The sequence below is a fragment of the Microplitis demolitor genome, chromosome 5, assembly GCF_026212275.2.
Source record: "Microplitis demolitor isolate Queensland-Clemson2020A chromosome 5, iyMicDemo2.1a, whole genome shotgun sequence".
Taxonomy (NCBI): Eukaryota; Metazoa; Arthropoda; class Insecta; order Hymenoptera; family Braconidae; genus Microplitis; species Microplitis demolitor.
Window position 1 is genome coordinate 9,881,259 of NC_068549.1, and position 72,089 is coordinate 9,953,347.

Sequence of the window (72,089 nt, forward strand, 5' to 3'; positions counted from 1 at the left end):
TTCAACACCGAAAGCGGTGTTAAAATAACGCCACCACCGGTGTAAATATTCTAGACTGGTGTTAAAATAACGCCGCCGCCGGAGTAGATATTCTTTACCGGTGTTAAAATATTTTATTTTGTAAATATTTTTACTTACTCGATCACTACACTTGTTAATAAATGATATTTTTTACTAATTTTCATAAAGAACTGATATTTTTTGCGTTTTATAATCTTTAAAGTTCATTCTTCAAGCGGACGCAGTTTAATCCGCTTTTATACCGGTTACCCTGCTTTTATACCGATACTACTCTGCTTTTACACCGGTTACCCCGCTTTAACACCGGGGTATTACTCCTCCTACACCGGTGTAATTTCATTTTTACACCGGGCGGAGTTAAAATGAGTCCATTTTTAACACCGCTTTTTTTACAGTGTAGCTCAACACACGAACTTCAAAATCCATTTTCCATAATTGAGTTATCACTTTCGGTTCAGGAATAATTCAAAGATAAAGCGATAAAAAGGCATTTTTATGAAAATCAAAAAAAAATTTTACATACCCATAACTTCCAAAGTAACCGAGCGATATTACTTATCTTTGAACTTGATCAATATAATCGTCCAGAGAAAAAGTGTACCGAATTTCATAATGATTTTATAACAACTGTAGCTACAATCACTTGAATATGGCGCGTTATATCATATGTATAAATAAACTTTTAACGCGATGGTATTTTTCGGCGTTTCTCGATAAAATAAAACATATTACAACAAAATTTTTGAAAATTGCAACATGAGATCCTCTACAATGGCTATATTTTTAATAGAAGTAAACCTAAAAAAGTTCGTTTCAAAAATAATTAATAACGGTGATCTTACAAATTTGAGATGATTCTTAACTTAACTCTGAATTAATTATTTTTAAAATCTAAAAAAAGAAATTCATGAGTGAAAAAATTATAAACTGAGTACTTTTTTGCCAGATTTTTCAGCGTTTTTAAGTTACAATAATTTGATTTGAAAAATTTTCTTGTTACAATAACGTTAAAAAAGATGACTCTTCAACCAAGTATGAACGGTTTTTGGCTCTCATCGGGACTGACCTAGAATGAGGTTGGATGGTTGAAGATTTTACACTTCAATTTTTTCAAATTCTAATAATCATTACTTTAAAACTCAGAATCATTTAAAATTTGAAAGTTCACTGTTTATAAGCAAATTGTCAAATAATATTTATTTAATCGCTTAATTGAAAATATTTAAATAATTTAAACTTATTTTTTTTTATTTAATCCATCTTTATTGAACAATACGCGCTTCTGTCCACAAATTTTTTGATCTTTTAAATGAATATAAAATAGTCAGAAGATTCATTTTTTATTTTTATTTTTTCAATGAGAGCCGAAGTTTATTTTCAATACGGCTTTGCCTATTTTAAATTTAAGCTCCTATAAATACACATATAATATTTTTTTTATTTTTGAGTTAGTAAATTTATTTAATTAACATGATAATATTTTGGCACTAAACATAACTGTATATGACAAATTCTATTTTTTTATTAAACTATTCTAAATTACACATTGAATATATATCACAAAATTTCAAGGAGTAAATATAAAAATATTAATTATTTATTATTTTGATAAATAAATGCTAAAAATATTTTTCAAATTTCATAAAAAAATGCATTATCAGTCGTAAATAAAAAGATCAATGATTTATTTTTAAGGAATCCATTCTACTTCATTGGTTTCGGATGGTTCCATTTTCGGATGGCTAATGGGCCTTACATTTGCAGGATGTTGATTTTTTAAATCATCTTTATCCGAATTGTCTGACTCTGAACCCGCTATTTTATGGTAAACTTTGTTTCCTGCATTTACTACCCATTCAAAACCATCTTTGATTTTACCTCCAGCTTTACGGAAAATGTTACCGACATTTTCTGAACTAAAAGTATCGGGATTAATATCAATTTTAACTGGATCTTGGCCCACATCACATCTAGTTTGAGGAACAATGCTTAGATCAAAAGGATCAACATTGAAGCTACTTAATTTGTTACGCAGAGCATCAACTTTCGATTTGTCAAGTTCTTTTGTCCGTGATAAAATAGTTGCACTCCGGCGATGAGCGAATCCAAGTTTTTGACAAGTAAAAATACCTGCATAATTATCATAATCTGTTGCAAAAACAACATGAGATGCACTTCCTGCAACACCTAGAAAAATTTAAATGAAATATTTTCTTTCTATCAATTATTTTGAAATAATTATTTTAAAGAAAATAACGTACTTAATGGAAACCGAACTTGCATCAGTGCTGGTGTACTTGGTTCTGGCACAGTTAATTCACCAGTATAACGATACTCGTGTTTCAGGGGCGTAAGACCTGTAATGCAGACAGTTATAGTACAATAGATCTCACTTTATTAAGATTTATCTCGTTAATGTATCTTTATGAAGCTTGATGAAATAAAATCATACTTTATTTGGTATATACTTATTTATTTAAAAAAAAAAAATCGTTTTTTTCAATTATTCTTCATGATTCTTATTGCTCTAAATATTATAAAATATCTTTTATCACTGGAAAATATATCAACCCTTCATATTATTGTTTTATTAAAAAGGTACACGGTAAAAAATTTTCTTTTTATTGAGTTTCGAACGATTGAAATTATAGATTTTGCTAAAAATTAAATAAAGGATAAGTTTTTTAATTTTGATTTATTTTTTAAAGGTTTAAAATGTTTTTTTCAACAATAATATAAATTTTTGTCATCAAAAAATGTTAATTATTGTAAATTACATAAAAAATATTTTTTTTTTTAAATTTCATTTTTTTTTAATCTACGAGAAAAAAGAATTTTTGTAAATACTTTAATACTAAAATAGATGGATCGAAAATAATTATGAAGTTAACTGAGTATCGAATTATCGCAAGGATATGGTCCACGATTCCTTATTGATTGAAATTAAGGAGCAATTTGAATTTCTAATATTTTTTCATTTCTGTGACTAGTGTCAATTCAAGCGAAATAATTTTAAAAAATTATAAGCAGCTGATAATGAAAACTTTCATGCATATGAAGTTAAAGAAATAGACTTCTTCATTAATGTAATTTCACTGAGTCTATAGAGGGTAGAGGTACCTCTACCCTTCATAACTGAATCATAAACTGTCATATAACGTGCATCAACCACATCATAAAATAACATTTTATATTGTATCGAAGTATAAAAAGTTCCCATAAGAACTATGTCACTATAATTATTGAATAATTTAATGTCTTTACTATGTATTGTATAAAATTATAATTTAGTAAGTTTCTAAAACATTTTATAAATTAAAAACCTAATGTATTTAATTATTAATACATGAATCAATTATTTACTAAAATAATTATATTTCTCATGAAAAAGTTGTTTCTATTGAATATAAATTAATTTAAGTGTTAAAATTCCGCGTCATTTCGAAATCACTCTGCATGCAGTAATTTTTCGTTTAACTCTGGAATTCCAAGTGACCGAATGAATTCGGATTTAAATAAAATCTATATTCATCTTGGATTCACTCCCAATTTTTTAATGTAGTACGTTTTGAACGGTAAAATCGGCTGGACCAATAATCATCCATGTAATATATGTAAACTTTTTTTTTAAATTCATAGCGTATGATTCAATAAAAACAAACTATATGATAAATATAAATAAATTTTTGAAAAAATTACCTAACACAGGATGATTCGATTCTTGAATAATTGTGTACTGTCCAGGTTCATCACCACGTGTGTAATTATATCCTACGCATTTACTAGCTGTTGAAGTTTTTTGAATGACATTCCAGTATCCCAAAAACTAAATTTAATAATCAAATATTTTATTAATTATTATTTCTTTAAAACATTATTAAGATATTAAAGTAGGGCTCCATCGATTTTTGCATCGAAAAAAATTTATTATGCCTTTGGAGATTCAACTTTTTAACGACATTCTTGCATTTGGCAATAATAATAATCGAACAATCGATGTTTTCGTTTCGATTGTCAATTTTTTTTAACCGATTGTAGGCCTTTCAAATAATTGAAAAAAAATCGATTCTTTTTTTTGAAAACGATTTTTAAACATCGATGTTTTGTAAAATTAATTAAAGAAAAAATCTGTTTTTCAAAGTCATTCACTCCATACCGTTCGGACTCCTTCCCAGATAGCAAAATGACGTCTTGGTGAGTTCTAAATGAGTTCCTATTTATGATTTGGACGTCTCATCAACATCTTAAGGCTGGGCCGCACCTAACGAAATCCCGAATTTAAGAATTCTAATTACTTTTTGAATATTAATGGGACTTGGATAATAAAAATCTTCTGAGGGAGTTCGTCTTCTACTTTTAGTTGGAAGCTAAGAAAATTGCTGTTATGATAATTATTTAGTAAATAATTAGAATTCTTAAATTCGAGATTTCGTGAGGTGCGGCCCAACCTTAATTCAACCTAAATATGTATATGTGCCATAATAAGTAGTAGTTTCGCCCTGAGTACGTTAACGGACTCGTCAGTAAGACTACGCTACCGCACTATTGTCTTGGACTGACTCTGTAGCAGATTTCGCTATGCACTACACTAGTAGAGGGAAGTGTATACCGTCTAAACCACGCATCTTTTTACTAAATGAGCTATTGTACACCGCAAAATTAATGAAATAACAAAAATATATTAATTTATAAGTACTCAAGAGCTCCAAATTATTCTAGCTCTCAGATCAATCTTTAAAACTCCACTACTTATCTTACGGCTTTATATAAAAATTATTATTACATATTTAAAAATTTATTTTGGAAAATTTGTAATGTTTCATGATATTTTTATCAATTTTTATTACCCTTTTGGTGCAAATTTAATCCCCCGTGTAACTAAACATGTGGAAACGATTTAATTATAGATACTTAAATTGTAAGCACGTGCTTACATGGAACTTAGCTTCGAAAAATGTGTGGAGCCTCTCTTATCCATAATAACATTATTATTTTGGATTAATCTGCTGATGATAGACAAAATTAAAAAAATAAAAATTACAAGAAAACTAACACATTTTTGCGAGCTAAAAATAAGTGAAACTTCAGTTCTATAAACATCTATAGAGTTATTAAAAAATAAATAAATATAATTAAATGTACGTACTTTACTCATTTGGAATCCATGCATTGGTTCTACAACAGGACATTCTCCCATATGATAGGTATGAGCATTAGTTATTGCTAAAAAACTTGCCGCAAGAATTATAGTAATTATCGCTTTCATCTAAAACAAATAAAAACAATAAATAAATGAAAATAAATTGTGTATAATATAACTCCGCGATATAACAGTAAACATCTACTGTATCATTTACAACTGGTTTAATGTTTTTTACTTATTTTTCACCTTGATTATTTGTTTACGCGTTAACATTACAGACTAACTTGATTAAATTAAAATGTTTAAAACTCAGGAAATGAATTCAATATAAACGGTTTAATTATTGACCTATGCAAAATAGTTGATGCGAAAAACATTTATGCGTAACAAACAAATATTTTTCTGTAATACGCGAAACTTTTCAATCTTCTGAAGAGTTTTCTTAAAGTACTATTTTATAACTAAATTATTCATTTAATGGACAAATTAATATATTTTATAATAAACTTGGTTCTGATACTTTAATCAAATAATTATATTTTTAAGAATATTAATTAGTAAATGATAAAGTTACTAAATAATATTTAAAATTCTTACTTTAATGAGTAAACTGACGGACTCAAGAGTTTATGCTTCAAATTCAAATAGATACTGAATGGATATTACTATTTTATTTATATATAATGATACGCCCCTTCCATTTCTTCAATTAAGCCCCCCAAATATTAATTCTTGACTCACGAATGACGAATCAGCGTAATTTTATCAGGTGCGTCTTAAGATTTTTCAGTACCCCTGATGCACAATATAAATATGCAGTCGACTACCCGTCAACCCGTCATGAGCCTGGTCTCGGAGATGTAGAGGAAATTTTTCTTGGAATTTCAATTTTTCCACTATCGTATGTCTAGTTTTATTCTCAACTACCCGTTATAAGCCTGTTTTATTTAATAAGATTTTAAACGTCAAATTTACGTTTTGTTTACATACGCCACTATCCCGATTTTTCTAGTAATTATAGTGATAAATAAATACTTATCTTTTTGCACTGATAATAATTATAATGCAAAAAATTATAATGATAACAGCATTAATAACAATTTAATTGATGAACTTAATGGTGAGTCAAACTTTTCGATTATAACAGAAACTTTTAATGTATTTCATGACTACAATTATGAACAATAAATAATATTTTACTTAATGTTGATTCACTTATTTTCCTGGAAACATAGATAGTAAATTATCATCATTAATTTGTCTATTTTTTTGTATTGTTAGTTTATAATTTAAACCATTTTAGGGGACACTTATAACGGGATTTCTGGTATGAAACTCCTTAGTATTTAAGTGGGGGAAGCTGATTGGTCTCAGTAATTGCCGATTGAGAGGAAGAAGCTTATTACGGGTAGTCGATTGTATGAGCTACAAATTAAGTTCTTTAAATGTTATAATTTTTTATTAATGAAATTAAACATTTGATTAATAAATACACAAGTACTTTATTTTGTAATTAATTTAAAAATAGTAAATATAAAAAAAAAATTAGTAATCTACGGATTTAAAATAAATGAGAATTTCCGTGATGACTTATCATCATTATAAAATAAGATAACTACAGAATAATAAATAATTTCAAAGAAAAACCCATTTCGACATCAGCTTTTCCACGTATTTTATGAAATTTTATGTTTTTATATTTGTAAGAGCAGAAAGGTCGTGTTATATTAAAAAATTAAAAACTTTATACATTAATCTTTATTTTTTGATAGTTATTTTATTAGAGCCCTTTCAATTCGATATAACTGTTGACCAACAACTAAAGCTAAAAAAAAAACTCAATGCATGTGTTCGTTATGACCGTTATATTTTAAAAATATCGAAATATAAGCATGTTATGGCATATTATAATAATCTACGATGGTATGTTGGAGCTTTGTCTTCGTAGAGGCGATATCCGTCGAAATTATCTGATGCTACCAAGTTGCCACAGTACAAAATACGACAAATCTTTCTTAATTAGTGCAATTAGAATACGAAATGAGTTACATAGTGCTTGCACGCGGCAGCCTACATTTATTGAATTTCGAAAATCGTGCTATGATTATTTCTTAAATCGAATGATTGCTTGTATCTACTCATATTTTTTGTATCTATTACGTAACTACTATGTATACTATCATGTAATATTACGTATTTTGGATGACCGCAAGGAGTCTTATGGCCAAATGAATAAATAATAATAAGAATAATAGTAATATTGACCAGCAAAAATTAATTTTATTACTATATCATTATTCTTCAATTCTGTTATAAAATAATCTATTTTTCAGATGATTACATAAATATACGATGTAGATTTAAAACAATAAGTCAGTGAATAATTTATAACTAACCCAATATTAAATATAAAATAATGAATGTAATTATAAATGATTACCCGAAGAAAAAATACTATGTTGATAAGACGAATGCAGTTTTGTTATCTTAATGTAAATATTTACAACAGTAATTAAATGAATGTATCTTCACATTGAATATTAATTAAATGATAATTACTTTAAAAAAATGAATAAAATCTTTGTTAGTATGCAAAATTTTATACTTAATTAATATGAGAATATAATTTATTTATTTAATATTTATACTTATATGAACAATAAGACGGAGTTCAAACAAATAAATTACATATTTAAGATTAATTTTATACGGAACTGGTATAAACTGTGATGGACGATTGAAAAAAATAATTTACCCATAAAAATAAGTGTAATATCAACGAATTTCTTCGAATGTGAGAAAATAACTAGATATTTCAAATGATAAACAATTAAAAAATTTAAAAAAATGCGTTAATGTTAAATAGTTCGGTCGAAAAGATAAATAATTAATACATATTGTTATAAAGTGAACTGTTAAATTATTATTACTTAGGGATTAAATGAATTATTAAAGAACTTATAAATAAATGATTTTGAAATATTTAAATACCTTATATTAAATTAATGTATTAAAGAAAAAAATATATATATATAAATGCTAAATTTAAAAACTTATAACTATATTCGAAAATTATACACACGATTTGTTTGAGTCTAAATCATTAAAATAAGGATGTTTTAATATTGAACGTGCTGAAATTCTACGCTCTGGATTATAAATTAGCATTGCTTGAAGTAAGTTAAGACCCTGTTCATCAAGGGTTTTCACGTGGTTAGCCAAATTGTTTGTCGTCCAATTCGGAAAAGTTGCTTTGTAATCAGAAAGTTGAGTGACTCCAGGCCAATTTTCTTCAGTTGGTGTTTTCAAAACACTGTAAAAATTTTATATTATGTTTTTAATTAAGACTAATTTGCTTAATTATGGTAATATTAAGAAAACATTGTCATCTGACCATACTCGGAAAAGAATGGTATATATAGCTTGTTTCAATAAATTTTAAAATTTAATGACTGGTAATTTTTTAAAAATATTTTCAATTTATCAAAGGCACGACGTCAACTGAGAAAAATCTTGTGTAAAATTATATTTTTGTTTTTTTTAAATTTGTAAAAAGAACCCTATAGATTTAATTGCGATCTTACAATTATACACACGGGTTGGAATGTCCAACTTTCTTTCCTTGGTCAGTAATATACTATGTTTCTTCAGGGTGGCCACAAACCGGGAATATCGAGAATTATCAGGGTATTTAATGCAACTCTGAAATATCATGGAAATGTCAGAGAATTTCGAAAAGTATCCGGAAATCCGATTGCGACAGTTCAAAATTAAAAAATTCATTAATACACTAATCAGAAAATTAAGAGATATTAAAAAAATTCCAAATTTTTAACCGGTTGTAATTCAAAGGTAAATGGTCGTACAACAAAAATAAAAAAGGCAAATTGTAACTTCAAGTGTCTAATTTTCAAATCTGATCTTAAAATTTTTTTTATTATGAATTGTTCCAGAGTAATCCTAGGAAAACCATCGAAATAAAACTTTTCAAAATCTTTGATCGTCTTAAAAAACAGTCTATGGGCTTCAATAAATTCTTGTTGATAGTTATAATTAATTTTTGATTACTCCGGAACCATGCACAATAAAAAATTTTCACAACCAGATCAGAAAATTCAACACTTAGAGCTATAATTTGCCTTTTTTGTTTTTGTTATACGACCATTTCCCTTCGAGTTACAACCTGTTAAAGATTTGAAATTTTTTTAATATCTCTTAATTTTTCTCACTAGCGTATTTTGAATTTATTTTAATCGTAAAATTTCTTATTGGATATTCTAACATCGTATAATTAAAAGTAGGCCATATCAAATAATTTTATTGACTTTTTTTTATCTCTTGCATGATATCATCATCAAATTTAATTGTTAACAATGAAAATATTATCAAAATTTTGAATATCTTAATGATACAAATAAAATTTCTGAATCAGGGAAAAATCCGAAAAATTTTACTGAAAAAATCGGGAAATATCAGGGAATTTTAATATCATTTCTTTGTGGCCACCCTGTTCTTTGACACTGAAATTTGAAATTTCGATGCTGGTATCGTGAACAATATTTTTTATAATTAAATAAGGATTTTTTATGAACTATCAGAAAATAAAATTCATTGTCATCTTTGAATACTTTGAATGGACTACCGATTGTACAAAAATTTTGAGAAAAGATTTCTTCAATTTTAAATTATTTTGTCAAAAAAATACAATTTCTTTCCAAATTGTTTTTTTCTACGATTAAAAAAATGTTGACTCAATTTTTACACAATTATTTTGTTTTTATTTTTATCTTCAGCATGAATACTAACTAAAACATATCGCATGTTATTAAAACGATGTAATAGTGCTGATCAATAATTTGAGTAATTTGAAAAAAAAAAAATTTATTCTTACCGAAAAATTCTAAAAAGCTGATCTATCTCACTGTCACCTTGAAACAGTGGTTTTTTAGTGGCCATTTCAGCAAATATACAACCGATACTCCAAACGTCAATGGCACATGTATATCTAGTAGTTCCGAGAAGAATTTCGGGTGCTCTATACCATAAAGTGACGACTTCATGAGTATAAACGCGTACCGGTATTCCAAAAGCTCTTCCCAATCCAAAATCAGCAACTTTGATTCCTCCTTTATTATCAATCAGTAAATTTTGTGGTTTTAAATCACGATGTAAAACTCGACGAGTGTGACAAAATAATATTGCTGTTGTAATCTGTAAAAAAAAAATAATTTAATTAAATAATAATTATGATATTGATAATAATAATAATAATAATAATAATAATAATAATAATAATAATAATAATAATAATAATAATAATAATAATGTTTTATCTTTTACCTGATGGAGATAAGATTTAACCATAGTAGGCTCCATAAGTTTTCCACTTCCTAAAGTATCCATATATTTTTTTAAATCCATGGTAAGATATTCAAAAATAAGATAAAGTCTTGATTCTTCCATAAGTACATCAAGTAAACCAACGATATTAGGATGTTTTAATTCTTTTAACAACGAAATTTCTCTGATTGCTGTTGATGGAATTCCTTCATCATCACTCTCCAAGCGAATTTTTTTCATTGCTACTATCTCGCCGGTTTTCTTATGCTTACCTTTGTATACTACACCATAAGTACCTATAGAAAAATAATCATATATATTTATTTATTTGTTAAGAGGTAAATGAATCGTCAAAAATATGAAATCTTTTTAAAAATATATTTAACCTTTAAATCGCAATGTTAAAATTTCTAATACTGATTGCAATAATTTTATTGTAATATTTAAAATGCTTTAGAAAATGAATAAATATTTATAGTGCTCTAGTAAATAAACAAACATTTTTTTAAACGTTACGTCATATAGAACTATAATAATTGTTTGACAAAAAAAAATTGAAATGAATTAAATTATGAGACAGGTGCAATGTATTTTATTGAACAAAATCCAACCTCGATCAGCCAAAATGTCAATGTTATTTATTTTTAATTAATGGATTAAAAAAAAAAAAAGAACAAAGATATTGTAACCCATAAAAATAACATAAATTTGGTTGAGTAAGAAATCAGGTGTAAAACACCACAAGGTCAAAATTTATGGTATAAAAATCACATAGCGTGGAACGCCAAAGTTTATTATTATTTATATAAATAAGTCTTACCTTCACCAATTTTTTCAATTTTCATATAATTGTCCATTATTATTTTTCAAAAAGGCCTAAAAAGGCCGCAATTTTTATAAATAATTAAAAATTATTATATTTTTTATTGTTATATAGTAAAATACTACGCTCACAAGCTATCACAAAGTTGCAGCTGTCTATACCCTGCTCTTTCTCTTTTCACCGGTCACCGGATCCACCAAATACGTTAGCACGCTCAAATTTAAAAATCTTCAGCCATATTGAAAATAGTTATTTCTTCTTGACCAATCATAAGCTTTATAAAAAACACTTATTTTGCGCACTCTGCTGGTTTATTTTAAAAACGAAAATTTAGAGCGGCAAATTATAAACAAATTTAGTAATAAAATATTTAATTATTTAAACAAACATTTAATGATAATGAGAACATCGTAAAATCGAAAATATTTTTATACTTAAATAAAGAAATTTACAATAATGAGTGTAAATGTAGCAGACATCAGACAAATTTAAAATTATAAATAAATAGAGTAAATAATTAATAGAATAAAATTTATAAAAAATGCACTTTATAATTTCAAAATTTTTTTAATGTGCACTTGTTTTAAATTTTATTCTATTAATTATTTACTCTATTTATTAATTATTTAAAATTTATCTGATGTCTGCTACATTCACACTTATTTACAATATTTATAAAAAAAGATCTGATGAAATTCATACAAATGATTTTTTATAATCTTTATGTGTATCTTTAAAAAATATGTAATTTGTTTATAAATATAAAAAAATTTTCGAATATCTGCTACTATCATAATATTTTAAAACAATTATAATTCTTAACCGATGTTTAATTAATGTGTAATAATATTGTTGGAAGAAATTATCTCAATGGCTTAAATTAAATAATAACTTTTATATGAATAAATTTAAGAAAATCAAGTTATTAATTAAATTAAGATGAAAAAACAAAATAATTTCATTTTAAATAAAATGTAGTTAATATTTATAAAATAAATAATTTTAAGAAATTGAAAATGGAGTGAAATTTCTTTCTGCAAGAAATTTACAGAATGAACGCAAAGTGAGTGCAAAGTTTTCGCGAAATGGATGATTTTTCATTTATTTAATCCTCTATGAATGAATTTCATTTCGAAGGGAAGTTCTGGAAAATATTAATCATGAAAAAACTCCGCAGAATGAAATGGTAGTAAAAACTCGCGAAGTAAATTACTTATACATAATGAAATTAAGGCTTTTGAATTTAGACATTTATATTGGGTACCGAAATAATTACAAGCTCTCTTTACATATATTCACGCGAAATAATTTAAAAAAATTATAAGCAGCTGATAATGAAAACATTCACGCTTATAAAGTTAACGAAATAGACTTTTCATTTTTCATAATAAATATAATTTCACTGAGTCACAAACTGTCATATGACATATCAACTCTAACAAGAAATAACATTTTATATCGTACTGAAATATAAATTATTCCCATAAAAACTATGTCACTATGACTATTAAATAATTTAATGCCTCTTTACTATGCATTGGATTTAATTATAATTTAGTAAGCCGCTAAAATATTTTGCAAATTAAAAACATAATATATTATGTTTAACTAATACCTGAATCAATTATATTTTTTATAAAAAAGTTGTTTCTATTAAATATAACGTTATTTAAGTGTTCAAAATCCACGTCACCTTAAAATCACTCTGCTCAAGAAAGATCCCTATTCATTCCGTATGTAGTTCGATTTTTTCTTAAACTCCGGAACTCCGAGTGAATTCGGACTTAAATAAAATCCATATCCACTTCGGATCCATTTCCGATTTTTTACAATGTATTAAATTAAATTTTATGATAAAAATTAATAAACAACGAACAATTCTATAAAATATTTATTTCACTATTGATCTTATCATATACTTGTATTTTTTATTATTCATTTTTAATTGAAAAATTTATCAGTAAAATAATAAATGTTGAAAAATATTATTTTTTGTATTTATTTGAAAATTCGTGAATTTTTTTTTTCTTATATATTATATAGTATAACTTCTAAAACATTAATAGTAAATTTATTATTGTATTAAATACTAAGTTTTTCCATTCAATAGAAATAAATGCCATTGAAATTATTTCTATAAAAAGTTCAACAAACACTTGAATAGAATATCTTTCAAAAAGTTATCTAAAAATGATCTAAACCATAAAGGTTAAAAGATAAAAATAACTTCTAGAAATTTTTTCTGTAAAATACTCCACTATCAATTAAAACTTTAGCTATCTGTTTAATGCGTAATTGACAAAAACATAATTAAATAAAATAATTGTACAAAGACTCATGAGATATATTTTCATTTTATTATAATACTTTAGTAAATTTCAAAACACTCTTATACTATTATTTAGAGTATTGACAATCTTATACATTTGTCGAATAATTTATAGATGCATCATATTTTCATAATAATAAACTCGCAGATTAACTAAAATCATAATTTTTTTAAATTTATTTTTACTATTCTTCATTTATTGAAAATAAGTCTGTCTCATCACTTTATTTGTAAACTTAAGAGAGAAAAAAAAAAATTAAACAAACTATCTTGGAAATTGATAACCGCTGCTAGCATAACCGAGACCAACACCACGTTGAGTATGTGTTGTTGCGCGAGCAACTTCGTACTGTTGTTCCATATTATTAAACATTTCTTCTTGTTTCTTTAAAATTTCAGGTTTTTGTCCTGCCGTTGGTGCAGTAAGTACTTCATTTTTAATACCCATCAATCGTTTAAATTTAGCTGAAAGTTTTCCATCTTGATCATGAGTAAATGTCGTTCCTATCCATGTATTTGAATTGACTGCAGGCGTACTTTTACCTTCTTCTTGTTTCGACTATTGATTTAAATTTGTAATTAATATAATATCATCTATTTTAAAAAGTTAAAATAATTAAAAAATAATTCTTACCTTATTTGCCCACAAAAGTTTACGTTTTTGAATTTGCTCGGCATATTTCCCCTGAGTTGCAGTTGTCAGTGGATTATAAAAACTTTGTTCACCATGGACAGTTGGATTATTTACTGTACATTCGGGAGTTTTCAATTCAATACCAAGTTTTTCTAACTGAGCTAATTTACTTCTTCCTTTTTCTTCACGATAATTCAATGAACGAGAAGGTAATGATGAACGTTCTTTCGATCTCGATCGAGATCTTGCACGATCTTTGTCTTTTTGATATGAGGAACGATCATCCCGATAACGTTCTTTTGTTCTATCACTTCTAGAATGCCTTTGATCTCGATCTCTATATTTTGATCGCCTGTTTTGCTCATCTTGTCTGTCTTCTCTTCCCGAAGAATGTCGGCTAGATGAATTTCTATCTCTACGATCTCGACGATCTTCATCACGATGTCTTCTATCATCATCTCGAGATTTTTTAGAATCTTTATAATCGGAATCGCGATGTTTTCTGTCATTTGATGATCGGCGACATTTTTCTTCCGAATTTCGTATTCGATAATTTTTATCAGATCGTTTGAGATCGCCTGACCAATTTGATTTTGAGCTATCATGGTCTGCACGCCTGTAAAATGATTACGTTCTGCAGGGGTATACCACACAGATTCGTATTATTAATCGACTCATGGAATGACTACTAATTATTTACAAGCAATCATGACAATTCAAATTGAGTCGTGTTTTTAATTATTTAAAATTTTAGTCGTGTTTTTAATTATTTAAAAGTTTAATTCAATAATTATTCTAGATTGCAATTCATATATATTTCGTCTACTTGAAGAAATTAAAAATGGATACATTAATATCGATCCTAATTATTTAATTCCGTGAAAAAATAACCAAAAACTAAATAAATAAGATACAATAAGCGAAACAACAATAACCTTGTAACAGAATAAAAGCAGAAAAAATAATCCATATCACAATAACCAGAGAAATAAAAGTAGTACCAACAAATTTTCATTAAATTAATTTAATTAAAGTAATTATAATTTCAAAATTTAGTGACTTCTGGTCAAGCATTTTACGTAAATTATCAATTACTTAGTAAAAAATATTGTGAATCTGTGTTAAAAACGGTGACACGATCGTTGAACCGAAGACAATTGATCCGCGATAATTCATCCTCCGACAATTGCTCTGAGCGATAATTAATTCGTGGAGAATTTATCCAACGATAATTGATTTAAGACGCCATTGATCTAAATAATCATTAACAGAATAATATAAAATGTGGTGGCAGTTTATCCTTAGAGTACGTAATTCTGATGGGAATTAATTTCACTAGATAATTTTTCCAGTACTGGTGCAAGCGTAGGGGTGTTAACATATATTATAATTACACACACACACACACACACACACACACACACACACACACACACACACACACACACACACACACACACACACACACACACACACACACACACACACACACACACACACACACACACACACACACACACACACACACACACACACACACACACACACACACACACACACACACACACACACACACACACACACACACACACACACACACACACACACACACACACACACACACACACACACACACACACACACACACACACACACACACACACACACACACACACACACACACACACACACACACACACACACACACACACACACACACACACACACACACACACACACACACACACACACACACACACACACACACACACACACACACACACACACACACACACACACACACACACACACACACACACACACACACACACACACACACACACACACACACACACACACACACACACACACACACACACACACACACACACACACACACACACACACACACACACACACACACACACACACACACACACACACACACACACACACACACACACACACACACACACACACACACACACACACACACACACACACACACACACACACACACACACACACACACACACACACACACACACACACACACACACACACACACACACACACACACACACACACACACACACACACACACACACACACACACACACACACACACACACACACACACACACACACACACACACACACACACACACACACACACACACACACACACACACACACACACACACACACACACACACACACACACACACACACACACACACACACACACACACACACACACACACACACACACACACACACACACACACACACACACACACACACACACACACACACACACACACACACACACACACACACACACACACACACACACACACACACACACACACACACACACACACACACACACACACACACACACACACACACACACACACACACACACACACACACACACACACACACACACACACACACACACACACACACACACACACACACACACACACACACACACACACACACACACACACACACACACACACACACACACACACACACACACACACACACACACACACACACACACACACACACACACACACACACACACACACACACACACACACACACACACACACACACACACACACACACACACACACACACACACACACACACACACACACACACACACACACACACACACACACACACACACACACACACACACACACACACACACACACACACACACACACACACACACACACACACACACACACACACACACACACACACACACACACACACACACACACACACACACACACACACACACACACACACACACACACACACACACACACACACACACACACACACACACACACACACACACACACACACACACACACACACACACACACACACACACACACACACACACACACACACACACACACACACACACACACACACACACACACACACACACACACACACACACACACACACACACACACACACACACACACACACACACACACACACACACACACACACACACACACACACACACACACACACACACACACACACACACACACACACACACACACACACACACACACACACACACACACACACACACACACACACACACACACACACACACACACACACACACACACACACACACACACACACACACACACACACACACACACACACACACACACACACACACACACACACACACACACACACACACACACACACACACACACACACACACACACACACACACACACACACACACACACACACACACACACACACACACACACACACACACACACACACACACACACACACACACACACACACACACACACACACACACACACACACACACACACACACACACACACACACACACACACACACACACACACACACACACACACACACACACACACACACACACACACACACACACACACACACACACACACACACACACACACACACACACACACACACACACACACACACACACACACACACACACACACACACACACACACACACACACACACACACACACACACACACACACACACACACACACACACACACACACACACACACACACACACACACACACACACACACACACACACACACACACACACACACACACACACACACACACACACACACACACACACACACACACACACACACACACACACACACACACACACACACACACACACACACACACACACACACACACACACACACACACACACACACACACACACACACACACACACACACACACACACACACACACACACACACACACACACACACACACACACACACACACACACACACACACACACACACACACACACACACACACACACACACACACACACACACACACACACACACACACACACACACACACACACACACACACACACACACACACACACACACACACACACACACACACACACACACACACACACACACACACACACACACACACACACACACACACACACACACACACACACACACACACACACACACACACACACACACACACACACACACACACACACACACACACACACACACACACACACACACACACACACACACACACACACACACACACACACACACACACACACACACACACACACACACACACACACACACACACACACACACACACACACACACACACACACACACACACACACACACACACACACACACACACACACACACACACACACACACACACACACACACACACACACACACACACACACACACACACACACACACACACACACACACACACACACACACACACACACACACACACACACACACACACACACACACACACACACACACACACACACACACACACACACACACACACACACACACACACACACACACACACACACATACGAATCTTCGAAAAAATGGCACATTACCATTGCACACGTTTGTGTTTATATATTTATAGTCCTCCCAAAAAGTAAGTCACCGTCAGTTTCAATACCCACTCTTAGGAAACGAGTCAGATCTTTCGCTGTTACGACGCATTATCATTACTAACCGAAAATTTTCGACGGATACCGAGTGCGACACTCTCTGGAAGGGCTTTAACTGATATTTTAGTCGGAGATATTAACGCGTGCAATCAATAATATTGAATGCATTATCGTTTGGATCAATTGTCAGCGGATCAACTGCTGCTCGGATTAATTGTCGCAGATCAATTGTCCACGGACCAACTGTCAGGTAACCGTTAAAAACGGTTCGTGTTCAATTTTATATGTTGATTATTTTGTGTAAAGTCAACACATTTCACTGTGATACTTAACATTTGAAATGGGTTCACTATTTAACATTTCAAGTGTTACCTACAATATAAATTAAAATTATTGTATCAATTTGACGGATAAATTTGTTTATTAATATATTAAATTTACCATTTACTAAAAGTTGGAATGTTTATCATAATAATCAAAGAGATTTTGTTATAACTCCAAATTATTGTATGAAATGTAAAAATTATATTTTCGCCAAATAAAAATGTATTTTTAGTTTTTAAAAGACATTAATTGATAAAAAAAATTAATTAATGATAAAGGAATTATTTTAAAGAAGTTAATTGATTTACTATACACAACTGGTATGAAATATTACATGATTGTTTTCAAATCTTGACTTTACTAAAAACGTTGTTTACTATCGAAAAATAATTTAATGTAAAATAATAATTGTCATCACTTTTGATAATTTCAAAATAATATATAAATTATATTCAATGAATATTCATGATAAAAAAATAAAACGTAAAAGTTAACATTTTCTTTCGTGTCACTACTGACATTCAGAAAGTGTTGAATTTACTTGTCGTACTATTCGAATTTCGTGCTTAAATTTAAACACAAATTTAGTGTTTAAATTCAACACGAATAGTCTATATTTAAAAATAACACAAGTATTGTCTGGACCGTTTCTACCACACAAATTATGTTGATTTTAACTCATTATTTTTTACAGTATATAAATTATATTTTTTAGATTTCTCTTCATTTTTATTTTCTCTATGTTTATTTTGTTACATTATTGATGTTTCGGTTATTTTGTCCTCGAAAGATATTAATCTTTTAATATTGAATTTTTACAAATCAAACTCGTGTAATAAAAATCATACAAGGTGTGAAATTTTATTATTCTCCGTAACAGTTGAAATATATTCAATTGTAAATTATTGTCTCTACATTACTCAAATGAAGGGACCGCTACTTTTTAAGCAGTCAGACCCTATTTTTTCATCTTGAATAAATTAACATAATGAATTATTGATAAATATTAAATAGGTTATTAGTTTCTACAGGCTTGATAATTGGTTCGTTAAAATACGACAATTAGTATGTTTTATGATGATTTCAATGTCAATAATAAAGTTTATATTATTAAATGTAATTAATCGAATCGAACAATTTTTTAAGTTTCTTTAAATTGCGAGTTTAATTAAATTTCAACATTTTCATTTTAAATATTTTTTTTAGTATAATTCAGTCCCCAGATGAAATGAAACAAAAATTTTATTCGGTTTTTTAAATTATGTTTTATGATTTTTGATCAAGTTAGCATTTCTTAAACAAAAATGTTTTAATTATTGAAAATTATAATATTGATAAATAATTCTGATGACCTTGAAAAATTTTCTTATGTCACCATATATTATTTATAATATTATAGTTAAACTTGTAAGAAAATCTTTGAATATTTATTTATTTATCATTTTTTCATAATTTTAAAATGTAACTGATAAAATTTTTATAATTTCAGTACCCAAAAATAGCACGATGTACTGATGCTAATTAACGATTTAAATTATAAACAAACCAGCATACCTCTGGTCTGAGGGAGAGGGACGAGAGCGTGTTGAATCTGATTTTACAGCACTCGATGCCTGGTGATTCAATATCGGTGGATTGCAAGTTCTGTCATCGTTATCCGAATCATCAAAAGAGTTATTGTTGTTACTCTCCTAAACGAAAAATAAAATAAGTTATTTAAATACTTTTTAATAAACAAAATAAAAGTAAAATACTTATAAAATATAATAACCCAAAACCAAGTCGAAGATTATTTATAACTGACTTTATATGAAGAAACACGTTTACATTTGTTAATCATTATTTTCCAAATAATTTTTTTTAAGCTAATATTAAGTTGTATTTTTCATTATCGTTCCAGTTATACAAGAGTAACAAAGATATTTAAGCTTTCCCCAATAAATAAGTTAATTTTTTTCAATTCCTATCGATCTTTCACACTTTTTTTTTTTTACCTTTGAGCGGGTTTCCACTACTCACCTATGTCTTCGTTATGAGACTTGGGGGTAGACTTGATAGACTCTTGTACAGCATTGACCTTGCCGAGGTGCGGAGATATTGTATCATGTATTGTCAACAGAGCTACGTGTTAATATTCTTTCACGAAATGGTACCATTCCCACTTACTTAATATATATTATTCAAACTATTACTCTAACTAAATTTATCAACAATTGATGTTGATAATCACGAGGTCATGTTTTTTTTTTTTTTTTTACAATATTGTAATCCCAAAAATAGAAATGGATTTAAGATAGTGATTAAAGAATTAGAATCTGAGATTAACTTAAGAAATAAAAATCTCATTTTTTCATTGGGATGACTGAATAATTTTAATTAAAATCATCAATGAAATATGAGGAAAAAAAAATACATCGACTGATAACAAAAAAAAGCCTTCAAACATAACCTCGTATGATTTAAAACACAAAACTCTGTTTATCACCTACGCGATATCTTTAAATATTCTACAATTCTATAATCCAATAGCTTATCACTACGTATGTAATTAATTTTAAAACATGCATTTTTTTTATACCTCACTCATATCCATTTGAACTGGATCGTAGTTGACGTCACTGGCTTTTCTTTCACGGATACGACACTTCTTTTCATTTGATGGCTGAAATTATTTTTATATATAAAATAATATCATTAAATTTAAAAAGACTATCAAAAAAATTATAAATATATATATACACTCAGATTTATTTATAGAAGAACATAATCGACTAACATGCTATCAATTAATAATACTAATTTTATTTTTAAAATTATTAATTAATAACGACAAAGAAAATTCGATTTTAAAATGAAATAAAGTAACTTTTAAATTATTTAATAAACAATAATGTAAGTGTTTAATATTTAGCGTTTTTAAAAATTCGATTTACTGAGGAATGGTGTTTATTGTAAGATATAAAACAAGTTTACTTACTTGAGCGTCGCCTGAATCGTTGCTATTTTCCCCATCACTGCAATAATTTGCAAGAGAATCCATGGTCGGATTGGAAAATTTAAACCACCGTTGTATGCTTTACTACTTTATTAAACTCTTATAAATGGATATGAATCCAAACGATAATTTTTTGTCGTTTAGTGTAAAAATTTTAAGTTATATACGTACTTGTAGTTATACACGATTTTATGTTCTTACTTGCTTTGACTACTAACTATACATACATATGTGTAGGGTATACCTATATATGCATATTGATTCAATTGGGTTTACAACCAACTATAATTAAGCATGTACACAAATAATAATGTCGTCGGAAGCAAGAGTATTTGCGGGCAGGTATACGACTCAGCCATAAGCGACCCTACCAAAAATAAAACTCTACCCAATTGAAGTCAGCCGAATCATATCTACCTAGAAAATTCCTGCTCCAATAAAAAAATCTACCATCTCAAAATCTCTACCAGTGAAAATATCTACCATGATATAATTACTACCAGAAAAAAACACCACCAAGTTGCATTTATGGATAAAACTCTACCGTTGGAAATCTCTACCTTCAACTTTAGAATGTATATTTTACAGACAATAAATTTATTTTTAATTAATTGGGAATTATTTGGAAAGATTTAGGGATATGACTCTATTATTCAGAACTAATTAATTAATCAGCAATTAACATTTGGGATTTTTATAAACTAATACAATTCATAACTTTCTTTCCAAATAGTTTACTATTAGCTAACGAAAAAGTCGTGTTAATTATATTTTCTGAAATGCGCACTAAACGCTCAAACAATATTAAATAATTACCCATTAATTAATCAGTGCTGAATAATAAAATTATATTCCTAAATCTTCTCAAATGATTCCTAATTAATTAAAAATAAATTTATTGTCTGTAAAATATACATTCTAAAGTTGATGGTAGGGATTTCAAACGGGTAGAGTTTATTCATAAATGCAACTTGGTAGTGTTTTTTTTCTGGTAGTAATTATGGTATATATCATGGTAGATATTTTTGTTATGTCCTCAACAGCCTCAGGTGCCTCCACCTGTTGATTAATTAGTAAACTTGAGATATATAAGAAGCGCGCATTTGAATTCCATTTGAAATTATATATTAATTTCTTACAACACTTATTGCGTCTTAACAATATTGAGTCAATAATTTAAATGATAAATCGTCGTGGCACATACTCATTAAATTATATATTTTTATTATAAGAAAGTTTAAATAAATAGATAGATAAACCTTTATTTTGTATTCAGAGAAATATAAATACAGGTTGAGTGGTCTTGGAACGTTTCCTGTCATCCGATACTTAAAACCTAAACAAAACATACGCATAAAAATCATGAATAGGTCCTTGTTCTAAAGTTAACCGTCAATATGGTTATAAACAAATACATATTCTATCAACAAGTAAGAAAAGAAAATATATAATTAATAAATGTTACTTACTAATGAAAACCATGTCTCACCAGAATTTAACTATTACTGTTAATATTAAATAAAGAGTGACGCGTATAATAAATAAATTAAAGAAAATATAGAAATATAGCATTATATTAATTATAATAATGTTTCACAATAAATAGTAATGTCAATCGTACTAAATAATTAAATATAGAATAATTATGGAGGAATACACCTCTGATAGCCTAGAATATTTAACTGGAAGATTGTATCTAAGTACATATAAATAGAATAAATAATAAGAAGTTGTAGAATGGATAAAGTGAAGAACGTATATGTGTAAGCTTATATCCTAAATTTGAATTAGTAGAAAGTATAAATGTATAAGTATAATATTTAGTAAAGAACATAGATATATAAGAATATATACATATAAGCATGAGTGTGAACATGAGAGTAGTGGGGAGAAGTTGGAGAGTGAAGGTCCGAGATCTCTCTGCCGTCTGATGTAACTTCACTTCTCTCCGAGAACTCTTTACGAATACAACTGTTATTACTGATCAAGTTTTATCCATACTTTATAATAAAATTCAGTCTTCAGATAAAAGTTATTTTATCAATTACATCTATCCTTAATCATAGTTTAATTATTTCATTAAATAACAATCATAATCATCATCATCGTAGTAAACAATAAATTTATCCACTGTTTTCAAATTCAAAATTTGGTCCCGCGTGACAACGAACTGCCCACTGTCCAGGAGGTGGCGTCAGCTCCGATCCTAGTAACCTCCCAGGACATAACAACTGGTGACAGCGGTGGGATAGTCACACCAATTGGGTTCAACGCAAATCTGGAGATTCAACAGCGTTCTGGAAAATCCTGATTGGTCCATCAGCGTTTTGAAATTCAAAAGCATCATCGAGTGTATTATTCTGCATCTGTTCCGGCGTTCCAGTAAGTTTATCGGTGATCTTCCAATTCCAGAGGGTCAATTCAACTGCGAAGGGTCATCTAGGAGGAAACTTCATGCTGACAGAAGATATTAGTGAAGTGAAATTATGTAGTGCGATTTTAATAAGGGCAATTTCGCGAGTGAAAAGTGAAAAGTGATTATTTTCTTTTTTAAGGTATTTTATTTGTATTAATTCTGCAACCTGTAAGTCATTCTATGAAGTATTATTTTATATCAAAACTAAAGGCATTTTGTTTTAAAGGAAATTCTATAACTATTCATGTATGAAATTTGACGATTATTTGATATTTAACACTTTTAAATTGCTATCAGACATAAGTTTCAGTCGAAATAAGTACACATTATAATATTTTGTATTATTTACAATTCCATAATCTTAATAATTATAATTAAAAGTTCAACTGTAATTTGATATAGTATTTCCTTAATATATTAAATATAGTAATCAAATAGAATCAAGACTATAGAAGCATTAACATGATTTGAGGCGAAAATGTCTAATTTAGTGACTACAGACGAACACATTTCGGACGCGAGCACTGAAGTGGTGATTAGTTCTATTGACATTCAGAACACTAATAATGACAATTTTTCCACCATCTCTCCTTCTATAACCCCTAGCATTCCAGCTACTCCAGTTCATAATTCGAATCGCGTACCAATTGAACCGGTACTCGCGGGCTACGGAAATAATGAGCACAATTATGCTACCAATAATCTAGTTCATACAAGTAATTCCCAATTTTTGAGTATCAAAGACGCTATAAACCTTATAGCCGTATTCAATGGAGAAAATATGCCAGTTAATAATTTTATTGAACTTTGTAATCAAACCTTAAATCTAATACATCCATCTGGTAAATTGTATTTAACTCAGTTGATAAAATCTCGTATATTGGGTAAAGCCAGCAAATATATTTCAAATCAATCGGGATTAGCATTTGAAGGGATTTTGGGAAATCTTAAAAGAGCTTTAGTGCCGAGTAGAACTCTATCTCAATGGCAGTCGTTACTTTCGAATATTTATCAAAAGGATGGTGAAACCATCGTAGATTACGTTACTAGAATCAACGAAATCGTTCAAGGAACGTCAGAAGTAATTATGGATAAGCATTCGGGTGAAATACGAACCGGGTTATTAGCTAGTACCCAAGAAGGAGCTCGAGATAGCTTTGTACGGGGTCTTAGGGGAGAGTTAGGATTGTGGGCTGCTAGTCAAAAACCTCTTACTCTGTCGCGAGCAGTAGATCTTGCCGTAGAATTAGAAAAAGAATTGGAACAAAGAAATTCACTTTTTAAAATACATTCCCACTGTAGTAATAATCCTTACTCCAGCCAATATTCCGTTAGTAGTTCCCAAAATCATATCAAATTTGCGAACAATCATTATGGAGATAGAAGAAATCATAACAATAACAGACTGCCACAGGAATCATCAACTAATAACCAGACTACTGTACGGGTAACTCAGACACATAACAATGACAATATAAGACGACTTGACCGTAATTCGATTATTTGTTTTTCTTGTGGAGGACGAGGACATTACAAAAAGACTGTAATAACTCCATGAACGTAATTTGTTCAATATGTTCTAAGCCTGGTCATTTCGCACAAATCTGCAAAAATAGGTTAACTTGGGTTAGAGAAAATAACACAACATCAAACCAAAATTTCAATGCATACAACGACCAACAAACTGACAATACAGCCCACACAGAAGACCAAATGAAACAAAAACTTATTCAAAAATGACGCTTCCATAAAACTCACAACAACAAGCATATTACCTCACCGTGTATAACTATTAATAGTGATGAACTACTTAATTTGGAGAAATTTTAATTCACGATAGATTCTGATATTAATTATAAGTTGATATTAATTTATTCTCCAGTTCCCCCACTTTCAAAACTTTTCGTCACGACAACAAACACTTCTTTTTATGCCTCGGTGCAATTCTCAGCCAGAAGACATTAGAAAATACCTTCCTACTACTCTGCCCCTGAACTCCTGAAAGTCACAGATCATAAATCATTGGTGTGAGCTCATAGAATAAAAATTCCTATATCTTAACTCCTACATCGGTTGCTGAAGTACGGAAATATGAATATGAAGTCAATTATAGGGAAGGTCGATTGAACGCTAACGTTGATGCGCTCTCTCGAAACCCCATTGACATAAAATTACTTAATATATTATTGATTTAGAACACAAAGCTTGGGAAACCGCTTCTTGAGGATAAACTCATAGGAAATAGTAGGTTGAGTATTAGCATGGATAAAAACAGAATAAGATAAAAAAAAAGAGTGTGAAAAAAAAATTATGGCATCGACTCCTTGGGGTTGTTGGACAACCCCCTCCAAATATAGTGGCGTAAACAGCAAGTTTATGGCCACCCTTGGCACGTTGTGCACATATCTGAAGGATAGAGATGCCTTCCCGACGACTCGCCGACCTGACGTTGAGGCGGAAAGCGAGACTCGAACGAGGACAGTACTCTCTTCCCAGGGAGACGAGTTGTTGGATGAGTGGCAGCCCTCTTCAGAGGGGTTTATTAGCCCTGTCCCTTGGGTGGTTGGACCACCCAGCAGTTGTTGTACCGAGCTCGGATGTCGTGTGGGGGTTTGAGTCCCCCATGCATGAGATGCCAGAGAGGACGTCCTCGCCTGAAATGTGTGAAAATGAAAGAGACATTATAGAAATGCATGCTTAAGTACTAACATTAAAGTTATCTAAAAGAAGCAAAACTAGTTTATATTTAAATATTCCGGAATCAGCAACAAATGTTTGTAGTCATAAATATCTAGTTTTCTTATATCCGGTTCAAACCAACCTCCCTGCCAATTCTTTTAATGATAATGATACTTTTCCTGAACCGATATTAAATGACGTTTATTCCTCAGACGATGAACCTGACAAGAACCCTAAAAACCCTGAATGGCTGACAAAAAGAATCAGAAAATCAATCTTACTTGTTGTGTAATTTCTAGTCTGCCGATTATAAGTCAAGTAACACAATTAAAAAGCCGCTGAAAATCCAGACAGAGCTACATTCAAATCAAAGGAATATTGTGACTGTCGGGTGAACCCTAATAAGTTTTCTTAAGGAAATTGGGTATTTTTGGCAAATGACGCGAAAACCAACGAACTTGATCGTAACTATATAGACCCTTATAAAATTACTGAAACCTGGAATAATGAAATGTAGCTACCTAATTCACCCCACCACATACCAAGTCGTACATACAAACAAGTTGAAATTAATATATCTGGAATAATATAACATAAGTGATAAGAATTTCCGAGTATAACTTTAATCAAATTTTCTTTAAATTCGTCAAAAGACTCTATAAAATTAAATTACCTTGTTGATCCGTATAATACTTCATAGTCTGGATTAAACTCTTGCTAAAATGTAAACACCGTGACCTCAATGATAAGGCTGGGCCGTACTAAACGAGTTTTTAAATTTTACTTTTCTTTGAATTTATTGATCAATTCTTATTACAAAAATTTTATAGCTTCCGAAAAATGTTTAAGATAAACTTTTTTTTTGAAGGTTTTCATCATTTAAGTGACGTAATTATTCCAAACGTAATTAGAAAAATAAATTCGAATATCCGGTTAGTGCTGCTCACCCTTAAAAAATATGTATTCTTGTGTAATATAAATATTGTGCGTAACCTGAGTTAATATTTACTGTTAGTTTTAAATCATGAAAATGATTATTTTTGTAACTTGTAATGTAAATGTGCGACCACGATTTAACAACCAGTAATGGTATTATTTATATAGGTAATTGTCTTGCAGAATTTATATTTCATTCAGAATTAGCTTTAGCTATTATTATATATCGTTATATACATGTGTATATATGAGAGAAAAATTCGACGAACGATATGTCGAATTTTCATTAACGGTGGAGGTGTTATGTCCTCAACAGCCTCAGGTGCCTCCACCTGTTGATTAATTAGTAAACTTGAGATATATAAGAAGCGCGCATTTGAATTCCATTTGAAATTATATATTAATTTCTTACAACACTTATTGCGTCTTAACAATATTGAGTCAATAATTTAAATGATAAATCGTCGTGGCACATACTCATTAAATTATATATTTTTATTATAAGAAAGTTTAAATAAATAGATAGATAAACCTTTATTTTGTATTCAGAGAAATATAAATACAGGTTGAGTGGTCTTGGAACGTTTCCTGTCATCCGATACTTAAAACCTAAACAAAACATACGCATAAAAATCATGAATAGGTCCTTGTTCTAAAGTTAACCGTCAATATGGTTATAAACAAATACATATTCTATCAACAAGTAAGAAAAGAAAATATATAATTAATAAATGTTACTTACTAATGAAAACCATGTCTCACCAGAATTTAACTATTACTGTTAATATTAAATAAAGAGTGACGCGTATAATAAATAAATTAAAGAAAATATAGAAATATAGCATTATATTAATTATAATAATGTTTCACAATAAATAGTAATGTCAATCGTACTAAATAATTAAATATAGAATAATTATGGAGGAATACACCTCTGATAGCCTAGAATATTTAACTGGAAGATTGTATCTAAGTACATATAAATAGAATAAATAATAAGAAGTTGTAGAATGGATAAAGTGAAGAACGTATATGTGTAAGCTTATATCCTAAATTTGAATTAGTAGAAAGTATAAATGTATAAGTATAATATTTAGTAAAGAACATAGATATATAAGAATATATACATATAAGCATGAGTGTGAACATGAGAGTAGTGGGGAGAAGTTGGAGAGTGAAGGTCCGAGATCTCTCTGCCGTCTGATGTAACTTCACTTCTCTCCGAGAACTCTTTACGAATACAACTGTTATTACTGATCAAGTTTTATCCATACTTTATAATAAAATTCAGTCTTCAGATAAAAGTTATTTTATCAATTACATCTATCCTTAATCATAGTTTAATTATTTCATTAAATAACAATCATAATCATCATCATCGTAGTAAACAATAAATTTATCCACTGTTTTCAAATTCAAAATTTGGTCCCGCGTGACAACGAACTGCCCACTGTCCAGGAGGTGGCGTCAGCTCCGATCCTAGTAACCTCCCAGGACATAACATTTTCATTGGTAGAGATTTTGAGATGGTAGATTTTTTTATTGGAGCGGAAATTTTCTAGGTAGCTATGATTCGGCTGACTTCAATTGGGTAGAGCTTTATTTTGGGGAGAGTCGCTTATGGCTGAGTCGTATACCTGCCGTATTTGCGTCGAACTTTTTTTGGCGCCTAATCCGAGTCTATAGTACAATTTGTGCAGTGCAGTGAAAAAAGTGTAGAAATGTTTTTGTGAGTAAAATAGTCAAAAAGAATCAATTGTTAGTAAAACACTCCTAGCGCTCTCATTGCGCTTTAGAAAGGTAAAATCGAATACCTACTCCATTTTTTTCTAGAATCGAAATTTTTATATTCGCCTTTTCATATTAAAAAATAGATTTTACTTTCTTGGATGGGTTGCAAAAATAAAGGCAGGCTTATTTAACTCTTTCCAAGTATGTTTTTTTTTCCCAGATTTTGTCATTTCGCTTTTTTAGGTAATTTTTACTTAACTTATGGCATTTTTGAACTCGTACCTACCCTAATAGCACAGTTTGCTTGAGCAAAAGTTTACTGTACAAAAGTTTCGTTGAATTTTTCGTCAAATTTCCATCAACTTCGGACTTTTCCATTCTTTACGACGATTTGTATGCAACATACTATTCAACTTAACGTAAATTTACTGCCCGAATTAGAATGCAAATTCACTTCAAAAGTTGACTAGAAAGAAGTTGTCGTTAATTTTCAGGCAAATTTGATGTCAATTTGTTGTTAATTTGACTTGAAAAATTGTTAAGTATTTTTTTACCGCCAAATTGTAGACAATTTTATGTATAAATTTGCTTACCTTCTGAAATGGTAAGAATGAACATTACCGACTTTTTTTTTCGTAAAAGTTTATACCTCTCTAAATTGAAGAAAAATTAACCGCAAATTTTTATTTTCAAATTTTGCTGTGAAATCGTGTGCAAATTCGGGCAGCAGATTTCAGATAATTTCAACACCAAATTACCGTCAATTTCAAGCTAAAGTGACTATTAGGGTATGAAATTTTATATGTTTGTTTCATAAAACGTGTTACAATTTGTTTAGTAAAAGCTCAAATATGAATACCAGTCGTGAATATACCGGAATTTATATTTTTCGTCTTTAATAAGCGCTTTTTTTTTTTTTTTAAATTCAATTTAAATTTAAAAATCATATTTACGTGAAAAAAAAAAAAATAATAATTTTTCAAATTTTTTAAGTTTTCAGGAGTTTTCATGAAGGCTGTGACGCTAGATAGCATCTAGCAGTGGCGACTCAAACTTCAAATTCAATACCATTGACGAATTTATCACGTTTTATGTTTACTTCAGTTTACTTACAAATGGCATAATTATTTTTGCCGGTGAATTTAAAATAAAAGATATTGAATAAAACTATAATGAAGCTAGTAAGGTATTAATCATTAAAATCTTTTTTTTTAATTAAAAATCTTAGTTACAATAAATATAACTTTTAAAATTTATTACAACAAAGATATTACAGGAGGATGTTGCTCGATCCTAACCTCATTTAAAATTTGTTTCGATATTTAACGATTAATTATATTTATTTAATTTTTTCATTTTAGATTTTTAATGAAACTCAGTCATGAGACTGTGACAATTGAATTGAAAAATGGGACGCAAGTTCATGGTACAATTACTGGTACGTATATTAAACTTAGACCTTATCTTACTGCGTATTTCTATAATAAAATCACCGTACTTGTAAGTGGATCTTTGATGTCCGGTATTTTTTATGTTATTATTATTATTAACTAAAAAAAAAAAAAAAAAAAAGCTGAAAATTGAAAGAATTTTTGTTATCCGACATTACATTGAAATAAAATATTTATAAAATTTTAATTTGATTTTTAAAATCATGAAAATCAAACTTATTGGAATGAGCCGGACAAAAATTATCCAGATATACAAAGTAAAGGATGAAATTTGTTATATATAAATAATCGTGACTTATTTACATAACAGTAATTGAAATATGTAATTATAGGTGTTGATGTAGCGATGAATACCCATTTAAAAACGGTTAAAATGACAATTAAAAATCGAGATCCGGTGCAGTTAGATACGCTAAGTTTGAGGGGTAACAATATTAGGTATTACATTTTGCCGGATTCATTGCCATTAGAAACCTTACTCATTGACGACACTCCAAAAGCTAAAGCAAAAAAGAAGGAAGCTGCAAGAGGTGCGACTCGAGGTCGTGGACGAGGTGGTCGAGGAGCTCGTGGTGGCCGTGGAGGACGTGGACGAGGTCGAGGTCGACGTTAGTATTAAGAATGTTTTCACAGCTAAAATAATTCTCCTTCTGATTTAAATAATAACATTTTTAATAATTTTTGTAACTGGAAATACCTAAACTCTTCTACTTTCATAATTAAAATTAAATATAAACAAATTAAAAAAAAAATGTATTTATAATTTAAATCTTATGTTTTTTTTCTATACTAAATAATTTAAATATTTAATGCAAAAACATAACTTTTATAATTTGTAAAGTTGCCATTATCAAGTAAGATTATTTTATGGTATAATATTTTAAGTTATTAGTCCATCAAATTACCGTTGTATAACATAAAATTCTGAGTTCCCGTGATTCTAATTTGATTCGTAAATTGCGATTATTGTAAAAGTGAAAATGCGCGATGTGCGTAAAACAAGTATTCGTTGTGTTCTAATTAACAAATCAAACAGTAATTATAAATGTAAGAAATCCAAAAGACTTCCTTGATAAACATTTGATCTAGCATTATTTAGCAATTGAAATTTTTTTATTATTTTTAATAACTAAATTTGTATAACAATTTTAATAAGTAAGTATTTTAAAAATAGTCAAAATATGTTCTTAATCTTCTGAGAATAACTTTTTTTATTTTTACTTTTTCAATAACTCCCAAAAAGTTGTAACACATTGAAAAAATTTTTTCTTCTCAACGACTCCTTAAAAATGTCACAAGAAGTATCTCAAGCTGTTCATTCTTTTTGAAGACATTGTGATTTTTGTATAATCTGAAATTTGTATATATATATGAACATAAAAAAAATTTGAATTCGTACCATATAAAATATAAATTCTTCGCAACGAATAATGGAAAGTTTTGGGTACTGAACTGCAGAGAAATTGACTCCCCGATGAATAAAAATTATTTGAAATAATTAAAAACAATTTAAATCGACTAATATATAGATATACACTTAGCATAAATTAAATCATTTTTCTTAATCAGGGCTGTTTTGTTATTATTTAAAATTTCAACGTCTTATGGAAAACTCCAAGTAATCGTCATTGTCGTCTTTTCACTCAGTTTTTGTGGTTATCTCACAATGCTAATAAATCTAAATCAATGATATCTTCAGATGATGCCAAATATTTATGTATATATATATATATATATATATATATATATATATATATATATATATATAAATTGATACAGATTCTTACTTTTGCAATGATACATTATTTTAAATTACAAACTGTTATCGACACGTTGCAAAATTATTTTACTATCACTACGATATGGAAAATAAAATAACTATTTCAACCAATACTTCTTTAAAAACGCTAGATCGTAAAATTAATAAATCGTGCAATATCTTAGCATCTCCAAAAACATTTACTGATGAATATATTAACAAGAAGAATATAACCTTCAAAATAAACAAATTACATGAACTAATTTCTGATCCAATAACTCGAGAAAATATGATTCGGATTGATCGATTGCTTAATAGTTTTTTACGAGATGTGAATTTGATTGTGGAACATCGTGGATATGTATCCTTTATATCATTAATCTATTTATCAATCAATTTTTCCATTAATTTAATCACTATGTACGTTTTACACATGAGGCATTCCATGACAAAAAAATAACTTACTTTATATATGTTAACAGCTTGCTTAAAATTTTGATATCTTTGAGTGTTTATCAAAAAAAACTTCTTTGAACTTTTATAAACTTTTTTATCAAACCATTTGTGAGATATAAATTTTCGATAAATTTTATAATTTTTATTTTTTCAATGTCTTATAACTTTGGTACAAATTAGTCGATATGGATACTTAGTTAATTTGAAATTTTCATTCTAAAAATCACTTTTTGAAATAAAAAAAAAAAGTTTACAATTGATGACCGAAAAGTTTTAAACAACTTTAGCAAAAAAAATCTATGTACACGGAAAGAAAATTATGGGGATGGTTCCCATAATTTTGTGAAATTCTGTCCTATACCAGTATAGGAATTACGACCATAAATTATGGGAATAGTTCCTATAATTATAGGAATGATACCCATATCATTATAGGAATGGTCCTTATAATTATAGGAATGGTTCCTATAATTCATAGGAAGACTTTCTATAATGTTATGGGAATCATTCCCATAATATATAGGAACTATCCCTATAAATTATAGGATCCATTCCCATAAATTATAGGAATAGTTCCCATAATAATATAGGAACGATTCCCATAATATTATAGGAATGGTTCCCAAACCATGTATAAGTTCACATAGGAATCTAAACTACACGGCGAGAAATGTCAAGTGAATATGCCTATGCAGCACAGTAATATTTATATTATAGTTTGTGTCCTGTCGCTCTTATACACAAACTATAGAGTAATGTAATTATTACTGTGCTGCATAGGCATATTTACTTGACATTTCTTTCCGTGTACAACTATGGGCTCGAAATTTGAAATATGTACAACATTTTCGATCGTTTTTATTGAAACATAGATTTACAACACTCTTACAGTCGAAGAAAAATTTAATTTTAAAAATCAAAAAAATTCTAGGAACAAAATGTTTTATGCTGATAAATTAATAGAAATCTAATGTTCGAGAATTTGTTGAGTACGGTCCAGCCTTGAAATTTATTTATTTTTCAACTAGTTATATCCATATCTTGTAAACGGTTTGGCAGAGAATAAATTAAAAACAAAACAAAAACCAAAGGGGACTATTCGATAGATATTGATAGATAATAAAATTTGAGCCAAATAAAAAATGTTCAAGCTTTAAGTAAACCAGTTCGACATGAAATATGTTTCATATGATATGACTAAATTTTTATTTTTCTTAAAACAATTACTAGGAATTAAAATATCTCCCGTCTGTTACAGAGTTGTTACAATTCTTAGCATGGAAAGCAAATGATACACCAAAATATAAAATACACTTAAATAATATGATAAAACTCTCCTCTTATCCACTTTTACTTCAAAAATCTTCAGATAATACATCATACTCTGACATATTAGACTATTATTTTACAGTATTAGGATATTTAACTATTTTACTACCACACGAAGACCAAATTATGAATATTCTTAAAGCTTTCAATAAATTATTAGTTAGACCGACATCTCTTGATGTTTTCACAGTAAAACTAGATGTTTGCCATCGATCTATGGAAAAATCACAAGTTTCAATAATTTTTGTCAAGCTGGTAGAAATAAGTTCGTCGAAAATATATAGGAATGTTTTAGACACTGCACAGATTATTGTATCAATATCTCATATTTTTTGTAAGCTTATTTAAAAATCTTTTGAATACCTCATAACGCGTCGCGTTAGGCGTGCCTCATACCACTATAACTGCTACAAAATTTTTGTCTAATTCACTCACTTTAAATCTATGTTACACTTCCATCAGTACGTATAGAAATAAGATAAATGATATACCAGCGTGTAGACAATTTATTAAACTTTAATTCAGTCTTAGTTCTAAATGAGTTCATCGATTAATTCATTTTAAAATAAATACTTCAGTCGAAAAAACCTATTACGTCAATGACCTTGTATGAAACTTCGTAAACACAACTTTGAAAAACACCATTAATTAACACGATTCTTTTTTTGCTATCTTGATTTCGTTAATAGTAAGAACCTTATCGGAACTTTTGTTGTTTAGTTATAATTAATAAAAATTAAAAATCTACTACTCAACAACAAAAAATCCTGTTTTGTTACTGCCCTCTTTTTTCTCACATCTATTATTACCAGGTATGTTGATCTAATTGACTTGGGGTATCAACTAATGTGCATTTAATGTATACGGAAAGATTAGAACCGGAGTGGTTACTGTTCTGCACCCGACTCAGTACGGTTCTAGAAAAAAATGAAAGAAAATTGAGTTAGCACCCGACTGAGTGATGTGCGCACACGACTCAGTCAGGTTCTGCACAGTAACCAGTGTGGTGCTGCACCACAATCGGAGCACAGTAACCAGTTTGGTGCCGCACATGAATGGCTCGGGTGCAGCACACGAATAAGTAATGTCTTGAGAATTCTCAGCCGAAGATTTTCGAGCACACTACTGACTAATGTGTGTCACACGAATAGTTACGGTTCCGCACCGTAACCATTCGGGTGCTGCACGCGAGTCAGTATGGTCTTAAATTGTAACATTTCTTTCAGATGCTTAGCAAGTGTGTGTGAAAAGAATACGTAAATTTAGTCGTCTTAATTATTATTATTATTAACTTTGTGAGGTTAAGTATTAAGTATTTCACGAACACAAAATCATTTCACTTAATATATTAATCATTTCACTTAATATATTAAGTGAAATGATTTTGTGTTCGTGAAATACTTAATACTTAACCTCACAAAGTCAACACAGCATACCATACATAAACGACTATTAACAACATTTGTAATATGTATATACTTACCTAAATATTTATAAATCCAATCGGTATTGAACACTGAATGTAGATAAATATTAAATAATAATTAAGACGACTAAATTTACGTATTCTTTTCACACACACTTGCTAAGCATCTGAAAGAAATGTTACAATTTAAGACCATACTGACTCGCGTGCAGCACCCGAATGGTTACGGTGCGGAACCGTAACTATTCGTGTGACACACATTAGTCAGTAGTGTGCTCGAAAATCTTCGGCTGAGAATTCTCAAGACATTACTTATTCGTGTGCTGCACCCGAGCCATTCATGTGCGGCACCAAACTGGTTACTGTGCTCCGATTGTGGTGCAGCACCACACTGGTTACTGTGCAGAACCTGACTGAGTCGTGTGCGCACATCACTCAGTCGGGTGCTAACTCAATTTTCTTTCATTTTTTTCTAGAACCGTACTGAGTCGGGTGCAGAACAGTAACCACTCGGATTCTAATCTTTCCGTCTACTGCGTGTAGTGTACCATATCAAAAATTCTATACAGGATTATATGAGAATCCATAAAAATCCATATAGAAAACTATGGATTTATATGAGGATCCATAAGGGGATCAGCATAGAAAAGTACGGATTATTTTATTATAATTACATTTTTTACTAGAAAGGTTTGAAAAAATTTGACTTTGTTCTTCAAACATGTTCGAATATCTTAAAATTTTTTTTAAGCATGTTTAAAAACATAAAGTTGCTGTAAAAAAAATTCTAAAAAAAAAAAGTGACGAATTTGCAGGACTGTTTTTATCACTAGGTCGTTAGGTCGCGTTTGTTGACCAGTTTAGGGTTAATGTAAGAAACTGTGGGTACCTGGATTCTCATACAAAAAATACATATAGGAACTTGGATATCTGAATTATCATGTTATACATGTATATAGGAACCTGGGTATCTGGATTTCTATCTAAAAATTTAATATACATGGTCAACCATGTATAAGTCAACATAGGAATCTAAACTAAGTTTCCTAAAATCCATGAGGATTTTACACGGGTTAGATTTCTATCGAAATTCACGCAAGAATCTATTTAGGAATAATCTATGCTGGATTCTTACAGGAAGTCGGATAGTTAATTGAGAAGTTGATTTCCTGCGACAAATAGTTACAGGTCTCCTAAAAATATGGTTGATGGCTCAAATGATACGATAATTTGATTATTTAAATAAATAATTAAGGAATCGTTTTTTTTTTAAATCATAATTTGCATTTCTGAATATTATGGCAAAAAAAAAGTTTTTTTGTCAATAATTTATTCATTTATTTATTTAACAATTTGTTATAAACAATTTTTTTTAATTTAATTTTTTTCTACAACATAAAAAAATTACAAAAACAGCAACTGACAACAATATGGCCAAAAAAATTTTTTCAATTTTTTAAAAAACATCTGGATTTTAGAGCACGACAAAGTCCAAGCACTGACTCAATTTGTCAACAAACAAATTGCTGTAACAAATAATGTTATGACAAATATGCTTCAGGACTTTTTTATCTGTATAATTAATGAAATAAAAATATATTATATTATAAACTTTCATAACTTCATCTTGTTGAGTATGTTTATAAAACGGGTTCCAAGAAACAAAAAATTTATAGATTAATCATTAAAACTTTTATACCGCCTTTTATGACAACACAAACCCGTAAAAAAAAATGTTAATTAACAATTGAATAACTTTTTGAAAAATGGTGATACAGCTTTTAATACCGAGGAATCATATTCCTGAAAGTGTCTAGATAACATCAGAATTTTTTCAAATTTTTTAATTAATATTTAATTGCATAAAAAAATTATTTCAAAACTACGCTCATTAGAGTGATGAGGCACGCATGCCGAAGCTGCCGCGCGAAATTATCTATCTATCTATCTATATAAATAAAAATCAATTGCTGTTCGTTAATCTCGCTAAAACTCGAGAACGGCTGAACCGATTTGGCTAATTTTGGTCTTGAATTATTTTTGGAAGTCCAAAAAACGTTTGAAAGGTAAATAAATATGAGTTTAGTCTAGTGCCGGATCGCTCAACTGATAGAGCACTCGGCGCAATACCGACATGGTCTGGGTTCGATTCCCAGTTCGGGCTATCTATATTTTACTTAATTTATCTATAAATTGTCTTATTGAGAAGGTTTGCATGTTTTAGGTTTCCACTATATTAAATTGGTTTTTTATATAGTGGACATGCAAACCTTCTCAATAAGACAATTTATAGATAAATTGAGAAAAATATAAGGGGCGTTCCACGCCAAGTCGGACACCATTTAGCTTTTGTACCTCGGATTTTTTTGTAACTTTTTTAACTTTTAGTATAGGTTGAAAGAGGCCTTCATGATTTTTTTTTAATTTTTTTCCCTAACCGTTTTCGAAGTATCGAATTTTGAAAAATGTAGAGATTTTTTTCCAAATGCCTGTAACTTTGCGAAAAGTGGTTTAAATAAAATTTTCAAAGAGACTAAAAATATTCATTTTTAGACAACTTTTCAGTAAAGAATATCAAAAAAATGGGTGCGTGTACACGTGAGGAGTTATACTTCTTTGGCAACATTAAAAAAAAAAATATATATATAGGGGGGGGGGGGCAAACGGAGTACCCCAAAAATTTTATAAAAAAAAGTTTATTTTTTTTTCGTCGAATTACTATAGATCCGATATATTTGCGCATTTTTGCCCCTACGCATGAAACCTGGGGCAAAATGGACCAGCCGAAAATTATGAGAAAATGATTTTTCCAAATTTTTACGTCAAATTAAAAAAAATTTAATATATTTTCGCATTTTTAGCTCTACCCATAACACCTGGGGCAAAATGGACCAGCCGAAAGTTCTAAAATTTAGATATTTCGAAGACGATTGAAGAAAAAAATTTGAAAAAAATCATGAAGGTCTCTTTCTACCTATATTAATAGATTGAAAAGTTTCAAAAAAATCCGTGTTTCAAAAGCTAAATGGTGTCTGATTTGGCGTGGAACGCTTCATAGATAGCCCGAACTGGGAATATAGCCCAGACCATGTCGGTATCGCGCCGAGTGCTCTACCAGTTGAGTTATCCGGCACTATACTATATTCCGTTCAAACTAAATTCATAATTTATTGAGTCACACCGTCCATCGTACGGTAATACACCGATTTTATATAGTGGAAACCTAAACAGAGTTGATTTTTTTATTTTGCCCTACAATCGATTGAGGCAGTACGGAGTCTGCCTACTCAGCTAGTAAAATTATAAATATTGGAGCTGCGATTTCGGGAGTCAAGAACTTCTTTACTAAAATTATCTGCTCTTTCAGAAACTTTTTTAATATTTGAGCTATCGGTCATACTTTTTGGGATTTTGCCAAAGAGTTGGGCGGCTAATTTTTTTAACGGTTTTTTGTTAATAATAATTGTAATTTTCCTTTCCAGAAAAAAAATCCAAAAAACGCCTTTTTCTAGACGCCATTCCGGATCGTTTAAGCCATTAACCATATTTTTTGAAGACCTGTAACTACACGGAGAGAAAATTATGGTAACTGTTCCTAGTACTTTATGAAATATCATCCCATACCGTTATGGTAATGATTACTTGGGATTATGGGATATAGACCCATACTTTCTGGGAAAAGTTTCCAAGAGTATGGGAACAATTCCTACCATTATGGTAACAGTTTCCATATCACATGTGAAAGAATCATGGTAATGATTACCATACTCATAGGAATAGTTCCCACAAGCAAATAGTAACCGATCCTATAACAACATTGTAATGGTTCCTAAGTGTGTATGGGAATAAGTCCTATATGTTATGGTAACTATTCCTATAATATTATGGTAAACATTCCTATAATTATGGGTATAATTCCCATATGGTATCGGAATAGTTCTTATGAAATCATGGTAATCGTTACCATGTAACTATGATAATGGTTACCATAATATTATGGTAATAATTCCCATACATTATGGTAATCATTACCATAATATTATGGTAACCATTACTATAATATTATGGTAACCATTACTATAATATTATGGTAACGATTACCATAATATTATGGTAACTATTCCCATAATATTATGGTAACGGTTACCATAATATCATGGTAATGATTACCATAATGTATGGGAATTATTACCATAATATTATGGTAACCATTATCATAGTTACATGGTAACGATTACCATGATTTCATAAGAACTATTCCGATACCATATGGGAATTATACCCATAATTATAGGAATGATTACCATAATATATATGGATGCCGTTCCTATAATCAACATTTGAAAAAAACCGGTTACCATGCAGTATGGGAACCATTCCCATAATGTATTGTAACTGTTACCATAATTTTCTCTCCGTGTATTTTTCGCAGGACATCAACTTCTCGATTAGACTGATGGGAGTTTAAGCTGGTAAGGCAGTTATACTTCAGTGATCGAAATTCAGAAGTGGCAGAAACGCAAAATTCAAAATGTGTTTTTGTGTAATTATTGCACGTTTTATAATTTTTTTTTTAGATAAAACATATCTTTTTCGATGTGGAAAAAAAAATCGGTCTATCAGTTGGCCCTACAGGCCAGCCCCAAAACTTCCCGCTCTTCGAGCTCGAAAATACTTTTGTATGCCTTTATTTTCGAAAAACAACGTTTTTTACCATTTTTTCTCCAACGATGTCTCTCGAATGAATTGACCGATTGAGACGGTAGAATTGGCAATCGACGCGTTTTATTGAGTTCTAGAGCTGATCAAATTTTGAAATTGATTTATCTCGTTGTTTTGGAGAAATTTCAAAAAAATTAAAAAAAAAATTTTTTTAATTCTTTCGTTCACGGTTTTTTTTTGAACGAATGAACCGATTTTGATGGTCGAGGTGGCATTCGACACAACTTATGACGTTTTAGAGCTAATTAGAATTTGGAATCAATCCACCTAAAAAGCATAAAAGTTATCTAAAATAAACATTTTTGAAAAAATTTTATTTTTTGAATATCTCCGAACGCAACCTATCGATCAAGCTTAATTTTTCACGGCTTCTAGATATTAACAAGCCGCGTCGAATAACACCTTGACGATCAATCGGTTCATCCGTTCAAATGTTACAGATATTTACATACGTACATACACACATTCATACACTCGGACATCATCTCAAAATTAGTCAGAATAGCTTCCTAGAACCTCAAAACCTCAAAATCTGATAGAAATTCGGTTTTCGAAAATCAGACTGAAACCTATAACTTCTCAAATTTTTGAAAATTTTCAATTTCCTTAGCGGGAAGTTAAAAAATATCCATAAGCGTTTTATAGTACATTAATTAAATAAACTATTGTAATGAGATAAACGCGTTTGAGGCGTGCACTTTTAGATTTTCCAAACTTTATTTTTTATAGTTTTACTTATGATATACGTTATTTTTTTTTCGTTATTTGTAGGTCATAAAATGTTAAAAGCGGGTATTTTGAATCATCTTCTGGTAAGAATGAATGATAAATCATCCCTTGATACAAGTGTCAAATTAGAAAAAAATAGTGAAAAAATCAATGAAAATATTATAGCAATAAATATTCTATTGTTATTAATGGAATCGATTTTTCCTCCACAAACATTACCAGAAGCTTTAAAAAAACTGCCAGCTCCTTCACCGGCCGCAATGAGGTTTAAACTATACAATCATTCAAAATAACATATTTATTTATTATTAGAGTAATCTAATTTATGCTAGATCTTTGAGGGATATATTCGAACAAGTAACTGTTTACTCCGGAACAAATTGTAAAATTTTAACAATTCGCAATAATTTAGCTACAATAATTTTCATGGGACTTGTAGCTTTACCTTCATTACCTATTGTTAATTTTGATCTTGCTGAAGATATTATTAAAGTTTTAATAACGAAAGAACTTAAAAACAATGAAGATATTTTTTTAAAGAAAATATTATTCTCTATTGTCTGTCAATTTTCTTATTTCAATAGTCTATTATTGGTAAGTATCACGTAAATTAAAAAAATTATATATAATAAACGTATATGTTTAATAAATTTGAGATTATTAATTTTTTGATAGATCATGACCGAGAGCTGTGTAATCGAAAAGATTCTTCAATTTTTTGATGATAATATAAATATGACACCGAGTTCATCAAATTTTTTGAATTTATTACCGAATGCATTACGGACATTAACATTTCTAGTGTCCAAAATTCCAGATGATTTTATTAAATATAATGGTCCAATGAAGCTTTTTCAGCTACTAAATCAAAGTATGACTGAACCAATAAATATTGAAATGACATTAGAAATTGTTAAAACTTTCTGTTCAATAGTTACTTTTGAATGTTCAAGTTTATTAATCCAATTTCGAGAAATAGGAGCTATCCCTACTTTTTTAAGTAATTAAATTGTTTTTCATGATACCAGCATCGAAACTTGAAGATTCAGTGTCTCTACAGCCAGTCGAAAGAAGCTAATTTCAGACTAACGCCGCGAATAAACATTAGTAAATGCGTAAATTGCAAATGGTTTCCACCAACGGGCAGAAATATATGTGTTTCGTTCCTTGAGAAGAAGCAAATAACGTTTCTGTCCACTTGCAGAAAACATTCGTAATTTCAACTCTGATACTTGCGATTTGTTTAATAGTAATTGCAGACCATAAATTTTATTTGCGTAAATAGCAGTTCGGACTTTGTTATTAAGTTTTATAAAAATGAGTAAAAATAATAATAGTATTTATAGTTTCTGCTTAATTATAAATTGCAAATGACAGTTTGCGCTTACGTTAGTAGTTGATCCCATCTTTGGTCTTATCTTGTTTCTGACTGGCTGCTGACATTTGAATCTTCAAGTTTCAATGCAGGTAATCATGAAAAATATATTGTGTGATGCCGAATGAAACATGACCTCAAACTACGGGTGATGTCTGCCCTCATTTACGGTTTGAGCAGTCAACTTAATCCTAGTCTGAAACCGTTTTGTTCCATCTATTGTCACATAATCTAGAATTATTGTAGAAAAATTTATAGTCTAAAGTTATTTTATTTTTTACTTTGAAGAATATATAGAAATAATTATTAATTTCGATCGATTAGCAATTCATTACCAAAAAATATTAACATTTATTATTATTACAATCGATATGATAATAACGAGTGATTTTGATGTAATTTCAATTTATGGAAATAAATTAATTGAAATACTTGTAAACTTATTAAAACGTTGCCAAAATCAAGAAAAAAAGGATTTTTTAATAAACGATAGGTATCTGCCGAAATAGAATAAAATTTTAATTTAAAAAGTAATTATTTATTTAATCAACAGATTACTCATCGGAATAGGGTCTTGTCTTTGGGAATGTATAATTCAGTCTTTAGTGATGATAAATAAACTTGTAGAAATGGACGGACCGTACTTGATTTTAGATTTAATAGATCAATCAAATTATCTTATACAAAATGTTTACCTGGGTCTTATAACAGACTTGTGCTTCAGCTCACTTTGTACTCCGTATATTTGCACATGGAGAGGTGCTGATAAGACAAAGACTTTGATATCTTTGTTAGCAAGAGTATGGAGAGATGAAGAAAATCGAATAGGAGTAAAACGAACTCCAGACGGTTGTATAGCGGGCAAGCTTTTTTTGTTTTATAAAGTAAAAATTTATGAAGACGGATATTTCATTATCATTTTTTTATACTTTATAGACGTTGAATTACCTTTGATGGGAATAGATCAATGTAAACAAAATATTTTTATAAAAAATCATGGTGATTTTAGTCCTGCAATTGCCGCGATATTTGGTTCTTTAAGACCAAAAGTCTACAGTATAAGAAAAATATTACTTATTGATTCGGAAATTTGTGGAAAATTGCGCGAGCATTACAAAATTTTTTTATATGACTTACCAATTGAAGATTCCATAACATTTTGTATTGTGGATAAATTCTTCAGATTTGTACAAGGTCAAGTATGGGCTGAAGTAATTAGTCATATAAAACAATTTGGTATAATTCCAGTTGGTACTGACGGAGAAATGTTGCTTGTAATGAGACAAAGACATCGGAAATATGCATTATATGTTCGAGATCGTCAAGAAAAACTTTTACGAGATCTTAAAAGACATGAAATGATTAAAGAACGAAATGAGCTTATAAAAATTCGTAATGCGGCTCTATCTTCCACACTTATAGCTTTTGAAAGAATGATAAAAAAAAATGCTGTTGAATAATAATTTTGTATTTAATTTAATTGCTTACATAGAATTACTGTCAGTAAACTTTTTTCAAATAAGATATATTAAATAATTGAATGTTATAATCGTATTATTGCATATTTTTTTATTAAAAAAATTTTTATTTTTACATATGAAGTAGATTTTTAAAGAACTTTTATCCATCCTAAAATTAAAAAAAAATAAAAAAATATTCAATAGCGTAACTACTATGCGCCAAAGATGCCTTAGTTTAATAGTAACTTTCTAAAAATGAATTAGTGAAATTCTCGCGAATCAGTGGATAGTCACTATTTCTACAGCTATACCACTAATTCAGCTAGTGGTATACTTATAGCTGGTTCCCAGTGAATATTCACTCATTTGAAGTGAATTTCACTGATTCATTTTTAGAGAGAATGAAAAAATTCAAATGTGAGTAAAATGCACTTAATATTCTGTGCTTAAGCGATAAAATATCGTTAAAAAGATTTTAATTTATTTTTATTTATTTGTTGCATTTTGGTTCTATAGTGAAGACCCTTTAAAAACTACCAAAAACTGCAAATTCTTGAACCTTAATTGATACATACATCCAATGGTTATTTTGAAATACATATAAGAATAGAAAAATTAAAACATATAAATTGATAATCAAATGTAAGCTGCTAACCAGTCATTTTTCTCTCAAGATATAAGATATTTAAAACATCTCGTTTGAAAAATACTTGGGCTTTTTGCCGATGTTATCTCTTTTGGCAGTGAGTCACACAAATAAATACCAATAACGATAAAAGATTTTTTATAATAATCTGTGTGACAAAAAAGTGTCAATAATAAATCAGTTCTTAATCGATCAATTCCGATATTATAGTTATCGCCTCTAAAACATAATTTATTTTCCTATAAGCCTGAGTCACCATTATATATTGCTTTATAAATGTGTTGTAACTAAATAAAGCCTTATTATATTTTTTTATTGATAATTATTCTAGCTACCTACGATATTCAGATATGTGTTCATGTTTACATAATCTTAAAATATACTGGATGCAAGAGTTAAATGATTTTTGTAATTAACTATTTAGTGTATCAGGCATATCACAAAAGGTCGTAGCACGGTAATTATCCTAGTAGCATTATATTCAGCAATTTACTCGAGGAAAGCCTTCCAGCAAGTTTCTTACAGAAGTATTAAACAAGAATTGAACAAGATGAATTTTATAAGTATGCTTGCCAAAGACTTCATCAGTTCTAGCTTAAGATTCTTCTTAAAGGCTTATGAAAATCTGTAGAAACAGTCTGCAGCAATTCTCAATTAATATATAACAATATTAGGTCAGAGTTGTTGCAGAATTGCTTAAGTTATCAGATTTCTTTATCTCCGAGTCACCCCAAGCTCAAACGCAGTACCTATAACAAATCTAGTGGCCCTCATTTAAATTTAAAGTGCTACAAATTGATAATGTTCTCACTCAATAAAATTACATCGAACATTAAGTGAACATTACTGAGTTTACTAGGCTAATGCTGAATCAACAGCCCGGGAAATAACAAAGGGCATAGCCATATCCAGGTATCTTAAGCAATGCTGCAAAGAGTTTGAACTAGTCCATTTGGAGCAAGTATTTCTTGTCTTAAGTAAATATTACTACAGGTTTACTTGACGTATATTACGGAAGTATGTTGTCACAGATTTTCCAAGACTGATAACGTAGACTTGCTGAAGACTGATGGTACAGATTTACGTAGGACTTTCTTAAGAATGCTACTAGGGCAAAAAATGGTAATATAAGCATTAACACTAACACTGCCTCCGCAAAATGAACAAAATTTAATTGTTTATTTTTAACCTATATACAGTTTTTATGGCTTTATTACACATACTAATAACCTGGGAGAGTCATGAAAAATAACCGCAGAGCTGGAATAGTAAATTTAAAATAAACTTTAAAAGAATAAATAAAATAACATTAAATTTGTTACTCTGTTAGGCAAGTTGATAGCTTTGAATGATTTTGTATAATTTGAATTAAGTATTAAAATAGATTCCTAACATACCTAGCAGCCACATGAAACCAACACAATCTAGATGGCGCGTCACTTCATTTTATCAGCCTTACCTTTTATCTAGATATCTACATACTTGGTTCGAATAATCTAGATACTGAAGAAAATGAAAACTTTCAGTCCCCCAACTCTAAAAAATGCAAAACCCATCAACTTACAAAGAGTGAAGTCAGTCACAGAGAGTATCCTATACTCTTAGGTCAGTCATTAAAAGTTGTTATCTTAGATTAGAGTTTAAATTTAATTTTTGTGGTACCGGTTTGATATATAATTGTAATCAGTAATAATAATTAAATATTTATTCCAGTTATTTATTTATTAAAGTTAAACTTTACTATAGTTCGACATGTATATTTAATATTTTAAAATATATAATCATACATATTTGATTGAATCAAATAGAATAAAAAAAATTATTGTGTAAAAAAAGTGCTGATAAACCTGGGGATTGTTTATAGGCGCCAAAAGTGACCTCATCGAAGTGAGTCGAAGGACGTCAAGCTTCTAAAGACAGTGAAAAACAAAACAAGAACAAGATCATTTTAAGGGGTCGAGGGACATAAAGTCGCGAAGAAGCGGCAGTTTATCGGCCCCAAGTTTTTGAATATGGCGTGTGAACGATATTGCTTGTTAACCTGCGGGTGTTTCATTGGATTTACGTTGGCTCTCGTTTTGGGATCTTTACAAGTGCTTGCAGAGCCAGGTGAGTCCTTTTTATATAATATTTAAATATTTATTTATGTGCGATAGTAAACCAAAAACCAAAGTAGAATAATGTCAGTCTCAGCAGTCTCAGAATGGGGCAAGAGCATAAAAAAATATACTAAGAAAGAAAACGATGAGACGTCGGACACGGTAATAGTGGGGATTAGATCGGAGAAACGCGACTAAAAAAAGAGAGAGGAAAAAAACGTCTGCGCCAAATAAAAAATATCCCATACCACCCACGCTCTTTTGCTATTTCTTTTTCTGTTTTTTATTTTTCTCTAGTTAAATCGTTTAAATTTCGTATAATTATCATTCTCAACCCATATTTGAGAATGAAAATCATTCAATCACTATATATATATATATATAACTTTTTTTTTAATTCTTCCATTTTCCTACGTTTCTATTGAAACTACGAGTTGTCTGAATATATTTACTACCAATCACTTTTGTTGTTTATCATATTTTAAAGGTCATTTTCATTAAATAATTTATGTATATAATATCAATGCTACATAAAGTATTAGTAACAATCATTAACAATAATCAACAATGCTTGTTTTTTAAAGTAAAAAAAATATCCAATGATGCATATTACGTGTACCGTTATTGTCAACAGAAAATACATACGTATATATGTATTTTTTTGTTGATATCTTTATATAACACTTACTTATATTAGTAACATATTTTTTACCATCTTATATAAATTATGCAGATATTAAATGAGATATACATTCTCATTTATATCTGTACATAAAAATAAATGTACAAAAAACATAAAATATGCAACTCGACTAATAACGTGTAAAAAAATTTTTTTTTATAAATCACTGAAATTTAATGGAATTAAAAATAAGAAAAAATGATTTATTCATAACGATACACCTACAGACTTCCTACAACACAGATTTTATCAAATTCTGAGGTATGCCTTAATATAAATTTTTTTTTTCCTTCAAAATACTTGAATTAAAAGTTAATAAATGAAATATTTTAATTGTGAATTTAAAATTTATCTAATTTTTAGTAAATATTATTATTGTAATATTTATACTACAGTCGATTTGAAGCTACATGACACTCGAAATGAAAATCTGATTGACGTGATATAACTGTCCATAATATAAATACAAAATGAAAAACATAAGACCTTCTACGGTCCGGTTCTTCAAGTACAATCACTAGTGAGTATACGAAAGGAAAAATAAGATGAATTAAATTTATTTTAGTAAATGCTCTTAATACTCTTATTAATTTTTCGTTTGTAGTTTATGATATTTTTTAAGGGATATTTTTATATTGTTTTTCATTTTACTACAGTTTTTGTAATTAATAAATTGATTAAATTAATAATATGAAGTTCAATATAAATGCTGATAGAAGAAAAATCGTAGAAATAAATAACTTATTACCTTCTTATTTCTATGACTCATAGCTCCTGCTAACGGTTAGTATACATAAGAAAAAACATACACATATAATAATGCACACTACACTTGTATAATAATTATTTCAACTATATTTGTTTATTAATCTTTACAAGCAAAAAAAATAATTGAGGACAATTATAAAGCTGTTTTTTAATTCATATATATTATTGGCACAAATGTAAAATTGTTTTTTACAAAACAAACTATAAAGTTCCGGTTTTTTATTTTTATCTGCATCGTAAAAAATAATGTCTTAAAATCAACATAATCTGTGTGTTAGAAACGGTCCACACAATATTTGTCGTATTTTTTTAGCACAGACTATTCGTGTTTAATTTAAACCCTTAATTAGTGTTAAAATTCAAGACAAAATTCGGATAATACGACGCGTAAATTTAACACTTTTCAAATATCAATGGCGGCACAGAAAAAATGTTAACCGTTTCATTTTATTTTTGTATCATGGGTATTTATTAATTATAATTGATGTATTATTTTGAAGTTATCAAAATGATAATTATTATTTAACATTGAACTATTTTTTTGCGGTAAACAATGTTTCTATTAAAGTCGGGATTTAAAAAAAATCACACAATATTTCATATTATTAGTTAATAGTAAATCAATTGATTTTGTTTAAAAATACAAAAACATTTTTATTTAATAGCGAAAAAATAATTTTTACATTACATAAAATAATACGGAATTATAACTAAATCTTTTTGATTAGAAGGATAAACATTCCAGCTTTTAATAAATGGTAAATTTAATATATTTATAATTACAATTCTTAAGATAAATTGACATTTATAAAATGTCGATTTGACTTTAATTTTTGTAGTAATTTTTCCGTGACTATTGATTGATTTTAAATTTTCAAGTTCCGTAGTGAAATGTATTGATATAACACAAAATAATCGACACACGAAATTCAACTCGGACCGTTGTTAACACAGATACAAAATATTTTTTTTTACTCTACATTTTTAATTGAAAATTTGTTGCACTGCTAAGATATCTATTTCTTACTTTTCATAATAGTTCAATATTTTTTTTTAATTATTCATATCTATTCCTTTTCTAATATATCAAATTATATAGGCTCAAAAATTATGGAGTAACTCAGAACTTCGTGCAGTTGCTTATAGTTTTCACCAATACTATTTTGGTTCCTGAGGGCTTTTTAATTTTCATTACGTAAATCATGAATGTTAGTCTAATTATAGAATTTGATGACTGAAAAAAAAGAACTTAATGGGACACAGGAAGATATAGAGTATTCGATGCTCAATTTAAAAACGAATTTTGATAATATAATTCTAATTCATACTAAAAGCTTAAACATAATTGATTTACAAAAATGATCTAAAAATAAATTCAAAAATTAATTAATTATTTTTTATCTAGGTCATTGGATACTAGTTGATATCTTAATTTATGCATGTGATGCAATTCGTGTATTAGCGTATTGAACTAGTTTCAAAGCAATGCATACAGGTGGAAAATAAAATATAATTAATTTAAAATGTTAGAAATTAGATTGTTTTGTTGACAAAATTAGTTCTACTGTGATGCGAAATGACAGTCATTTTTATGCTTAGTCAGATCAAGAAAAATTTGCTGACAATCGTTCGCCAATTGACGTCAAAATGACTTCGTCAACTTTCCTGTCAATTTTTTATAAAATAATTTTCTGAACAATATGTTAAATGTACGAGCATTTGCAATTGTAAGTCAGTTACTGCACGTCGTATCACTTAATATAACGACCGATTTGTTTGTTTAAAAAAATTCACAATAAATCTCTCATGACTTCTCATTGCTATTTACATGTGATATGATGGAAAAAAATTTTTCAGTAAATTTTTTATAAAATGATTTTCTTACCACATTAAATGTTTAATCTTACTTTTAAGTACTTTTATTTTTATTTTGTAGTTTTCCATTTAAAATGTATAGAGAGTCTAATTTTTTTTTCTTCAATTTTCTAATGCTCAACTGCATTTCAAGTTGTCGGATCGCTGTTTGCGGAATTTTATAGGCAATTTAATGCTCTTTAAAAGTGTCCGTAGTAATTTTACTGTTACTCTTGTTTTTTTTTGAATTAGTTCTCAAAGTAATTTTCCTAATGATGATTTGGGTCTTTAGTTAAAATTGACTAAAAAACGAAATTTACAGTAAAATGCGAATATCAATTTTGTGAAAAATTTGATTCTCTGCAAAAAACGGACCTCGTAGTTGGGGCTTCCCGAGTAAAATTGAAACAAGGCACTGGCTAGCACCTCGCTAGAATCAGTGCTAACGGTAGATGGCAAACGAGGCGGCCCTCGTCTATTTTTACTAGGGTTAAGTTTGTCATTCGCGTGATAGCCCATGCAGGAGCTGCCAGAGTTGAACGACGGGGCCCTACTTGGCTCAGCACTGAGGAACCTAGTTTTCACACGCCTATATTGACCCATGCTTGGCTCAAAATTGGGTACTCAGTCCTGGCCGTTACAATGATTACCTGGGCTTGGGCCAAGACTGGGTTCCTCTGTCTTGGTCATCCAATGGCAAGCCAAACTTGGGCCAAGGTAGGATTACTCAAGTTTGGTTATACCTATGGTTTAATAAGTAGATCATATTAATATATCAGTTCAACATTAGTAAGTTCGTCCAGTTGCTATCTTTCAGACCCAGCAATTAGAAGGACGGCAGTTCGCGCCCGGAGCCCAGCAGAATTTTCACCGAGTTTTTTTCACTTCATTTAGCTCCTTTAGATAGTTTAAACGTTAATGATCATAAATTCTACGAGGTTAATAATAGTAAACTTTTTTTTTAATTAAATTTATCCGATTCCTCGATGTATGTAAGGTCTGGCAACCAAGCATGGGCCGAGTCTAGCATCCAAGTCGGGCCCCGTGTTATCATTCCAGAGTCCTACCAAGGTTGGCTTACAAGCTTGGGCCGATGTTCTACATATTTGGGCCAAGCCTAGGCCCGTCATACTTTCCTCTCTGGGAGACTGATTTTATAAACTTCGTAAATAAAATGTTTGTCAAGAATTTTTCCGAAGCTGATCAAATTTAATTTCTCCTATTTTCATAATTAGATCGAATCAATAGAAAGAAAATTATTTATTGATTAAAAATAAAAATTACAAGGCATTCGGTCGAATTATATAACTTGAAATGCTGAGCATTAGAGAACTGAAAAAAATTGTTAGATTCCCTATGCGTTTTGAATGGAAGAACTTTAAAATAAAAATGAATGTATGTACTTATAAGTATACTTATGCATAATATATAAATAAACTTTTAAATCGATCGTATTTTATGGCGCATACCCGACTAGAAATTTTTAGGTGAGACCTATTGGGTCCTCAGTGAGTTTTCCGATATTGGGGCCCCACATAGAGATGTCACGCAAACACCTATTGAGCCCTTATTGGGCAGTCCCAGCTGGGCCCCAATTGGGAAATCCTCAAGAGATCCCACTAGGGCATCCTTGTTAGAAAAAATATTAAAATGTGAAAAAAAATAAGATAATTTTAATTAAATTCGAATTGTAATCCAATGTACTAGGAGCATTATTTAGAAGAAGTGTACATGATTTGAATTGATTAAAAAATCTCGGTGACCGTTGGGCTCGAACCTGCATCCTTCCGATTCAAAGTCTTTGATGTTATCCACTGCGCTGACCCACGTTTGTGATCGCGTGATTGTAAATAGTATATTTATTATGATACCAAAGAATGACAGATGAAGAAACAAAAAATGATATTCAGGATGTATAGAAAAAAATGTTCAGCTGCCGTTAAAAAAAATATTTTTATTTTTTGCGGCCAGAATGGGGTACTCCCTAAAAGAATTTGAAGAAATTTTTTTTATTTTAACGTCGGGTTTTCCCACTTAGACCCTACACCGAGCCCAATGGGAAAAGTTACAATAATATTTTTATTTTCACGTTAGGTTATCCTACTTAGGCCCCACACAGAGCCCAATGTGGAAAAATAACAATAATATTTTTATTTTCACGTTGGGTTGTCTCACCTAGGCTCCACTTAGGACCCCGTTGGGAAACATTGACTATAAATTATTTTATTTTTGTTTGGGATTTCCCGATTGGGTTCCGATTGGGCTCTCATGGGGATTTCCCTATTGGGAATGCCCTATTGGGATCCAATGAGGTCCAGATATCCACAGTAGGCGTTCCCACAGTAATATCTAGCCGGGTATATTTTTTGACATAATAAAACATACAACTAAATTTTTTGAAAATTGAGACATGACCCTCTACAATAGCTGTATTTCTAAAAGAAATTTACCTAAAATAGTAAAAAACCTGAAAACAGGATATTAAAAGTTAATCGATGTATATTATTAATATGATGTCACTTAAAAAACTAACTGAATGTGATCGATGAAAAACTGTACGACAAATTAAGTGTGATTAATTTGTTTATAGAAGTATATAATATATTTAATAACTGTAAATAATATATTTAATAACTGTTACAACATCAAGTATACGATATTTTAACCACTAGGAAATAAAAGCAACTTTTTAAAATGTTTATAATTATTATAAATTATTTTAATAGAATAAAATTAAAAAAAAAATGTCTTATTCATCCGAAAAAACCAACAAACAGAGCACATACATTGTTGAATGTAATTTTTAAAACACGTATAATAAAACATGAAGCAGACTTAGTTTTAATAATGTCAATAATTAGTAAATTTACTTTACTCTATTCTTTCCTCTTGTAAGTAGAAACAATTACCGGACGCGGTGGCGTAAGAGAACTTTTCTTAGAGTCAAACTCGAACGACGATGCGCCTCGGTAATATTGCGAATACGTCATGCTATACGATCATTTAATATGCTCATATTATTTTTTTCTTTAAAGTAAGTTGTTGCGTGGAATGATTTTTCAAAGGATTTTAACAAACCTTCTTATGATTGTTATTTGATTAATTGCAAACTATACAAGTTTATATTGTTAAAAATGGACCATCTTTATATTGAGGAGAACGATGTTAAAGTTTTGATACTTGAACACTAGTTCTTATAGAAAATAGAAATACACGTGTAAGTTTTTTTAAAACAAAATCGAAGCGAATCAAAGGAATTTGATCAATATTTAATATATTGCAGAAATCGTCGGTGTAAACCGTATGAAAAAAAATTAAAAATTATTGTTCGTCTCGTTTTTGAAAAATAGATCATTATCTATAGAAATACATTTGCACAAGCGCAATGAATACATGGAAAGAAAATTCCACTAAAATTTACGATGTTAACATCGTAATCGTGGACTATACTTTCATTAGCGTCAATTTTCAAATGTCTTATTTTAAAATTTATTGTGTAGGTTACATTTTTTACTATTTAACATCGTAATTTAATCGAAGACTTTTAGGATTAAAAATTATTTAAAAAATTAAAATCTTAACATCATAAAAAGAATAAAATAATAATTACAATTCAAAAACTATACTTATTCCTATACTTATAGATCTATTTACTTTTGAATAAAATAAATATTACAGTGCTGCCTCTATTATAATACGATGAAAGTTATCAAAATTACGATGTTAGATCGTAATTTTTAAATAGTAACTGCGTCTTCCGTAAGAGGAGCTCTCGTTATTTATGACGGTTTATTCAAATCGTTCATATGGATCTTCAAAATACTGTGAACCTGTAAGCCCTTCTGTGGCCAAGTGGTCCAAGGCGTCGGATACTGCGCACTTGAAAGAATTCGAGTTCGAATCCAACCCCTAGACGATTATGATTTTATTCTTTTATTTAAGGGGTAACGATAACCGATTTTCAATTCAATTTAATTCACGAACAAACACTGGAAACCTAAAATAAAAAGTCTTTAAAGTTTTTTAAAACCTTAACAGAGGGATAGAAATTTTGTATTTTCAAAAATTATAATTCGTCTCAGAGAAAAATTGTTTTAAAATTCTCATTTACTCTACGAGTGCAACAAAGACAGTCCCATTTATTATTCTGAGTGTGAGAAAGAGGTCCGGTAGCGTATCCCCTTAAAATTTCTCTTCAAATTTTACTATGTTCACATCGTAATTTCTACTGAAGAGCTTAAGACTTTGTATTATTTGTCTGAAGTATTATTTCTTAAATGAAATTTCCAACTCTACATCGTAAAAATTATGATTTTTAAGGTATGGTTCGCCATTACAATAATCAATAAGACGAATTACGATGTTAACATAGTAAATTTTAGTGGAATTTTCTTTCCGTGTACGCATTGTTTGATATTAATGTACAGACGTACGAAAGGTTTTCTATGTTTAACAGATAATCGTAAAGACTTAGACAAAAGTTTTGCTCAAAATACTTTTGAATCGAACTATTACGGAATAACTACCTTAAGAAAGGTTAATGCACTACTCGTAAATCAAATGAGATTTCGTTATTCACAAATTTTAGTTGTGATGAACAAAAAAAAGACAAAAAAAATTCCATGTATTTGATGTCGCGGTGTCGAGTATCATAACTATGATTTTCCACAATTCAAACCACACAAGCTTATATGACTAGACAATTGTAATTTTTTGTAAGATAAAAGCCCCTATACCCACTCAGTACCATTAGTTGCTCACTTTAACTGTTTAGTGCGTTTTTTATAATTTTTATAAAAAAAATTTCAACTAAAAAAATTATATTGATAAATAATCATTTGTGAATCTAAATTTATTAAAATATCATGTGTGAAATTATTTTATGATAGATTATAAATTTAAATTAAGTGACTTTTTTTAAAATCGCGCTCAACCGCGCATTTTTAACTTCCCGCTCTCTAAAAATGAATCAGTGAAATTCACTTCAAATTAGTGAATATTCACTGGGAACCAGCTATAAGTATACCACTGGTTGAATTAATGGTATACTTATAGCTGTAGAAATAGTGACTATCCACTGATTCGCGAGAATTTCACTAATTCATTTTTAGAGAGCGCTAAGAAAATTGCAAATTTTCAAAAATTCGAGAAGTTATTGGTTTCGGTCCGATTATCGACAATCAAATTTCTAAGAGATCTTGACGTTTTGAGGTTCTAGGAAGCTATTCTGACTAATTTCAAGATGATGTCCGAGTGTACGTATGTATGTATGTACGTATGTACGTAAATATTTGTAATTTTCGAACGGATGAACCGATTTTGATTTTCAAGGTGTCATTCGACGTGGCTTGTCAATATCTAAAAGCTGAATTAAATTGAATTTGATCAGCAGGGCTCGTTCAAAGATATTCCAAAAATAAAATTTTTTCAAAAATGATTTTTTTGGATAACTTTTTATGTGCTCGATTGATTCCAAAATCAACTAGGATCTGAAGCTTCATCAGTCGCGTCGAATGCCACTTTAACCACCAAAATCGGGTCATTTATTCAAGAGAAACCGTTGTCGACAGAATTAAAAACAATTTTTTTTTTGGTCTTTTTGAAATTTTCCAAGAACAACTCGATAAATCAATTTCAAAGTTTGATCAGCTCTAGAACTCAATAAAACGCGTCGATTGCCATATCAACCGTCTCAATCGGTCAATTCGTTCGAGAGTTATCGTTGTAGAAGAAATGGTAAAAAACTTAATTTTTTGAAAACAAAGGCATACAAAAGTAATACGAAAATGTATTCACAACAATGTTTTCGAGTTCAAGAAGCTCCAAAACAGCGAGAAGTTTTGGAGCTGGCCCGCAGGGTCAACTGATAGACCGATTTTTTACTTTGAAGTTCATTCGTTAGATTAAATTTAGATTACGTCAAATTTTCTAAGAATTGTTATAATTATATCTTATTAAATATATTTTAAAAATTTATGAAATTTTATATTATGAAAGAATAAAGTAATTTAATTTATAAATTATTTTCCATATCCATAAACTTATCATAGTTTAATTGATATTGTCTTTGAGCGACTATAGGGCCATGTGTTGATCAATTAATGGTACATCACAACTTTTAATGAGCAACTATGGGTATACTCAAGACCTTATTTAAAAAATTAATAATAATTAATTATCAACATTATCCTTCAAACTAAAATTTTATTGTAATTTTAATTCTAGCCGTGAGTCGGCTGAAATTTTTCTGATAATTTTTCATATAAAAATACGAACTACGTAATGTACCGACTAAATCAGTTATTCATAATATAGACGAGGGTGCAATCACTTAGACGCACGACGATGAAAAAACATATAATGGGAGAAGGGAGAGGGAGGGGGTGAAATCAGAAACCCGAATAGAACCTTGCAGTACGGGAGCAACAATAAAAGCCGGGAATAAATAATTTAAAATAAACAAATATAGAATAGAACGAAAAAAAATATATTTTTATTATATGGAATAACAAAGAGGAAGGTTTAGATGCAAAATTATTACTATGGTCTCATAAGATAAAATAACGATCGATTATGAAATTATATATATCGACTTGGAGATTTTTATTGTTTGAAGCTTGAAAATTTATGATTTAAGTTTTAATTTTTACTATAGTTAGTCTAAAAAATATCATCCTGCCAATGAAACTATACAATTCAAAATAATAATTTTTACTATTGGAAATTTTAAAAACTATATGTTTATCCTGTACTTTTTTGATTTGAACATACATAAGTAAATTTTAACAGATCACTCATATATTTAACCTTATACTTTATAATATACAGCAAAATCTCACCCGGGTGCCGCAGTAATATTTGAAACAATAAAAAGTATTAATAATTCGAGTAAATTAAAAAAAAATTTTTTTCCATGTAAATTTGAATTCTTGTCGCCGGATATTTTTCAGTTTTAATGTGAGAGTGTGAAATTATTTCTACAACCTCATTGGATTTTCCCAAGAAACTCGTCGGTTAACACAACACGTTCGGTATTATAGGAAACTACTTTCGTTTCATTGGAACATGTAAAGTTATCAAACCAAACGTTTCAAACGTTTCAGATAAATTTCTTAAAATTGAAAAGTTTGCTTTAACAAGTCTTTAATTTCAAATCAACTTTGTCCAAAGTTTAATTAAAATATATTTGACTACTCAAACAAATTTTGTTTTAATTACGATTGTCTAGATACTTTTATACTATTGTTACATAAAGTATACTAGAAGGTCATGTAATAATATATTTTTTTTTTCTATTTGTTTTCCAGAACTTTCTTATTACAATTATAAAACTTTATCAGAACTCAACACCGATGAAATTCTAATTCATACAGCAAGATTAGATGAAGTGTCGAAGTTTAAACGACTACGAAGATCATTATCAGGACCGGAGCCATCATCACTAACAGCTTCAGCAACTGTTCCATTATCATCACGAAGATCGCAAGATCCGATCCAAGAATCTCCACTTATAAAAACAAATACAGGACCAACAGCTAACGTTACATACTCAACAGAAAATATTACAAATTCAAAAGATGAGTCACCTGTAATAAGTACAACATTAAAACCGAATATTACAAAAAATGGAAAAAATTCATCTATTATTGTATCTCAACCAATTGTTCCTGTCACTGGACCATCTGTAAGTTTTGAAAGTTTCAGAATAATTTTCCAATCATACACAGTAAAAAAATATTGTGTTAAAATCATCGTCATTTGTGTGTTAGAAACGATCCTCAAAATGTTTGTGTTATTTTTTACCAAAGATTATTTGCGTTCAATTTAAACAATAAATTTGTGATAAAATTTAAACACAAAATTTAAGTAATACGATGTGTAAATTCAACAATTTGAATGTCAGTGGCGACACAAAACAAATGTCAACTTACATTTTATTTTTTTACCACGGGTATTCATTGAAAATAATCTATATATTATTTTGAGATTATCGAAAGTGATAGCAATTATTGTTTTACATTAAATTATTGTTCGGTAGTAAGCATCGTTTTTAGTAGAGTCAAGATTTGAAAACAATCATGTCATACTTTATACTAGTTGTATGTAGTAAATCAATTTATTTCTTTAAAACAATTCCTTTATCATTAATTAATTTTTGCACACCTCAAGCGCGAAAACGTTGAAGTTGCTTTATGATCGCTCTAAATTTTTTTTTGTCAATTAATGCCTTTTAAAAAATAAAATCTTATTTTTATTTAGCGAAAAAATAATTCTTACATTATATAAAATAGTTTGCAATTATAACTAAATATTTTTGATTAGTAGTGATTAATAAATGGTAAATTTAATATATTTATAATTAAAATTCTTAAGTTAAATTGATATTTATAAAATGTCGATTTCACTTTAATTTTTATAATAATTTTTCCGTGACTATCGATTGATTTTTCATCACAAATTTTGTCTTAACTTAAAAGCAACACTTAATAAATGTTGATAATTTTGAAGTGGGTGACACTTTTAAAGTGATAAGTATTAGATCGATTTAAAATTGTAAAGTAACGCAATGGAATGTGTTGACTTATCGCGAAACAATCGACACACAAAATCCAGCACGGACCATTAATTAACACGCATACGGAATATTTTTTACTGTGTAAAATAGAATAAAAAATTCTAATTAGTTAAATTCAATAGCCTACTAATATTCATATCTGGGCTAACCAAACACGATGGCCTAATGCGACTCAAGATAATGTTAATTCAAAAATGGATAATAAATTCAATAGAGTTGATTTAATGAATACAACTGAAGCTCCTACTAATTCTTCAGATTTAGATGATATATCAATATCGAAGTTTACTAATGTTTCAAATAGTACTTTAACTCAAAATAATACTATGAAACAAGAGGACGACACTCATCAGTATTACAACAGTACGTTTATTATCGATGAATCTATAGCTAAGACTTATTGGGTTGATATGGACAATCATCCTAATCGCAAAGTTAATGATCTTTTAAGTCAAAGTCATAGAAGAGCCGCAGTTAGTATATTTATTCAAATAATTTTATAAAATATATGTATTTTTAGGATATTAATTATGAAAACTTTTATTCTTTCAGACTGTAGAATTGAAGTTTGATTTTCCATTCTACGGACATAAAGTTAGAAATATAACAATAGCTACAGGTGGATTTTTGTATACAGGAGACTATGTTCACAGCTGGCTTGCTGCCACTCAGTACATTGCCCCGCTGATGGCGAATTTTGATACCCGTCTTTCAAATGATAGTTATGTCAAATACGCAGATAACGGTAAGTAAATATATATTTCTAGTAGCTTTCATATTAATTATTATTTAATTTTATAATATTAGAGTATATAATTTATAAATAAAGTTCTTTCAAAACACAACAATATAGAAACACTGTGAAAAATCAGGAGTGAATCTGGAGTGAATATGAATTTTATTTCAATCCTCATTCACTCCGGTTTAGAGTTTTAACATTTGAGTAAATCTATATTTAATAAAAATAACCTTTTTATAAGAAATATAATTATTTCAATAATTAATTGATTCAGGTATTAATAATTAACCATAATATATTTTATTTTCACTATATAAAGTATTTTAGTAACTCATTTTATAATTTCATACAATACCCAGTAACAACATTAAATTATTTAGTAGTTATAGTGACCGTTTTTATGGAAATAACACACTGAGAGAAAAAAATGGTTTTCTGAACTATAAAAAATATAATTCAATGAGACCTCCACTATTAACTGCAGTTTCGTTAACTAATAAATATTAGTTAACAGTAACAGAAAAGTATAGATAAGGTGACTATTTAGTAGTAAATTTAACAGTTTCTTATTCAGCATGACCAAAACAAAATTGTTATTACAATCATACTTCTATAGTTTGCAACCCTTATTCGATATAATTATCATTACAATATTAATATAGTAACCACTATTAAGAATTTATGGTTTTAGCTAATACATTAGTTTTGCGCCTTCAATCATTTCAACAGTGATAAATTCAAGAAATTAATTTTTTTTTTTTTAATCATAAAATATTTCCACGATGTTGAAACTTTTATCTTCATTTAGCTTTCCATGGTCGTTAGACAATTACTATTCGCTACATAAATATAAATGATTGTTTCGTATTATTCATGATAATGAATATTCAATCACTGTTTCATCGATAATTATAATCTTATTAATTAAAGTATATTTTTATCGAACAGGTACGGCATTCACTGTCGAATGGACAAAGGTCGTACTTCAAGATAAACCAAAAGATGGAGAATTTACATTCCAAGTGACTCTTTATGAAAATGGTAACATTGTTTTTGTTTACAAAGAAATGCCACTTTCGGTTGAAGAAATCGAAGACAAGGCTCATCCAGTTAAAGTTGGATTAAGCGATGCTTACATCATGGATAGAACTCGTTTCTGTAAGTGATTAAAACATACCACATTGTTCATATTATTAAGTTACCCATTGCACCCGGTATTATTTTCTTTTAAACCCTAAACCTATCCTCGGGCCAATGATGAATTTGTTAAAGATATTTTTTTATTAAGTTGAATTTTTAATTATTTAATTAGACGTGATTATTTGTATAATTGAAAGAAAAAAAATATCCAAAGTAATTAATGAAATGACTTAAGACAAACAACGACTGTTTGTTAAGATTCTATGTAGAGATATCGAAAAATGAAGAAAAAATTTTATCTACTCTACAGCTATATCGAATATTTCCTTGATTGACGTCAGATAACTCAAAATTTATTTTCAATAAAATGAATGTAAGAGTAAAAGTAATTTTTAACTTCCCGCTAAGAAAATCGATGATTTTCAAAAATTTCGGGAAGTTATTGTTTTCATCCCGATTTTCGAAAATCGAGTTTTGACGAGATCTGACTCGTTTCCTAAGAGTGGGTATTGAAACTGACGGTGACTTACTTTTTGGGAGGACTATAAATATATAAACACAAACGTGTGCAATGGTAATGTGCCATTTTTTCGAAGATTCGCGCGTGTGTGTGTGTGTGTGTGTGTGTGTGTGTGTGTGTGTGTGTGTGTGTGTGTGTGTGTGTGTGTGTGTGTGTGTGTGTGTGTGTGTGTGTGTGTGTGTGTAAACTTTTTGTAACTTTTTGAATGAACCGATTTGAGTGGTTAACGCGGCAATCGAATGGATTTGTTGGCCATAAACTTTTCTGGAAGTTTCAAATCATTTGATCAAGTAGACTCAAAAATATTGGTGAATTACGAAAAAAAAAAAATTTTTTTTTAAGTTTGTTATTGGTTTCCTAGAAACGACAAACGACCGACTTGAAAATCTAATCAGCTCTAGAACTAGAAACAACTCAACCAAACAATTCCAAAATCTGAGCAACTTTAGAACTCAATAAAATGCATCGATTGCCACATCAACCATCAAAATCGGTTAATTTGTTCGCGAAACAAAACGGTTTTTTTCGAAAACAATGGCATACAAAAGTATTTTCAAGCTCGAAGAGTAATTCGATGTGGTAAAAATAATATTAAAAAACCTATAGTAAATTATTTAAATAAACTATTGCACAAATAAGGTTAAATGCATATGAATCGTGCACTTTTGGACTTTCCAAACTTTCATAGGATTATATCCGGATCTTCTTTGCATTGTATTTAAATAATATCACTCATCTAAATATTATAGACTTAAACTATTACATAACTTTTGAGGATTTTATAATTTTAAAGATAATTATTATCATTATAATCATTTTATTATTATTTTAATCTAGTTGTCCGTAAAAAAACTATTTATGAGTACCATCGTGTCCATTTTAATCATCAAAATATTACAAACTGGACAGTGATTTTTCTTCGTGCATTACCAACTTGCCTACAAATGGAAAATTGCACAGATTGTCTGACTAAAGTGCCAGAGTTCACTTGTAAATGGTGTGCAGAATTAAATCAATGTAGCACGGGTACATTCCGACAGCGACAAGGTTGGTTGGAGAAAGGATGTGATCAGAAAAGCATTACAGAGGAAAGCAGTTGTCCAGTAAGTCCTAAAACACTTACAGGACATAATGATCATCATGACAATGCCCACATTATTTCTGATGGAGAATTATCAGCAGATGTTCAACCAAATCGTTTGGCCAATGAACCAGCTATTACCAAACACTGTAATTATTCAATTGTTAATTAGTAATAGTGATGTAATTAAAATTTTAATCAATAAAAAAATTTTTTATTTACAGCTCACAGTCATGTAAATATGAGTCACATGAGTTTTTCAGGAATCATTAGTATTCTTCTGGTTGTTTCTTTAGTATCAGGTTTAGCTGGTTGGGCTGTTTACGCTTATCGCAACCCTCATAGTGCATCAGGACAAATGCTAATTCGAGTAAACTATTTATTATTTAATTTATTGTTGTTTATAAAATACATGCTCAAAAGAAACGCCGTTAAATGCCTAACCTCGGCCTCATAAACTTTTTCATTAAACAATCATCACTTCTGATTGGTCAAATGCAGTATTTAAACTTTCTCAAAGCATTTGTGCATCCCTTTTATCGCGAAATTCGACGAAAATAGGCGTGATATATCCCTACTTTATGATCCAAGTTATCAAAATGTTCGAGATAGGTTATCGGGGTGAACTCGCCTTTACCTAAACTGCATCACTAGCAAAAAAAATTCTCTAAATTACACATGCGCATTAAATTGATCGGCTAACGATTGTGGATCGTCATTAACTGATGAATTTGTGTCACCTTAAATATATAACCTGAACTCTAATTTTATCAAAAAGTGATTAAAAGTAAAAATAAATACTACATATTAATAAAATCGAATGATAGGAGGATATTAATTAATCTAAAATTTTAAGACTTGTTAGTTTCATATTAAAAAAAAAAAATTGTTCAAGTTTTTATATTAAATAATACATGTATTAGACTTTTTATTTGGTTAGTTTTCATGTTTATTGATTAATAAAGCAATAATATAAAAAGATTAGTTTAATTTCTATTACATAAATAAGTATTCAATTTCATTTTTAATAATTAAATAAATAAGCACTTGAGTAATTTTTATAAATAAATAACTTGAACCAAAAAAAAGATTGGTTTTTACAAGGACAAATTATTAAAATGATCGCGACCGCATGACGCCGACATTGAGTATTTGACGACGTTTTATTTTTGAACATCCATTATATAAAATATTGTAGACAACTAGTGTTATCGAGTATTATACTCGATGACACAAGTTATCTATGGTACTACTATTATATTTCTTTTCTTGAAGTTATACTTTTTTTGGCGTGTTGAGAGTAAAATTTTAACAAATAATGGAAGTACGCGCACGTCACTAACAAAAATTCGATAGAATCTGGACGTGGTGGTAGTAGTAGTATACCGGAAAATAATATGCTACTGAGTAAAATTAATTTTCATACTTAATATTAAATGTAGAAAAAAAAAAATAAATTTTAAAAAGTTCAAGTATTTTGTACATTGATTACACGGCTATAATGGTTTGAGTATAATAATTAAAAGGGATAAAATAAATTGTTAACTATGTATTTTTTATGATTTTAATCATTGTAATTTTTTTTTACTTTATGTGATCGTTTAGTATTCATATGACCAAAGTATTACACTAAAAATCGTAATGTGTGGTGATAAGATCAAATAGTTAATGAATATTAGACAACTAATAAAAAGAATCTTAAAATGTTTTATGTCCTATAAAACTATCATCTTTACGGTTCTATTCGGTAACTTAAGCTACAAAATACTTAAACTTTTTTGGAGTTTGCTATTTTTTTAATCATCCTAAAAAAGTTGGTGTTATGTCACCGTTTATAGTCGGCATGGCAACCGTTGCTATGGAGACTGTTGTCATGGTAACGGTTGCTATGGGGGTGGTTAGTCATGTTAGCAGTTAAGAGGGACAACAGGCATCCGTGATGAATATTGTTCTTAAGGACTTTTTTATAAGGGGAGCGTGGAAGGTAGTTATCAAAATATTATAAGAGGTAAAAAATAATGGCACGCATCAGCGCGCAAAAGTCTTCTAATTTTAATAAAAAGTATGAAAATTTTTCTACATATACACTAGTCCCAAAAATTAAGGGATAGAAAAAATAATATATATTATTTGCATGCGTAATAAAATTTCTTTTCGTCACGCTAAAGACGTATAACTTCTAACGTGCGTACATAAGTACACGCACCCACTTTTTTTTTATATTACTTTATTGTTTCAATTAATTTTTTTCTTCTTTTAAAGTATCGTCCAAGTCAATGGAGTTGGCGAAGAGGTGAAGCACGTTATACAGCCGCGACTATTCACATGTGATCAAATATATTGAAGTATCAATCAACTGATATTAAAGCTATAAGATCAATGTCCTCTAGATATTATACTCTATAGTATTCACGAATTTAAAAATAATTCGTGATAAATAATTGCTGCTATTACTTGGTAATTAACTTTTTTTTTATTTTTTCAAGTAATGTTTACATTTTAAAAAATAATACAAATTTGTACATTTTTATATTTTTAAAAATATTGCATTATCATGGGATAATTTAAAAACTCATTGAATATAATCAATGGCTTAAAAATATGGACGCATATTTTTAACAATTTTTTATTATACTTACATAAGAACAAATATTTACTATTATATATAACAAAGTATTTTTGAAAAAAATCAATTTACACGACAACTTTTTTAAAAATATTACATATTCTTTACAAAATTTTAAAAGTTCAATTTTTTCGAACAATATAGTCTTTATATCAATTAAATGGTAAAAATTATCAGCATAAACAAAACAAGAGAAATTATATCTTTGAGTCATAAGTGCCTTAGCAATAAGTTTACAAAAAATTGCTGTAAAAAAAAAACTATGATGAATGAATGACTTATTGTGCAGAAACACTCTATCATGTTAGTGTTAAAAAATATTTTTGAGGTGCCTTAGGTGGGGCTCATCCTATTTAGATCTGTGAGGTCATATTTTATGTTTATTATTATTTTTTTTTATTGCTCATTTAACACAGCACATGAAAAAAAATCAAATAAAAAATTTTGTTTTGGGCAAGTTTTGGGAGTTTAAAAATTCCAAAACGCAGCGCTGATAAGCTTTATGACATTTTGAGGCACTACAGCTAATGTTTGAATTTTCCCTCATTTTTGAAGCTATTATAATTTATTTAGAAGTTAAAACTTTTCAATTGGCTTTTTTTTTAGATTAATCTTTATCAAAGAAGTGAAACTTTGACTGTATGAAATAGGTGAATCTCGTTTTTAAACAGTTCTGTTTTCACGTCCCCATAATTAATTCTAAAATTAAAATTTTGTTACATATATTTATATACATATAAGTCAATTAAACTGTTGAAAAAAAGAAAAAAACAACATCAGCAAACAAAAAAGAATGAACTCTACTTATACCCCATCAGCATAAATTTTTAGTCAAAAGTAAAAATAAAAATTAGATAAACTGAAAAGCACGGATATCTTATTGGAGCATGTAGAAAAAAATCCTTTATTTTTAACTTTTCTAAAAGATTTGTGTTTAGACGAACAATATCTTAAAACAAAAAAAAAATGGTCTTAAAATTAACATAAAACAAGTGAATATTTTTTCAACCTTCCCCTTCATTAATTGTATAATATAATTTTTCATGATACCAGCATCGAAACCTAAAGTTTCAGTGTCTCTACAGCTAGTCGAACCAAGCTAATTTCAGTCTAATGCCGCGAACAAATTTTACTCTCTAAACATGAATAAGTGAAATAAGTGAATATTCACTATTTCTGAGTGCCAACCGAACTACTTTTTGAAATTAGTGGTTCGGTTTCGCACTTGGAATTAGTGAATATTCACTTATTTTCACTTATTCATGTTTAGAGAGTAGCAAACGCATAAATTGCGAATGTTTCCAGTCAGCAGGCCGAAACATGTGTGCTCCGTCTCTTGAGAAAAAACAAATAATGTTTTTATCCGCTGGTAGAAAGCATTCGTAAGTTCAACTCTAATACTTGCCATTTATTTAATAGTAATTTCAGGCCATTAGTTTTATTTTCGCAAATGGCAATTCTGACTTTGTGATTAAGTTTTATAAAAATGACTAATAGTATATTACACACCTTGGAAAGTAAAGTAAGAAATGTCTCGGCTTCGCCTCGGCCAACAAACATGTGATCTGAGGCTTTCTTATTTACTTCCCGAGGTGTGTAAACTATCTTTTTCCTCGACGGAGGCGGAAAGCGGCAATTTCGTTTTGTATAGCGGGACGAAAATTGACGCTTTCCGCCTGGAGGCGAGAAAAATAATAAATAGTATTTATAGTTTTTGCTTAATTATAAATTGCAAATCATAATTTACGCTTACGCTAATAGATGATCATACGATTGGTCTTAAATTAACTTGTTTCTGACTCACTGCTGACACTGAATCTTGAAGATCCAATGCAGGTAATCATGAAAAATATGTTGTGTGATGCCGAATGAAACACGACCTCAAACTACAGGTGATGTCCGCCCTCATCTACGGTTTGGACAGCCAACTTCATCCTGGTATGAAATCATTTTGTTCTATCCCTTGCAACACAACACACTATACACAATGCTTGTACAAAAAGCTTAAAATCGAACTCTCGACGAATTTTGCTTGCACCATAACTGTTTTTAAGATCGTTAATTTAACATTTTTACAAATACAAAAGAATATATCCATGTATGTCATATCGGAAAACAGTTTTAATGCGAACATAATCCGTCCAAAGTTCGTGTTTTGCGTAATATAGATTATTTCCACACTCTTAATAAAATCTGTGGAAGTGAGAGATTAATTTAATAGTTTAACACTTGTTTTTGCTATCATTATCAACATTAGGTAGCTTCTTTGAATTTATTATTATCATTATTATTTATTACAAGTACGAAAGTGATGATGGTAATTTAAAATTAGAATACTTAATGTTTTTAACGTTGCAAGAGTAGATCACAACCAACATTTATACATTTTATATGTGCAAAAAATTTTAACTAGTTTAATCAATCAATAAATTTTATAGGAATTCAATTCTTTGCAAAGAATTTTATTGAGTTTTTCAACAGTTTATTGACAGTTAATTTTTCGTTTTAAGTTCTTGTAAAATTACTTGCCGCAGCTAAATTATTTTACATTCAATTTTGTACAGAAATGTATGAAAAATGAAATATCGCGTTACAAATGCCATAAGGGCGTATACGTACAGAATGTACCGTTGAAAAGCCATAAGGGCGTATAAAATTTTTTTTTTCGAAAATCGACTCAATTATGTTCTATAAATATAATAGAGACGAAAATAATTTTTTTTCAAAAATTAAATTTTTTTGATACGGCCTTATGGCTCCCGAGGCTGGTACCGGGAGCCATAAGGGCGTATAAATTTTTTTTTTTTTTCGGAATCAGACGTAATTATGTTCTATAAGTATGATAGAGACAAAACAAATTTTTTTTCAAAAATCAAATTTTGTTTATACGCCCTTATGGCTCCCGAGATTGGTATCGGGAGCCATAAGGGCGTATAAACAAAATTTAGTTTTTGAAACCAACGTGATTGTGACCTTAAATAATAAGAATGATAAAAAACGTTTGAAATTAGGGAAAATTTTTTGGTTTTTTGAAAAAAAATTTTAAGTTTGAAAAAAAAAAAAAAATTTATAAGTATAAAAAAGAATAAAATTTTGACAAAAATTTTCTTTTTAGTATTATATTTTTAGAACATAATTACGTCGATTCCTGAGAAGTAAACTTTTTTATACGCCCTTATGGCACTCGGTACCAGTCTCAGGGGCCATAGGAGCGTATAAAAAAAATTTCATTTTTGAAAAATAATTTTTTTTGTTTCTACTATACTTATAGAATATAATTTCATCAATTCCTAAAAAAAAATTTTTTATACGCCCTTATGGCATCTGTAACGCGATATTGTACAGTAAAAAAGGATTCATTAAAGTGTAAAAAAAAAGACGTGTTAAAAATTGGTGCTGAATTTTTAACACTTATGTGAGTAAATTTAACGAATAGCTATTATCTTGTTTGACAAGTTTTAATCGATTTATTTTTTAATATACATAAATTTTATTTTGTACAAAAATAACATTTTTTAAATGTTACTGTCGAATCAACACACAATACATTTTAAAAATACTCTAGATCATCACAAAAAAATTCTTAAAAAATTTAAGTAAGAACGACACTTTTAAATTTAAATGTAACATATAGTTCGTGTTGGTTTGTTCAAATAACACAAAGAATGCACGTAGGAAACTTGCTGAAGGACTTTCCTCAAGTAACTTGCGCAAGAAAATGCTATTAGGGAACATTCATTTGTGTTACTTTTAACATACATGTAGATAAATTTTTACACACAAACGATCCAAGTTAAAATGACATGTAAATGAGTGTAAACCATTCATTTTCCCCACGATTAGTATACATTTTGATGAATCCCCTTCTACTGTGTATTCGATATAAAGAAAAATTTATTTGGTTAAGAAACGTAGACATTATTTTATAAAATTTTAAGGGTAAGTTTTATAAATAAGAGTTGAAATAACATTGTGGAAGTTATTTTGTTAGTTTTAAAAATTAATGTTTTTTTTTTTTTTTTAATTGTATTATGGTTTAAAATAACGAAATATCTTATAAAATAATTATATATTTTCACTGTGTGTAAATAGATCGTATAAAACAACATAATTTTTACTTAATTTAAAATTTATCATATTAACGGTGCCTTTATAATCATGTTTTTAATAATTTCGACCGTATTTGTAAAAATTACTTCTGCGTATAATTAAATAAATTGTACCAAGAAATACTTAATGAAATTATAAATTTATGAGCATGAATGAAATTAGTTTAACGATTTGTCTTACAAGTTATAATCATACTTTATATTTTTTGTGCAATCTTTACTAAAATAAATTATATATAAATAAATGTAATATTGTATCATTATTATTATAAAAAATTCGATTCGATTGACAAAAAAACATTGATATAAAAAAAAATATAAATATCAAAATTGTTTTTACTAAAAATTTATGGTACAATAAAACAAATTATTCATTCTAATTTTAATACATATAATTATTGTCCCCTTATAATAAGTTTTTAAATAGTGAGAAAATTTTCGTTTTTTCATAAAAGTCATGAGTCACATTAGTTGCGTTATTTCTCTATGAGTTACTTTCAAAAATAAAAATATATTAGGCAGAGGCTATTGTGACAGCTGTTATAAAGTGTATTGTTGTCGTAAAATGGCGTTGAAGTAAACACAGCCAGAAACCCGTTGAAAATTATTATTATTCTATAGTTATATATTTATTATGATTATTTATTTATTCATTTGGCCATAGAGTCAAGACTCTTTAAGGCCTTTCAAAATACATAATATTACATAATAGTATATAAAGTAGTTGAATAATAGATACAAAAAATAATTAGATTATTATAATCATTCCATCTATCATCTGATTGGCAATCATTCAATTTAAGAAATATTCTCTCGGTAACTGATTCCATATTCTAATTGCACTAATTAAGAACGATTTGACGTATTTCGTGCTGTAGCAAATTGGTAGCATCAGATAATCTCGACAGAACTCACTTAGCAGTACATCTCTAAAAAGTTCTTTCAAGATAACTTCCAAGTGATATCAGAAGATGATGAAAACAGTTATGGTGTTTCCCGTGACTTTGGTGGACCGTATACTCCATCGTCCATCTTACAATTTTGGCCACTGTAGATTAGTATAATATGCCGTAACATGTTCATATTTTGATGTTTTTAAAATATATGGGTCATTCCATGTCAAATCGACTGATAGTTGGAATCGACCCGATTTGGATGAAATTTGGTCAGAAATTTTCTTTCATACCACAATAAAGTTTTACCAACGAAAAAAAATTTTTTTAATTTTTATCAAAAGTTATGCAAAACTCAAAAACATCATTTTTTGAATCTTTCAAGTTTATTTTTCGAATATCTCGAAAACTATTATAGTTACAAGAATCGGTCTTGGTTCATTTTAATGATGATACTTAGAGCTACAAAAAAAAAAAAATATATATATATATATATATATATATATATATAATTAAAAAATAAAAAAAAATGCAATTCAAAGTTTCTTTTTTTTTTGCTCAAATTTTTTCGTAGACTACCTTTATCTGTTCTTAGATGACCCTGAAATTTTCATAGAGATGTTTTTTTGTCTCGAAGATATGAATTTTTGAAATTAGAAAAAATGTTTTTTTTTTCGCAACCTCTTAATGAAATAATTAGTCCAAGATTAATTTTTTGAGTTATTCGAAATAATGTAAATAACTAGAAAATCCAACTTTACCGGAAAAAACCCTTTGTGGCTATTTTTTATAAACAAAAAATGATATTTATACCACGACCGCGTAAACAAACTGCTTTAAAATGAAAACTATTCAGCAGACCAGATCGGCGCTCAAAAGAACTGTATTTTTTATTTCCAATAAAAATATGTTCATAACTATATGAAAATATTAATATTTGTTTTATATATAATTAATTGTTTATAAATTTACGATTTTGACTTTAACAATTTATTGTTTAAAAATTTTTTAATATTTTGATTCAAAATTTGGTATGGTTTCTATGTTTCTTTCCCTTGAAAATGACAGTTTTAACGATCTGATCCGATGAATAGTTTGTAGTATTGGAACATTCTTTCCTCTACTGACTGAACATCTAGGAGTATTACATACATGGGATTATATAAATGAAAGACCCCTCCCCCTCCCTGTGTACATTGTTTTCCCATACACTTTTTTTTTTTTAATATACATATATCAGGCTTCGGACAATCCCATATCCGGCCAACTTAGTTGAAACCAAATCAAATTCACTTTTAAACCAGATCAAATTCAAAATTCCCATACATTTTTGTGAAGCCCTGTCAAGCGCCAGCTATCGGGAATTCACAATTCCAAACCACCGCACTATGGAGGAGGCTCTCCTCTATTTATTTATTCTCTACCCTAATAGCCAGTGTTGCGAAGCAAACGTTGCTTTGCAGACAGTGTTGGCTACTTGATGTCAACCGAACAGCAACACTAAAGTTTCCCGTCCTTGATGTCAAATGAACGTCAAATTACCGAGCAGATTGCTGCCAATCTGCTGCTGCAACAGGACGGCAGTTTGACAGCAACAGTTTGGAGCGCAGAATTTGCCGTCAAATTGAACTTCGATGTATATCAGTATTTGATGTTTTTATTTAGCATTTCTTATGCATATTCTCACCAGTAGATGGCGTGCAAG

General features: G+C 29.6%; 7 protein-coding genes across 8 annotated transcripts; 4 read left to right on the top strand and 3 right to left on the bottom strand.

Moving 5' to 3' along the window:
- Positions 1 to 1,521: 1,521 nt before the first annotated feature.
- Positions 1,522 to 5,981, bottom strand: LOC103568742 (apolipoprotein D). The gene is made up of 5 exons (XM_008545702.3): positions 5,762 to 5,981; positions 5,168 to 5,287; positions 3,721 to 3,847; positions 2,283 to 2,378; positions 1,522 to 2,208 (listed from the first exon to the last, which is right to left on the bottom strand). Exons 2-5 carry the CDS (start codon positions 5,285 to 5,287, stop codon positions 1,712 to 1,714), a joined length of 840 nt encoding a protein of 279 aa, XP_008543924.1. The 5' UTR covers positions 5,762 to 5,981; the 3' UTR covers positions 1,522 to 1,711.
- Positions 5,982 to 8,197: 2,216 nt separating this feature from the next.
- LOC103568740 (cyclin-dependent kinase 1) lies at positions 8,198 to 11,528 on the bottom strand. The gene is made up of 4 exons (XM_008545701.3): positions 11,325 to 11,528; positions 10,505 to 10,800; positions 10,056 to 10,375; positions 8,198 to 8,477 (listed from the first exon to the last, which is right to left on the bottom strand). The coding sequence occupies exons 1-4, from the start codon at positions 11,359 to 11,361 to the stop codon at positions 8,237 to 8,239; spliced, it is 894 nt and encodes a 297-aa protein (XP_008543923.2). The 5' UTR covers positions 11,362 to 11,528; the 3' UTR covers positions 8,198 to 8,236.
- A 2,134-nt stretch (positions 11,529 to 13,662) lies between these two features.
- Positions 13,663 to 22,572, bottom strand: LOC103568739 (arginine/serine-rich coiled-coil protein 2). Its single transcript, XM_014443014.2, has 5 exons — positions 22,166 to 22,572; positions 21,767 to 21,850; positions 20,743 to 20,879; positions 14,291 to 14,906; positions 13,663 to 14,215 (listed from the first exon to the last, which is right to left on the bottom strand). Exons 1-5 carry the CDS (start codon positions 22,226 to 22,228, stop codon positions 13,922 to 13,924), a joined length of 1,194 nt encoding a protein of 397 aa, XP_014298500.1. The 5' UTR covers positions 22,229 to 22,572; the 3' UTR covers positions 13,663 to 13,921.
- An 8,076-nt stretch (positions 22,573 to 30,648) lies between these two features.
- On the top strand, positions 30,649 to 32,490 carry LOC103568738 (probable small nuclear ribonucleoprotein Sm D1). Its single transcript, XM_008545699.3, has 4 exons — positions 30,649 to 30,733; positions 30,939 to 31,131; positions 31,307 to 31,383; positions 31,729 to 32,490. The coding sequence occupies exons 2-4, from the start codon at positions 31,118 to 31,120 to the stop codon at positions 32,007 to 32,009; spliced, it is 372 nt and encodes a 123-aa protein (XP_008543921.1). The 5' UTR covers positions 30,649 to 30,733; positions 30,939 to 31,117; the 3' UTR covers positions 32,010 to 32,490.
- A 698-nt stretch (positions 32,491 to 33,188) lies between these two features.
- On the top strand, positions 33,189 to 35,878 carry LOC128667263 (uncharacterized). The gene is made up of 2 exons (XM_053739463.1): positions 33,189 to 33,516; positions 34,842 to 35,878. The coding sequence occupies exons 1-2, from the start codon at positions 33,259 to 33,261 to the stop codon at positions 35,286 to 35,288; spliced, it is 705 nt and encodes a 234-aa protein (XP_053595438.1). The 5' UTR covers positions 33,189 to 33,258; the 3' UTR covers positions 35,289 to 35,878.
- Positions 35,879 to 43,134: 7,256 nt separating this feature from the next.
- LOC103568747 (cilia- and flagella-associated protein 69) lies at positions 43,135 to 44,699 on the top strand. Its single transcript, XM_053739349.1, has 5 exons — positions 43,135 to 43,138; positions 43,490 to 43,685; positions 43,746 to 44,041; positions 44,129 to 44,643; positions 44,685 to 44,699. Exons 1-5 carry the CDS (start codon positions 43,135 to 43,137, stop codon positions 44,697 to 44,699), a joined length of 1,026 nt encoding a protein of 341 aa, XP_053595324.1.
- A 2,114-nt stretch (positions 44,700 to 46,813) lies between these two features.
- On the top strand, positions 46,814 to 65,358 carry LOC103568736 (plexin domain-containing protein 2). 2 transcript variants are annotated; one of them, XM_053739461.1, is made up of 9 exons: positions 46,814 to 46,903; positions 47,163 to 47,407; positions 58,009 to 58,385; positions 59,399 to 59,749; positions 59,829 to 60,021; positions 60,964 to 61,173; positions 62,513 to 62,905; positions 62,981 to 63,126; positions 65,019 to 65,358. In XM_053739461.1, the coding sequence occupies exons 2-9, from the start codon at positions 47,311 to 47,313 to the stop codon at positions 65,085 to 65,087; spliced, it is 1,836 nt and encodes a 611-aa protein (XP_053595436.1). In that variant the 5' UTR covers positions 46,814 to 46,903; positions 47,163 to 47,310; the 3' UTR covers positions 65,088 to 65,358. The 2 variants fall into 2 exon arrangements, with proteins under 2 accessions (XP_053595436.1, XP_053595437.1); XM_053739462.1 differs by having other exon boundaries at positions 46,863 to 46,977.
- The last annotated feature ends 6,731 nt before the right edge of the window (positions 65,359 to 72,089 follow it).

What these genes read in the sequence shown, in the direction of transcription:
- LOC103568742 (XM_008545702.3), bottom strand. Translation starts at nt 5,287, where the DNA reads ATGAAAGCGATAATTACTATAATTCTTGCGGCAAGTTTTTTAGCAATA. An exon ending in ATGGATTCCAAATGAGTAAA is followed by an intron (nt 3,848 to 5,167) that starts GTACGTACATTT and finishes TATTAAATTTAG; the next exon opens with TTTTTGGGATACTGGAATGT. An exon ending in ATCGAATCATCCTGTGTTAG is followed by an intron (nt 2,379 to 3,720) that starts GTAATTTTTTCA and finishes TCTGCATTACAG; the next exon opens with GTCTTACGCCCCTGAAACAC.
- LOC103568738 (XM_008545699.3), top strand. An exon ending in AGTTCATGGTACAATTACTG is followed by an intron (nt 31,384 to 31,728) that starts GTACGTATATTA and finishes ATGTAATTATAG; the next exon opens with GTGTTGATGTAGCGATGAAT.
- LOC103568739 (XM_014443014.2), bottom strand. Translation starts at nt 22,228, where the DNA reads ATGGATTCTCTTGCAAATTATTGCAGTGATGGGGAAAATAGCAACGAT. An exon ending in ACGATTCAGGCGACGCTCAA is followed by an intron (nt 21,851 to 22,165) that starts GTAAGTAAACTT and finishes AAATAATTTCAG; the next exon opens with CCATCAAATGAAAAGAAGTG. An exon ending in TTCAAATGGATATGAGTGAG is followed by an intron (nt 20,880 to 21,766) that starts GTATAAAAAAAA and finishes TTTTTCGTTTAG; the next exon opens with GAGAGTAACAACAATAACTC.
- LOC103568747 (XM_053739349.1), top strand. An exon ending in GATTTTTTAATAAACGATAG is followed by an intron (nt 43,686 to 43,745) that starts GTATCTGCCGAA and finishes TTTAATCAACAG; the next exon opens with ATTACTCATCGGAATAGGGT. An exon ending in AGTAAAACGAACTCCAGACG is followed by an intron (nt 44,042 to 44,128) that starts GTTGTATAGCGG and finishes TATACTTTATAG; the next exon opens with ACGTTGAATTACCTTTGATG.
- LOC103568740 (XM_008545701.3), bottom strand. Translation starts at nt 11,361, where the DNA reads ATGGACAATTATATGAAAATTGAAAAAATTGGTGAAG. An exon ending in AATTGAAAAAATTGGTGAAG is followed by an intron (nt 10,801 to 11,324) that starts GTAAGACTTATT and finishes ATTTTTCTATAG; the next exon opens with GTACTTATGGTGTAGTATAC. An exon ending in TTAAATCTTATCTCCATCAG is followed by an intron (nt 10,376 to 10,504) that starts GTAAAAGATAAA and finishes TTTTTTTTACAG; the next exon opens with ATTACAACAGCAATATTATT.
- LOC103568736 (XM_053739461.1), top strand. Translation starts at nt 47,311, where the DNA reads ATGGCGTGTGAACGATATTGCTTGTTAACCTGCGGGTGTTTCATTGGA. An exon ending in AAAGTCATAGAAGAGCCGCA is followed by an intron (nt 59,750 to 59,828) that starts GTTAGTATATTT and finishes TTATTCTTTCAG; the next exon opens with ACTGTAGAATTGAAGTTTGA. An exon ending in ACCAGCTATTACCAAACACT is followed by an intron (nt 62,906 to 62,980) that starts GTAATTATTCAA and finishes TTTTATTTACAG; the next exon opens with CTCACAGTCATGTAAATATG.
- LOC128667263 (XM_053739463.1), top strand. Translation starts at nt 33,259, where the DNA reads ATGGAAAATAAAATAACTATTTCAACCAATACTTCTTTAAAAACGCTA. An exon ending in TTGTGGAACATCGTGGATAT is followed by an intron (nt 33,517 to 34,841) that starts GTATCCTTTATA and finishes AACAATTACTAG; the next exon opens with GAATTAAAATATCTCCCGTC.